A 72,089-nucleotide genomic window follows, 5' to 3' on the forward strand; every position below is an offset into this window, starting at 1 on the left:
CTTCAGCCATCTGTCCCATAAAGGCCACCCACTGCTGCTTCCTATTACAGCCCCCCACCTTTCCCTCTCCATCGCTCATTCATCTCAGACTCTAACCACACCCCCTTTGAGCCACCCCCATTTAAGCCACGCCTACTATTTCCACCGCTGTTTTCTCTTTTTACTTTGACACACCTACAAACACACGCCCCGCCCCTAATTAGAATATGGCTCCGCCCACAACCCACAAAGTGGCCCAGAATTTTTTTTTGCAATGTTGGCAACTATGTGGTTACAGTGAGAACAACTAAATGTACTAAATGTAAAAAAAACACAATAATTATAGTTACACTAGTTAAATTTATCTACCAAAAACACTCAGCTCCACTGAACACAGTGTGCCAGCATTAAATCTAACTAATCCTAGTACCTATCTAGGAAGGCGTTACATTTGTGTGCCTTTTCTCCACATTTAAAAGCAACATTATGACATTAGAAACAGTATGCCATGCAACATATATATACAGTAATAATTTTATATTTGAACTTCTCAGGCATTTATCAAGCCTCCCACCCATGTGCATAAATGTACAGTTTATATGTATACATTTTCAAGCTTGAGGCATATTATTTCCAGATCTTAATAAATTAATAAATACACTCTCTGTAAATATTGACTACATATTTTTAAGGCAATATTATATAAAAAAAAAAAAATATATATATATATATATATATATAGATATATAGATATATAGCAAAATTTGTAGATCAATATATCTTCAGAAAAAAACATTCACTTTTAACAGAGTTCCATTTTGGAAAAAGTAAAAACAGGTGCAAACACATCTGGATGCTACAATAACGTGCACATATAATTGTCTTTATAAGTGGGATAGCAATCAAGAAATCAAAGTGTTTATCAAGGCAGCATTTGCAGGCCACAAGATTTCATTTGATTAGTCCAATTAATTTAAAATTGAGCTGAATATATTGATTGCAGGTCAGATCTCCAGCAGTCAATAGCACATTTGAACGGAAGCATCACAGGACTGCAGTAAGGATTAGAAAGAGGAGGTGGAATTAAATTATAACTTAATTATACTAGCAGTGCACTTGTAGTGCAAAGTGGATTTGCCTTTAGTAAATCAACCCCTAAGTGTGCCATGAATGCAGAGTGCCATGCCATGATGATGACTTCTGTACACATGTGAGGGAGTCACATCATTGCGGCCTGGCCATTCAAACAGATGGAGAGCATGATCCCAGACAGTTTAGCGCTAAGAGGCTTTGTATTAAAGGTGCGTTTTCCACAATGTGCTAACATGTAGTGCATACTAGCACATTAGTATGAAAAAACACAGGGGGCCTGTTAAAACAAAAAAATGTATAGTTTCTCACTGCCTTAAAAGTAAAATGACATTGCATTAGGATAACAGGCAGTAGCTATCTACCTGTAGTGTCCCAAAATACTGATCAACAAATACAGACCATTTTGTTACACAGATAGTCATAGTTTCAATATTTTTAAATAGATTTCACAGTAAATATCTCAGTGAATGTAGTGTTAAAATGGTTGTAAACCCTCCCCCAGAACTTTTTCCCATGTAAATCAGCATAAAAAAACCCTAACGAACACTGCTTGTAGATATCTCCTTACTTGCTTAGGATTGTTGTAATCCTTGTTGTTCTGTAGAATTAAGTCACCCAGATCTCCCCTGATTTAAGGCCCACTCTCTATGTCTTATCTATCTGTTATCAGGACTTCCTACGGCACAGCTCTGAACTCTGCTAATCACTCAGAGCTTCCTCCTATACACCATGTGACCATGTGACCTGACATACAGTCTAAATTTGGCCATTACTGCACTCTTATCAGCTGAAGCTGATAAGTCTGACAAAGGGAAACATTAGACATCGGCACAAGTAAATACTATGAAATAAAACAAGTCAGCTATGAACAGGGAAGCAGGTTTTCCATAGAAATGTTGGATTGAGAAGGAGGCTTGGTTAACAGTACAGGAAGTGCTCAATGTAAGGGTGGAAATACACTCCACTGTGGACTCAGAAAACAATACTTAAAGCGGAGGTCCACCCTAAAGTGGACCTTCCGCTCATTGGAATCCCCCCCCCTCCGGCGCCACAATTGGCCCTTTTCAGGGGGGAGAGGGTGCAGATACCTGTACAGTACAGGTATCTGCACCCACTTCCGGTGTAGATTCTGCAGAAGGTACTCCCCTTTCCGCAGAATATACGCCCCTTTCCAAAAGTCCCCCGCTGCCTGCTGGGAAACACACGGATCCCAGAGACAGCGGAGACCATCCTTATTGTGCAGCGCGACTCGCGCATGCGCAGTAGGGAACCGGGAAATGAAGCCGAAAGGCTCCCCTTCCTGATTCCCATACCCAAGAGATCGGCTTCGGGTGCCGACATCGCGGGCACGCTGGGCGGGTAAGTGTCATTATTTTAAAAGTCAGCAGCTGCAGTATTTGTAGCTGCTGGCTTTTAAAAAAAAAACGGCGGAACTCCCGGTGGACTCCCGCTTTAAGATGGCGCTGCCTTACCCCTGGAAACAAGTTTTTAAAGTTTCTTTAAACAGTAAGTAATATGCAATTTGGGCTGGATTACAGTGGCTATAGTCTGATAATGACTTATTATAATGGACTAAATGAAAAGCAGCATCAAAGTGGGAGAGTTTACTTCCTCTTTAAAATGCTGTACAAAAAGCAATGAAGGCAACGTTTTTTCACCTTGAAGTGAATCCATCCCCAAACTATCCAAATTAAATGATTTACAGTAATGGGTTGCTGATTATCGCAATTTTTTAATTTTTCACACAAATGTTAAAATCTGCATTTTTTGCTTGAAAATTACTTAGAACCCCCAAACATTATATATTTTCTGAAAGTGGTGGCCCTGTAGAATAAAACGGCAACAGTTGCAAATGCTTATGTCACACGATATTTGCTCAGCTATATGTCAAACTCAAATTTTCAGAAAAAAATACACTAAAATTAACTTTAGTGCTCACAAACAGTATATAATACCCTTTTTTTTTTGTATTACCATGAGAAATGGTGACAAACTATAGTATGGTGTTATGTGATAGCCTTGGGCAGGTAACAGGTGCACTTTATGTAGACATCAGGACACCCAATGGGGTGGATTTAATAAAACTAGAGAATGCAAAATCTGGTGCAGCTGTGCATTGTAGCCAATTAGCTTCTAAATTCAGCTTGCTCAATTAAGCTTTGATAAAAAAAAACTGAAAGCTGATTGGTTTCTATGCAGAGCCGCACCAGATTTTGCACTCTGTAGCTTTAGTAAATCAACCCCAATGTCTCCCGCTCTCTAAAAAAGCTGACCAAGTACATATCATTCAGCCCAAAGGCACAGAAGGAGGTTGCCCCCTTAGTTTTGCAAGGCATTTCACAGAAGTGGTTCCAGGCTTAATCCTTAGGAGGGTTCTGTCTTGCAGAGGTTTCCAAGATAGAAAACCCAACTGCTCAGAGGAGTGCAGAGTACCAGACCACTCTACAGAACCTTTGTCACTAGCCATTATTTCCTCCAATCCCAAGCTGGCTATGCTTGCTTTAATCTTCTCAATAACTTTAAGGGTTAACCATGACATACACTCTTGGATTTATAACCATAAAGGTTAACTCTGTTGTACACTTTTTACTGTATAACCAAGACAGTTGATTACTCTCTTGTTCTTCAGATACACCATAAATACACTTTGTCAATTGACCATTTGTTTATACTTCCAAGTAACTGAGACCAGGCAAATTTTCTCTAATGCCCTGTACACACGAGTGTATTTTCCGTGGGAAAAAACGTGGATGTTTTTTCCGACGGAATTCCGCTCAAGTTTGGTTTGCATACACACGGTCACACCAAAGTTCTCTGAACTTTCGACCGTCAAGAACACGGTGACTTACAACATTACAATGATCTGAGAAAATGAAGTTCAATGCTCCCGAGCATGCGTCAAATTGTTTCCGAGCATGCGTAGGAATTTTGCACGTCAGTATTTGTACAGACGATTGGAATTTCCGAACTTTTTCCGACCGAAAAATAGAAAACCTGCTCTCAATCTTTTGCTGGCGGGAATTCGGCCAGCAAAAGTCTGATGGTGTGTATGCTCCGATGGTTCACGCTGCTACGATGCAGTAATCCACTGCGGGTTCCCGCATCGCTTGTCTCCTGGTGGCAGTTCACACTGCCCTATGCAAACTGCTGGGAGTGTCAGTTAAAAGTAAATGACACCCCCAAATCAGTTTGCATATAGCAGTGCAATCTGCAAACCCAGAGAGGTCAGGAATCGGACCAAAAAACAGGGTCCAAATGCAATGCGATTTCAGCCATACTATTTGTATGGCTGAAATGGCATCGCACAGAGATTGCATGTGATTTGCACTGCAATGCGGAGTGAATCACATCTGATCTCTGACAACGCTGCAGTGTGAACCGCACTAAATCTGTGTTAGTGAGCACTTCTCCTTTGCAGAGATAATCCATCCACCTCACAGGTGTGGCATATCAAGATGCTGATTGGATAGCATTATTATTGCAGAGGTGTGAACAATATTTGAGAGAAATAAGCCATTTGTGTACATAGAAAAAATAATAAATCTTTGACACAAAAGTGTTGTGTTTATAATTTTTCTCAGTGTGTGTGTGTATATATATATATATATATATATATAAACATATATGTATAAAAAATACACTTACAATATACTACATGCAGCTGCATCTCTAGCTTCAGTACACTTCTACCAAGCCCTCCAGGGGGACAGAACTCACTGTAGAGACCACTTGGCCTGGCCTGAAGGGTTTTTTACAACCCACTCCAGCCTTCACCAACCATAAAAGACAAGAAGACTACAGTCAGTTCTGTCCTGTCTGTCTTCTTGTTCTGTCAGTCTTCTGTCACCCTGTCCTCCAATCCAGTCCAGGGCTTCCACTTTAGCTGACTACATCTGCTTGCTGGAGGGGTATCTGGCTCCCATGCCACGGCTGCACTGGGCTCCTCCCATCCTGACATATACTGTATATTCCCACTGACTCACTCGTGACATCACTACAAGAGGGCTCTAGCTAGCTAAACAGGACCTAGCACCTGATTACACTATTCTCTATTACCACACACTATTCTGGGACAGAGCAGTCTAGTGGCAGACTAACTAACTGCACCTGCTTACAGGCATTGTCTCCATTCTGTAGCTGTCCTCCAGTGTCTGTCTTTGCCATGTTTGCACTATATGTCTGCTAAAGTATTCTATAAGCAAGTAAGTATTTGCCATTTTGCAGGGTAGAGTGGGAACTAGCAAGAAAATAATTACTTTTTCACAGAGAGTAAGCTTGAACGTTTTGCAATATACTGTATGTGTTTCAAAAATTCCAGTTTTTATGCAAAGGTTTGCTAGATATAAGTAAGGGTGTATAGCAGTGTGCAAAGTGTTAATTTAGAATGTTCAGTGATTATTGAAGTCTCAAGCTGTAGACTGTGATGTGACGTTTGCACTTTCTATGAATCTTACTTGCCACAATTGCCATTCAATCATTTCACAAGCTATGCTTTATTCTGTTGCATTGATTGCAAAGATCAGGTTGTATATGGCCAATTGGCCATCCTAAGACCAGTCATTTATTTTGAGAAAATTAGAGAAAAATTCTGAAGCGTATAATACTGTATGTCATTTAGGAAGTGAAAATACTATGCTTAATATCATATCACAGAAGGAAGAAAATTCATTGAACATTCAATGACACATACTGTATGTTAAAGACCTGGCCTTTTAAGATTAGGTGCCTAGAAATGATTAATGAGTATTTCAAAGAAGATGGATTATCTATACCATTTTGGCATGTTATTTTCATTCTGCAAACCATGCTATGAAAAAGATTGAAATTCAGTATTGAAAAAATAAAGCAGAAACCCGGTTAAAGGATATAAGATATCTAGAACTTCAGATATAGGATATGTTAGGTGTTTGACATAGATACAAATTCTGCAGGTTTTCTAAGCACTATGAGGTCTGCAAGTTGTCAATAATAGGAGATGTTAAAACAGAATGTTCCCATAAGAGTTTGATAGCAATTAATGTTTTCTAATCTCTAAACACTGGCCAAATGCACATATGTGCCCTTCCAGTGCGTGAGCCTTCACGCTGAGTGGCCCCATATAGGTGGCCCTGTGTAAACCACTTACCATGCTGAGCTCCCAGCACAGTAGCCGGCGGTTACCAGAAAGCTCCCGATGCATACTTGCGATCAGGAGCTTTCCGATCATGTGACCACTCTAAAAGCCGAACACAGTGGTCACATGAATGCCCGATTCTGCCTCCCAGCATTTAGAAGGGCGGAAGGTGGCCACCGGGAAGTGGCCAGCGGGAAGGAGTTAACAAAAACAAGCATTCCACATGAATTTATGATACCATAATTATGCTTCCAAAATGAGTGTGTGCTGCATCCAGCATTGCTCCTGTTTCTTGTTTCTGGAGGTAGACATTTTGTTGAAGCCCAGAGCAGTCACATGCTTATTGGAATTCCTCCTCCTCTCCTTGGATTCAAAAACAATATGTCACTTTCTTCAAATAAAATATGTAAAATTCCAACTTTGATTGTACGTCTTGGCTCAGGTAGAGAGGAAGACTGACAGAAGCTTTACATTGTTGAAGTTCAAAGACTGCCAGTACAGGTGAAAGGAGAGAATTTCAGGGAGATAAGATAAGACACTATGGGGTTGATTTACTAAAACTGGAGAGTGCAAAATCTGGTGCACTTGTGCATGGTAGCCAATCAGCTTCTTATTTCAGCTTGTTAAATTAAAGTGCATGATGGTATGCAGCAGCCCCCCAGCCCCACTAATACTCACCTGAGCCCCCTCTCGATCCAGTGTCCATTAGAGCCTTGCTTCTCTGAGAACTCGCACTTCTGATTGGCTTTTGGAAGCCAGTGAGCCAATCAGGAGATGGAGAGGGCGGGCCAAGCCATGGCTTTGTGTGTGAATGGACACACAAAGCTACATCTCGGGAATGCGGCAGGAGCCAGAAGAGCTGGCATGGGGCCTGAGAAAAGGAGGATCCTGGCTGCTTTGTGCAAAACCATTGCACAGAGCAGGTATGTATAACATGTTTGTTATTAGTATATAAAAAAAAAAAAAAAGGCTTTAATATCACTTTAAACTGTGACAAAAAAAATCTGGAGGCTGATTGGTTTCTATGCAGAGCTGCACCAGATTGTGTGTTCTCCGGTTTTAGTAAATCAAGCCCTATATTTATAAGTTTAACTCTTTTGCATCTCCCTGGCAGCAGAAATTACCCTATCAATTCCCCTGCTTTTCTTTTCTCCTTTCCTAATCTGTGTTATCACAGCACTGTTTTTAGTTATTCCTGTTGTTTTCTTCCCCCTTCGGCAACAATAAATCTTAGGTATAGTGCCAAGAATAGAGAACAGCTGAGCATGTGCAGAGCATGATGAGACAGTGCATTACTGGATTTTAAACAGTATAGGCACTTATTGTTAATGTCACACATAACTATACCTACAAAAGGGGTCAGCATGAAGTGATCTACCAGGACTTAATTTTCTGACTAAAGTTTCACCTTAAAATCTATAGTTTACCATAGCGCTTCACAGTGACTTCACAGGGCGGGCTTCACAGTGGCTGATCACTGTGGTACCCAATCAGAGGATCTAGAGTTCTGGGTCCCGATCGTTAGTATGGAGCCTGGGGCTCACGGTGAGACCCCGGTCTCTGTCCTGGGACCCCTGGTCTCTCTCTTTTACTTGATTACTAGCAAACATTCCTTTCTGTGTAAATAAATTAGATCTTTATTTTTATTTTTTTCAGCTTGCTATTCCATTCCTCCCTCCCCAACACTTACCCGATTCCTGTATCAATCCTCTGTTGTTCCTGTCTGCAGGTCTTCTTTCCTCTTTCCTTGTTCTCACAAGCTTGGCTGAGAGCAATGAGAGCCATTGGCTCCTGCTGCTGTAAGAAAAATCCTGTGAGCAAAGAGTGGGGGTGGGGCTGAGGCACACTGTGTGTGTCAATGGACGCACACAGCCTGGCTCAGGATTGAGCCTGCACCTCTGCCTTATAGCCATCGCTTGCTTCGGGACAGACAGAAGAAGAGGAGCCAGGAGGCCGGGGGGGGGGGGGGCAGAAGAGGAGGTTCGGGGCTGTTCTGTGCAAAAAATTACACAGTGCAAAGGAAGTAAGACATGTTTGTTTTTTTAATAATAAAAAATGCCTTTAAAGCCACTTTAATTTGAAAAAACTGCTAGGCACAATCTAATACTGTGGATAAGAAATACTTTTCTTTTGAGAGTGAGTGTTGCTGTAAGAGTTAAAGCTGAAGTTGTTTTTTTTTTACAGCACCAAACACATAAGTTCTGAGTAATGTTGTGTTTCTTATTACCTGTTTCTGTAAAAATCTTCCCTGCAGTGACTACTTCATAACCACTAGCTATTGCGTTGAGTGGCTGTCTCCCAGAGCCGTGAGAGTTAACAGCAGCTACAGGTAGTAAGAAAAGTTGTGCAGCTCGTCCGCCCCCTTTTGCACTCTGTGACGTTTATTTTGCTCCTATTACTATTGTCCCAAAATGTATCATGCTGCAGATAAAAAAACATGTACGAATAAGGAAAAAAAATGCATAAAGCAAGTATGATATTACTTGTATAAAAGAAAACATGCAAGGCCACATTTCTAATAAGGGATTAGCTACTTACTGAAGGTCTCAAAAGATATAGTGAGCCAAGCAATTTAGTAAAAATGACTGGCAACCTAATTGGCTAAACTAAAAGGTTAGTTAAATTATTTTTTTATGATTATAAATAAAAAAAATCTTAGAGATGAACAATTAATATGTATTTGATTTCGGTGCCAGGCGAGCTATCAAATATCACTACTAAGGATTAGCTTAGTGTTTGTCTGAACATTCAGGGCATTTGGCATGGACAAACATTACAGGCTCTCAATGGTTACTAAGGAAGCAGTGGCTGCTTGCACCCTCTGCGTCCTTACCAACCACTGACACCACCATGGCCCATTCACTTCCATGGCTGGGATATCAAATATCACTACTGGGGATGAGCTTAGTATTCAGTCTCAATGTAAGTTCAGACCAAAAACTGGCTGTTCAAACTTTTTTTCTGAATGTTTAGTACATTTACCATGGATATATGTGACAGGTAGGGATGGCCGAACGGTTCGCCCGGCGGTCGTTTCGCGGCGCATTTCGGCTGTTCACAGTCCGCCCGATCGGCGGACTATTGCCGCCGTTCACCCGGCGGACTTCCGTGTTTACCGTGTAAAAGAACTTTGACCTATGATGACACATCCATAATGGGGTACAGGACAGCCAATTGAGATATTACAGCACATGGACACTTGGACATTCCCCCTAACTTATAAATAGACCCGATCCGGTGGCCATTTTACATTCTTTCGTATGTCACTATAGGGAGAGGTTGCTGTGTGGAGCAGGGAGAGACTGCAGTGACCCAAATCGCTAGCTATTAGGTCCACAAAAGTTCTTTTCAGGACTGGTATGGTATAGGTGTTAGGTGTAGTACAGGATATAGGTTTGAGGCACTGCTGTGCTAGTGATTGTTGCAGCAGCCTGTCTTTTGTCAGTGTAGAGAGAGGGACAGGACGCTGTTTGCAGCAGGGACAGTCAGTTTAATCATTAGCTGTTACTATTAGGTCCACAAAAGTCCTTTTCAGGACTGGTATGGTAAAGTAGTACAGGATATAGTTTTGAGTGCTATTCAAGTTATTGTTCCAGCAGCCTGTGTTTTGTCAGTTTAAATAGGGACAGGCAGGAAGCTGTGTGTGGCAGTCAGTTTAATCAGTAGCTGTTACTATTAGGTCCACAAAGGTTCTTTTCAGAACTGGTATGGTAATAGGCTTGTACGCGCATAATATTCTTTCTTCCAAATATAGAAAGAATATTATACTTGACTGCTGCCCTTCTGCTGCAGTAGTCCTTTGTGAGTATAGGGACTGAGGTACATTCTGCTAATCATTCACAACCTACTAGTTCCACAAAGGTCCTTATAAGGACTGGTAAGGTATAGGGTACTACAGTACATAGGGTTGAGTGAGGTACAGTCTGCTATTCCTTAAGGACTGGTATAGGTCCACAATATATAGGGTTGAGGTGCACTACTGCTGACTGCTGCCCTATACTGCAGCAGTCCTTTATCAGTATAGGGACTGAGGTACAGTCTGCTAATCATTCACAACCTACTAGTTCCACAAAGGTCCTTATAAGGACTGGTAAGGTATAGGGTACTACAGTACATAGGGTTGAGTGAGGTACAGTCTGCTATTCCTTAAGGACTGGTATAGGTCCACAATATATAGGGTTGAGGTGCACTACTGCTGACTGCTGCCCTATACTGCAGCAGTCCTTTATCAGTATAGGGACTGAGGTACAGTCTGCTAATCATTCACAACCTACTAGTTCCACAAAGGTCCTTATAAGGACTGGTAAGGTATAGGGTACTACAGTACATAGGGTTGAGTGAGGTACAGTCTGCTATTCCTTAAGGACTGGTATAGGTCCACAATATATAGGGTTGAGGTGCACTACTGCTGACTGCTGCCCTATACTGCAGCAGTCTTTTATCAGTATAGGGACTGAGGTACAGTCTGCTAATCATTCACAACCTACTAGTTCCACAAAGGTCCTTATAAGGACTGGTAAGGTATAGGGTACTACAGTACATAGGGTTGAGTGAGGTACAGTCTGCTATTCCTTAAGGACTGGTATAGGTCCACAATATATAGGGTTGAGGTGCACTACTGCTGACTGCTGCCCTATACTGCAGCAGTCTTTTATCAGTATAGGGACTGAGGTACAGTCTGCTAATCATTCACAACCTACTAGTTCCACAAAGGTCCTTATAAGGACTGGTAAGGTATAGGGTACTACAGTACATAGGGTTGAGTGAGGTACAGTCTGCTATTCCTTAAGGACTGGTATAGGTCCACAATACAGAGGGTTGAGGTGCACTACTGCTGACTGCTGCCCTTCTGCTGCAGCAGTCCTTTATCAGTATAGGGACTGAGGTACAGTCTGCTAATCATTCACAACCTACTAGTTCCACAAAGGTCCTTATAAGGACTGGTAAGGTATAGGGTACTACAGTACATAGGGTTGAGTGAGGTACGGTCTGCTATTCCTTAAGGACTGGTATAGGTCCACAATATATAGGGTTGAGGTGCACTACTGCTGACTGCTGCCCTTCTGCTGCAGTAGTCCTTTATCAGTATAGGGACTGAGGTACAGTCTGCTAATCATTCACAACCTACTAGTTCCACAAAGGTCCTTATAAGGACTGGTAAGGTATAGGGTACTACAGTACAGATGGTTGAGTGAGGTACAGTCTGCTATTCCTTAAGGACTGGTATAGGTCCACAATATATAGGGTTGAGGTGCACTACTGCTGACTGCTGCCCTATACTGCAGCAGTCCTTTATCAGTATAGGGACTGAGAGTTTTGTCACAGGGTCATTAAAAAAATTACAGGCAGAGGAAGAGGCAGGCCCTTCCGCAGGGGTGGTAGGGGTAGGGCAGGAGCAACAGGCTTGAGCCAAAGTGGGAAGTTGTAGAAGGTGCGTTCAATTACTTTAAAGGACGCACCAGACTTGCTTGAGTGGCTCACTCAGCCTTAATCCTCTGCACACTCCTCATCCTCTAGATCTGTAACCCTCTTCTTCACTCTCTGCAATGTGCACCCCCAAAGACACTACCACCAAAAACACTACCACCACCACCACCACATACCTTCCGCTTGAATCACAGGAATTATTTTCCGATCCATATCAAGACATTTCTGATGCGCAGCCACTCTTGGCATTGGATCAGGAAGAGGAGGTAGCAAGAACCGCCACTCAGCAGTCTGACGACAGTACCCAGATCAGCCCAAGGAGGAGGTTGGTCCCCGGTGTTGCTGCCTACTCCGAGATCTCTACTTATAGCGGTGGGGAAGGTGACGTGGATGATGACGTGTCTAGTGATGTCACGTGGGTGCCCACAAGAGAGGAAGAGGAGGGGAGTTCAGAGGTAGATATGGATAAGCAGATAGGGAGGAGAAGCAGGAATAACTTACATTGCACAGGAGGGACAAAGCAGACTGCTAATGTATCAGGAGCGTGGCATCGACCATGTACGGTCACATCTGGCGCTCCCAGGACGCACATGGCTCCGCAGTGTGGGCTTTTTTTAACATGTCCGCTGCTGACAATAGTGTTGCCATCTGCAATCTTTGCAGTCAACGCATTAGTCGCGGTAAGCCCAACACTCACCTAGGGACGACCGCCTTAAGAAGGCACATGAGCAGCCATCACTGAGCCCAGTGGGAGCAACGGAACACACAAAGCCACACTCCAGGCTCTCACCGTCCAGCCTCGTCTTCTACTTCTCCTCTCTCCTCACAATTGTCCTCCACTCCACCTTCCATCACGCCAAGCTCACGTTTTTCTGCAAAAAGGCAGGCTTCCATGGGCCTAATGTTCGAGCGTAAAAAAATGATGACGCCGGATAACCCTCTTGCCCAACGGTTGACGGCTGGCTTGCCAGAACTGATAGCCCGCCAACTACTGCCATATAAACTGGTGGACTCGGAGGCATTTCGAAAAATTTGTGGCCATTGGAACACCACAATGGAAGGTCCCAGGAAGGAAGTATTTCTCAGAGAAGGGCATCCCAGAGCTATATGGGCGGCAAGTGACTGTATCTCTGGCACACAGTGTCGGTGCCAAGATACATCTGACCACAGACACGTGGTCTAGCAAACACAGGCAGGGAAGGTATATCACTTTTACTGCCCACTGGGTGAACCTTCTGACGGCCGTCAAGCATGTAACCCGTGGCACCCGTGTAGATTTGGTTTTACCGCCACGGATTGCATGCAGGCCTGGCTCTTCTTCTCCTCCTCCTCCTACTCCATCCTCCTCCCTCTCCTCCTCGGCTGACTCCTCCTTTTCCGCTGCTAGCGTCTCCTCCGCTGCGCCGCCCAAGCTCCCCAGAACCTATTCGACATGCCAGGTGAGACGTTGCCATGCCGTGCTGCATCTGTTGTGCCTGGAAGCCAAGAGCCACACTGGCCCGGCACTCCTTTCAGCTTTGCGTTCACAGGTGCTAACACCGCTCAATTTGACAGTTGGTAAAGTGGTGTGTGACAACGGTGCCAATCTGCTTAGCGCATTGAAACAGGGCAAAATTACGCACGTGCCATGCATGGCACACGTCTTAAACTTGGTCGTGCAGCGATTCGTTGTCAAATACCCTGGGGTCCAGGACATCTTGTGGCAGGCAAGGAAAATCTCAGCCCATTTCAGAAGATCTTACACGGCCATGGCTCGCCTTGCTGACATTCAGCGGCGACACAATCTGCCAGTCAGACGTCTTATTTGCGATTGCCCGACGCGATGGAACTCAACCTTCTATATGCTTGATAGGCTGCTCCAGCAGAAACGTGCAGTTAACATCTACCTGTATGAACTCTGTGGCAGAACAGGTTCTGGGGAGCTGTTTTTTTTTCACCGCGCCAGTGGCTGCTCATGTGCGCGCATGCAGACTTCTGCGGCCATTTGAGGAGATCACCAAACTGGTCAGTCGCAGCCATGGTGCCATCAGTGACATGGTACCTTATGCCTTCTTTATGGAGCATGTATTGCATCGTGTCATTGATCAAGCTGTGGAGGAGCAGGAGCGGGAAGATGAGGAAGTCGTAATGCTGGATGAATTCCCAGGGGGGGCTACTCTATCTGAGACAAGTGAACAACAGGAGTCTGAAGAGGAGTCAGAGGAGGATGGTGCCAGGGCGGATGAGGAGGAGCAAGAAGAGCATGCTTTAAACCTTTCTGGGATCCCCGTTGTTGTGCGTGGATGGAGAGAGGAGAATGAAGAGGACGACATTATCCTGGATGATGAGCAGGAGCCGGCCACCACACCGCTTCCAGTTTAGTGCAAATGGGGGCCTTCATGCTCCAGTGTTTTAATAGGGACCCCCGTATAAAAAGCATAAGGGTCAAGGACCAGTACTGGGTGGCAATGTACTTAGACCCCCAGTACAAACACAAAATGGCGGAAATGTTACCGCCGTCACAGAGAGCTGTCAGAATGGAGCACTTCCAGGCCTTGCTTCGAGAAATGCTGCATTCTGCTTTTGCGTGTGCTGGCAGAGGAGCAATTCCCACTCCCAGAGAAGGAGTTGCGGGTACCAATCCAACAGTGCCTGCAAGAAGAGGCCGGTTTGAAGATGTGTTGGTGACTTCGGATATGAGGTCATTCTTTCAGCCGACCCATCGACAGGTGTCATCCGGATCCAGCATCAGGGAACGCCTAGACCGTCAGGTGTCCGACTACATCGGGTTAACGGCCGATGTGGACGCTCTGAGGAGTGATGAACCCCTGGACTACTGGGTGGGCAGGCTTGACCTCTGGCCAGAGCTTGCCCAATTTGCAATCGAACTGTTGGCTTGCCCCTGGTCCAGTGTCCTGTCCGAAAGGACGTTCAGCGCAGCAGGGGGGATTGTGACCGATAAGCGTACTCGCCTAGCTCACGACAGTGTTAACTACCTCACATTTCTAAAAATGAATCAGGCATGGATCTCGGAGGAATTCAACACATGTGACCAGTACACCATGTATATGTATATAAACAATTTTTTTAATCGAGCACACAGACCTTCTTTCTTCATTTGGCTCACTTCCTTGTCCAAAAAAAGCACACCGTACTATATGCCCGTACCCTCCTGTTTGAAGAGGTTGAGCGGTGTCATATTTCTACTGGAGCTGCTTATTATGCTGACTTCCTCCTAGGGCTGCTTATTATGAGGGGCTCCCACCATCCCTGTGCTGTGCTGACTTCCTCCTGGGGCTGTACCTCTGCTGTGCATTTTATGAGGGGCTCCCACCATCCCTGTGCTATGCTCATTATGAGGGGCTCCCACCATCCCTGTGCTGTGCTGACTTCCTCCTGGGGCTGCTTATTATGAGGGGCTCCCACCATCCGTGTGCTATGCTGACATCCTCCTGGGGCTGCTTATTATGAGGGGCTCCCACCATCCCTGTGCTGTGCTGACTTCCTCCTGGGGCTGCTTATTATGAAGGGCTCCCACCATCCCTGTGCTATGCTGACATCCTCCTGGGGCTGCTTATTATGAGGTGCTCCCACCATCCCTGTGCTGTGCTGACTTCCTCCTGGGGCTGCTTATTATGAGGGGCTCCCACCATCACTGTGCTATGCTGACATCCTCCTGGGGCTGCTTATTATGAGGGGCTCCCACCATCCCTGTGCTATGCTGACATCCTCCTGGGGCTGCTTATTATGAGGGGCTCCCACCATCCCTGTGCTGACTTCCTCCTGGGGCTGCTTATTATGAGGGGCTCCCACCATCCCTGTGCTATGCTGACATCCTCCTGGGGCTGCTTATTATGAGGGGCTCCCACCATCTCTGTGCTGTGTTGACTTCCTCCTGGGGCTTCTTATTATGAGGGGCTCCCACCATCCCTGTGCTATGCTGACATCCTCCTGGGGCTGCTTATTATGAGGGGCTCCCACCATCCCTGTGCTATGCTGACATCCTCCTGGGGCAGCTTATTATGAGGGGCTCCCACCATCCCTGTGCTGTGCTGACTTCCTCCTGGGGCTGTACCTCTGCTGTGCATATTATGAAGGGCTCCCACCCTCCCTGTGCTATGCTCATTATGAGGGGCTCCCACCATCCCTGTGCTATGCTGACTTCCTCCTGGGGCTGCTTACGGTGCAGGTGTCAGTGCTGTATATCACGGTGCTGGTGTCAGATCACTCTATCACGGTGCTGGTGTCAGTGCTTTATGTCACGCTGCTGATGTCAGTGCTCTCTATCACGGTGCTGGTGTCAGATCACTCTATCACGGTGCAGGTGTCGTTGCTGTATGTCACGCTGCTGATATCAGTGCTCTCTATCATGGTGCTGGTGTCAGATCACTCTATCATGGTGCAGGTGTCATTGCTGTATGTCACGCTGCTGATGTCAGTGCTGTATATCACGGTGCTGGTGTCAGTGCTGTATATCACGGTGCTGGTGTCAGTGCTTTATGTCACGCTGCTGATGTCAGTGCTCTCTATCATGGTGCTGGTGTCAGATCACTCTATCACGGTGCAGGTGTCATTGCTGTATGTCACGCTGCTGATGTCAGTGCTCTCTATCACGGTGCTGGTGTCAGATCACTCTATCACGGTGCAGGTGTCATTGCTGTATGTCACGCTGCTGATGTCAGTGCTCTCTATCACGGTGCTGGTGTCAGATCACTCTATCACGGTGCAGGTGTAATTTCTGTATGTCACGCTGCTGATGTCAGTGCTCTCTATCATGGTGCTGGTGTCAGATCACTCTATCACGGTGCAGGTGTCATTGCTGTATGTCACGCTGCTGATGTCAGTGCTCTCTATCACGGTGCTGGTGTCAGATCACTCTATCAAGGTGCAGGTGTCATTGCTGTATGTCACGCTGCTGATGTCAGTGCTCTCTATCACGGTGCTGGTGTCAGATCACTCTATCACGGTGCAGGTGTAATTTCTGTATGTCACGCTGCTGATGTCAGTGCTCTCTATCACGGTGCTGGTGTCAGTGCTGTATATCACGGTGCTGGTGTCAGTGCTTTATGTCACGCTACTGATGTCAGTACTCTCTATCACGGTGCTGGTGTCAGATCACTCTATCACGGTGCAGGTGTCATTGTTGTATGTCACGCTGCTGATGTCAGTGCTCTCTATCACGGTGCTGGTGTCAGATCACTCTATCATGGTGCAGGTGTCATTGCTGTATGTCACGCTGCTGATGTCAGTGCTCTCTATCACGGTGCTGGTGTCAGATCACTCTATCACGGTGCAGGTGTCATTGCTGTATGTCACGCTGCTGATGTCAGTGCTCTCTATCACGGTGCTGGTGTCAGATCACTCTATCACGGTGCAGGTGTCATTGCTGTATGTCACGCTGCTGATGTCAGTGCTCTCTATCACGGTGCTGGTGTCAGTGCTGTATATCACGGTGCTGGTGTCAGTGCTTTATGTCACGCTGCTGATGTCAGTGCTCTCTATCATGGTGCTGGTGTCAGATCACTCTATCACGGTGCAGGTGTCATTGCTGTATGTCACGCTGCTGATGTCAGTGCTCTCTATCACGGTGCTGGTGTCAGATCACGGTGCAGGTGTCATTGCTTTATGTCACGCTGCTGATGTCAGTGCTCTCTATCACGGTGCTGGTGTCAGATCACTCTATCACGGTGCAGGTGTCATTGCTGTATGTCACTCTGCTGATATCAGTGCTCTCTATCACGGTGCTGGTGTCAGATCACTCTATCACGGTGCAGGTGTCATTGCTGTATGTCACGCTGCTGGTGATCATCTCCTGCACCCTCTTCTTTGCCTACCCTGATCTTCCCTCTCCTCCATTGCCTTCATGCGCTCCACAGTCCTGAATTGTCACAATTTCACATATAAAAAAAGAATGCTTGTAGTTGTCGATCCCAGATTCACCTCATACATGTGTTATGTCATTGGCCATGTGGTGGGACAATGTTTGCACAGCTAGTAATTATTTTGTGGCTGCAAATTTGACCTGTAGGTTTGCAAAGTTCGCCTCCCATTGAAGTCAATGGGGCCCGCTGCGAACGTTACGGTTCGCGAACTATCGACCGCGTTCGCGGTCCGCGTTCGCGAAACGTCCCGTCGGAAGTTTGTCCATCACTAGTGACAGGTTCCGGCTGTCAATGGTTGCTAAGGAAGCAGTGTCTTCTTACCAGTGGCCGTTGGGTTTTTTTGTGAGGGAGGGGCAGCGTCAAGCACCACAATCGTATTTCCTTTCGGCCAACCAGTTGACGGGTCTCATAACCCACATCCTGCTTGGCCCGGAAAAGAGAATCAGTCTGAAAATGCTATTGTCACACAACTGGGTGGGATCAGGGCGCCAAGAGCCCACCCTTTATTTAAGTCTATTAGAGCCTCTGCCATTGCAATCCATGAGGCCAGACGCATGGATAGGGTAGGTGTCGCCCGTGTGTCCCTAATGGAGGGGCCACCACTGGTTCTTACCAACCTCTGGCATTCATTCCCATCCATAGGTGTGCGCAGCCTATTGCATTAGGGTGTGCACCCCAAAGCTCAAAAACACACTACTCACTACTACTCACATCACTCACCATGTTCATTCAGAAAGTGAAGGGGCTGATAAATACATATTTACTGGCCCCTTCCCTCGCTCATCCCAAAACATCTCCGCAGCAACAGCCAGGAAGCCAGAATGCCAGAAGTGCTCCAGAGGGAAGGAGTGGGGAGCCAGAGCAGTAGGGGAATCTGTGCTGCCCAGGGTTATTAGGGTGTGCCTGGGCCCTTTATTTGCTAGCAGTTTTTAAAAGACCTTTTTTCTGTCACTTTTTAAACAGCATTTTTTTTTTTTTCTCTCTTTCTTCCTGCTAATTGAGGGGAGGGGTTAATTGTTCACAGGTGTATAAAGGTAGGTATACAAACTCCCCAAAGAGCTTGCTCCCTGTTGGTGGTTTGCATGTGGATTTTGTGATCTCAAGTGGAATTTTGAACTAAAGTGGGGAGTTAATAACCAGGAGTTGGAAACAGGAGTTAAGACAGGAGTCTCTAACCTGTAAGTAACATCTTAAACTTCATTTAAGTAATTGTATTGTAACTGGGAAATGAGTGATAGCAGGGTTGAAGGTTTTGCTCAGTGCACAGTGTGCCACATGTATGCAAAACTGGTGCAAGAGCTCCAGGATGCATACCGCTGTGACAGATGTGAGCAGGTTGCCCTTCTAGAAGCTCGCATTAGAGATCTGGAGGAGCAAGTTGCAACACTGGGTGGAAAGGACAACCTTGAAAGGGGTCCTCTGCTCGCTGAGCAGGTGGTCAGTAGGGTTGATGTGGAGGGTGGAGGGGCAAGTCAGGATTATCACGTAGGAAGATGGGTTAATGTAGTTAGAGGGAGTGGAAGGGGCTCGCAGAAAAGGAAGGTCAGTCCTGTGTTTGTGCATCAAAACAAATTTGCCGAGTTGGGTGAAAATGTGGAGGTGACAAACACAGAGGTGGCAGCCCTAGATGTCACTGCTCCCCCTAACAGCCGGGAGAGCAGCCCATCTAGTAGAGGAGGTGAGGGGAGTGCAGAAAGGCCTAGACAGTTGGTGGTTATAGGGGATTCTATAATCAGAAGGACTGATAGAATAATTTGTCGCCAGGATCGCCTCAACCGAATAGTTTGCTGTCTCCCTGGTGCTAGGGTTCGGCATGTGGTGGACCGGGTGGATAAATTACTGGGAGGGGCTGGGTATGACCCAGCAGTCTTGGTCCACGTTGGAACCAATGACCGTATACATGGAAGGTGGAGGCTCCTCAAGAATCAATTTAGAGAACTAGGCTGCAAGTTGAAGGGAAGGACCTCCAAGGTGATATTCTCTGAAATATTGCCTGTGCCATGCGCAACACAGGAAAGGCAGGGGGTGATTAGAGAGCTGAATGCATGGCTAAAGACCTGGTGTAGGGAGGAGGGATTTGGGTTTCTAGAGCACTGGGCTGACTTTTCATTGGGGTGCAACCTATATGCTAATGATGGTTTGCACTTGAATGGAAGGGGGTCTGCTGTGCTGGGGAAGAGGTTTATGGGAAGGCTGGAGGAGTATTTAAACTGGGTTTGAGGGGGGAGGGTGAACCAGAAGTACATTGGGCAGACAGGTCAGTTAGGGGTCAGACATTAATGGAGGGTGGAATGGGGATAGATGGGGGGTGGGATATGGCAGGTGTCAAGAAATTTCCCATGTTGCAAACAGCCATTGAAAACTATAGTGCAATTTGTACTACTAAAAATAATATGAAAAACACCAGAGCAAAATGTAATAATGCATTAAAGTGTTTATTCACCAATGCCAGAAGTCTGCCAAGCAAAATAGGTGAGTTGGAAGCTGTGGTGCATCAGGAGAGCTATGATGTAATCGGTATTGCTGAAACTTGGCTTCAATCCTCACATGACTGGGCTATTAATATTCCAGGCTATGCACTCTTTCGGAGAGACAGGGTAAAAAGGAAAGGTGGCGGGGTCTGTCTCTATGTGAGAAGTGATCTCAAAGCAAGTGTGAAAGAGGACCTGGTGGATGGAGAGTGTGATGAGTCCGAAGCATTATGGGTGGAACTGCATTTAGATGGGGGTAGTTCAAAGTTAATCGTTGGAGTTTGTTATAGACCACCCAATGTGAATGAGGAGGTGGAGACTCAGCTCCTTGCACAGATGGAAAGGGCTGCAAGGGCTGGGACAGTGATAATAATGGGGGATTTTAACTACCCAGAAATTGACTGGAGTAATGGCACTGCTGGGACAGTTAAAGGGCAAAAAATGATAAACCTATTACAGGACAATTTTATGGTCCAGTTTATTGAGGCCCCAACTAGGAATGAAGCTCTGTTGGACCTGGTAATCTCAAACCATGCAGAGCTTATTACTAATGTCCAGATAAAGGAACACCTGGGTAGCAGTGATCATAACATGATTTCCTTTGATGTTAGCGCTAAACAAGAAATACATACGGGTAAGATAAAAACACTTAACTTCAAGAGAGCTAATTTTCCAAGGATGAGGGCTACTCTCCAGGACTTAGACTGGGAGAGAATATTCGCTTCAATGGGCACAGAACAGAAATGGGAATTCTTCAAAAAGACTGTTGGGGACCTCACTGCAAAGTATATTCCCATGGGCAATAAGTTTAAAAGGCTAAAAACAAAACCTATGTGGCTCACGGCCAAAGTTAAAAAAGCTATAAACTGTAAGAGAAGAGCTTTTAAAAAATATAAAAATGAAGGATCACTAGTGTCATTTAAATGTTACAAAGAAATTAACAGTATATGTAAAAAGGAAATCAAGGATGCAAAAATTCAAAACGAACGACAGATTGCAAAAGATAGTAGGACAAACCCCAAAAAATTCTTCAAATATATTAATAGTAAAAAGGTCAAGTCTGAGCATGTAGGCCCTTTACAAAACAATCTAGAGTTGGTGACTGGGGACAAAGAGAAGGCTAATTTATTAAACACTTTCTTCAGCTCTGTGTACACAAAAGAGCATGGGGGAGCTCATGTCCATAATGGGGGTGGTAGTGACACAGCCCCAAATGATCCACAATGGCTCAAAAGGGATATGGTCCAGAAATACTTAGACAGAATAAAGGTGGATAAAGCACCTGGACCTGATGGCATCCACCCACGGATCCTAAAAGAATTGAGCTCTGTAATTTCAGAGCCATTGTATCTAATTTTTAGGGACTCATTAATGACGGGAATAGTCCCACTGGATTGGCGCAGGGCGAACGTGGTGCCTATATTTAAAAAGGGATCAAAGTCTTTACCAAGTAACTATAGACCTGTTAGCTTAACTTCTATAGCTGGGAAGATACTGGAGCGTTTAATAAAAGACCACATCGACGAGTTCTTGCTGAACAATAACACTTTAAGCAACAGACAGCATGGATTCATGAAAGACAGAAGTTGTCAGACAAATCTGATTTCTTTTTATGAGGAGGTAAGTAAAACCTTGGACAGAGGGGTGGCGGTGGACGTGGTATACTTGGATTTTGCAAAAGCATTCGATACAGTTCCGCACACATGGCTCATGTGTAAGGTAAAGTCTACAGGTTTGGAAATATCAGTTTGTAAATGGATAGAAAATTGGCTAGAAGACAGAATTCAAAGAGTCGTGGTTAATGACTCTTACTCTGAATGGTCTAAGGTTATCAGTGGTGTACCCCAAGGTTCAGTGTTGGGACCCTTACTTTTTAACATCTTTATAAATGATATTGGGTCTGGCATCAAAAGTAATATTTCTGTCTTTGCAGATGACACCAAGATATGCAGTGGAATAACGTCTTTACAGGATGTCTCCAATTTACAAGCCGACCTCAATACACTGTCTAATTGGGCGACTATGTGGCAGATGAGGTTTAATGTTGATAAATGTAAAGTTATGCACTTGGGGCCTAAGAATATGCATGCATCATACATGCTAGGGGGAGTACAACTGGGGGAATCCATAGTGGAGAAGGATCTGGGGGTTTTGGTAGACCATAAGCTCAATAACAACATGCAATGCCAAGCTGCTGTTTGCAAAGCGAGCAAAGTCCTTTCTTGTATTAAGAGAGGTATGGACTCCAGAGAAAGAGATATAATTTTGCCCCTGTTCAAATCATTAGTAAGACCTCACCTGGAATATGCCGTTCAGTTTTGGGCACCAGTTCTCAAAAAGGATATCGGGGAACTGGAGAAAGTGCAGAGAAGGGCAACCAAACTGATAAGAGGCATGGAGGAACTCAGCTATGAGGAGAGATTAGAGGAACTAAATTTATTCACTCTTGAGAAAAGGAGATTAAGGGGGGATATGATTAACATGTTCAAATATATTAGGGGTCCATATAGTGAACTTGGTGTTGAGTTGTTCTCTGTACGGTCAACCCAGAGGACACGGGGGCACTCTTTACGTCTAGAGGAAAAGAGATTTCAGCTTCAAGTACGGAAAGGTTTCTTCACAGTTAGAGCAGTGAAAATGTGGAATAGACTCCCACCAGAGGTGGTTCTGGCCAGTTCAGTAGATTGCTTTAAGAAAGGCTTGGATACTTTCCTGATGGTACATAATATAACTAGGTACTAACATAGGTAAAGTTGATCCAGGGAAAATCCGATCGCCTATTGGGGGATCAGGAAGGAATTTTTTTCCCCTGCTGTAGTAAATTGGAGCATGCTCTGCTGGGGTTTTTTTTTCGCCTTCCTCTGGATCAATTGTGGGCATAAAATTGGGTATCTGGATTGTACGATTATTTTTTATTTTATTTATTTGTTTTTAAGGTTGAACTGGATGGACTTGTGTCTTTTTTCAACCTGGCTAACTATGTAACTATGTAACCTTGTGCGCACGCCTATTTTCCCATCCATGTAAGCAAATGGGTAGAGAAATGAGTGGCTTACATTATTGCCTTAATAAAGCCTCACGGAAATATTTGGGAAATAATGCTACCATTATCCCAGCTGTCAATGGTTGGTAAGGAAGCAGTGGCTGCTTGCACCTGCTGCATCATTACCAACCCCTGATGACACTTGGCCCATTGACCTACATGGATGAAAAACACCGGCCACATAAGAAAATGGGCAGGGAAAGAAGCATTACAACATGGCCACATGGAGTAGCTGATTAGTGAATGCTAGAGTGGGGGAGTAATCACTTGGAGCGGTGTGCATTTATTTTCATTCATAGGGTTGGAGGGCTTTTCCGGGGGGTCTCCCTTTTCCCCCCTGGTATGGCACCACCCCATGTTTAGAGCATGTGGCCTGGTATGGTTCAGGAAGGGGGGGGGGGTTTAATGCTCACCCCCCCCCTTGCTTGGCCAGCTAGGCTGCATGCTTAAATTAGGAGTTTGGTATTTTTAGGGTGACCTCACAACTTTTTTTTTTTTGCACGAAACCCCCCTTAAAATCCATACCAGACCTGAAAATTGCAGAGGCTTGCATCCTTACTAATACATATTTACAAAGCACCAGAAAGCTAAATACATTATTGATATAATGTAAGGAGCAGGATCTTTGCACTAAAAAGAAAACACAACTGTGTTTTCTTTGAATAAAATGAGCATGTTGTATTGAATCAGTGATTTTCCTCCAAACTTCAGCTGTCAAAAGACAACTCCATTGGGTGTGCATTGGAGAAGAAGACAAGTGTAGTGTGAAATAACCTTGTTGTTCCAACTCCACAGATCTGCTGGATGAAAATCCACTACAAACATACATTATGCATTGGATGAACAGACTTGTGCTGGGAATCTTTAACTGCCAAGCAAAGCCAGGCACAGTCTGATGAATCCCACAGGTTTCTAAAGCGAAGCAGTAAAACTGTGGAATGGAAGTGTTATTTATATACTATGTCTCTTGCTTTGCTCCATCAATCCCCGTCTAGGAGCTGTCCTCTAATAGTTTGAAAGGGCTATGACTGTACGTGTAAACTACCAAGGGAAGAAAATTTGACTCTAATTAGATATTGTACTGGGAGACCTTGGGTGATCTGACCTTAAACAAAAAGAATGCAAAGGCGGACTTCATGAAAAATATGACAAAGCAGGTTACAGAAGGTTTTCCCAGAGCGTATTGTTCCTGTAAGATACACTTTCTGTCATTTAATCCTACAATGTAACTACAAGAGGGACTCTGGTTTTATATATATATACATATATATATATATATATATATATATATATATATATATATATATATATATATATATATATATATATATATATATATATATACATATACAGTATATACATATATATATATATATATATATATATATATATATATATATATATATATATATATATATATATATATATATATATATATATATACTCTGTATATTTATGGACTAAGAACTATGGAATTTATAATTTGCATAGAGCAGTGCACAATTGCACCTAATGTGTACTGAACTGCTCATTTCAAACAAATGGAATTAAGGGAGGAAATGAGAGGTTCAGAGCTAACAGAGGACATTACAATCAGGTAAAAAAAAAACAGAGTGAAGGCCAGTTCACACCACATGCAGTCCAGTGCGTTTTTTTCTGTATCAAAAAATGCGTGGAAAGTAGGTTAAATCAGTTTCAATGGCATAGTTCACACCAGTGCTTGCAGTTCCAGTGCGTTCTAGTTCCAGAAAAAAAAGTAGAACATGCTGCATTTTTCCTGCACTGGAGCGCTGTAAAATGTATTAAAAATGCATTGGAATGCACCTAAATGCACCAAAAATGCAATAGAACACACATGTCCTTATTTAAGGTTAAAAAAAAAGAGTGGGGAAAAAATGTGCTGGACTCCATCAAAAACACACCAAAAACACACCAAAAACGCACTGAAATGCATCAATACGTGCATGCAGAAAAGCATCTGTAACGCATCTGGACTGCTTTTCTATGGTTTGAACTGGCCCAGAAGATGGTGCATTTAAATAAACTTTCCCGTGGATTTCTGTACAAAGTGCGTTGGCCGTGAACTTGTATTGCATACACACGGCAGAACTTTTTCAGCCAACTTTCATCGAATCACGTGGTTTTTCTGCTCTTTACCGCCACCTTTGGTCAACTTCTGTATTGTTGTCTGATCTTTTGCATCGGTTCTGAGCATGTGTATTTGTAAAGTACGATGCATTAAGATAAGAAAAAAACCTTCTGTGTGCAGCAGTCCCCCAATACTTACCGGAGCCCCATCTCAATCCAGCGATGTTGCACGAGAGCCTCCGCTGTCCGGGACTCTCCCTCCTGATTGGCACAGTCCCGAGACACAGCCCCTGCTACTGTCAATCAAAATCAATGAGCCAATGAGAAGGGGGAGCAAATCACATCTCCATGTCTGAATGGACACACAGAGTAGAGACTCGGCTCAGGTGTCTCCATAGCAAGCTGCTACTCAGCAGGAGGGAGGGGCCAGGAGCACTGGCGAGGGACCCGAGAAGAGGAGGATCTGGGCTGCTTTGTGCAAAACCACTGCACAGAGCAGGTAAGTATAACATGTTTGTATTTTTTAAACAAAAAAAGGCTTTAATATCACTTTAACCTCCCTAGCGGTATGATTCAGTCTGGAATAAGGTGCTGAAAGCGGTACAATTATTTTGCATGGAAATCTGGCGTTTTATTTTGTAGTCCTGTAATTCTTAGGAATAACGCTCTTAAATCTGTTCAAACCAGATTCTAGCAGACATTCCGGGTATGATAAAGTTTATAATATAATAAAGAATAATAAAAAATATTCAATAATGTAATCAAATCCTAAAACACTGAAAAAGGGACACTTTTTGGTTGCTATGGACAATCTCCAAATTTCAGGCAGAAAAAAACAGTATTTATAATATAAAAGTGCATGCAGGGCACTGGACAGACCACTAGGGACAAAGGGGGTGTGTATTTTTTAATACAGCACTGTAATCTGTAAGATTACAGTGCTGTGTGTGTTTTGTGTACTTTTACTTTTTTGAATTTGCCGCCGTTCTCCGCTCCCGTGCGCCGTAACGCCGCAGGAAACGGAGCTCGGCGGCATTCGGCACTGTGAATCGAGCGGAGGACAGCTCGATCACACAGCGCGGCGGACATCGCTGGATCCAGGGGACAAGGTGAGTAACTCTCACTGTGTCCTCTCCTGCATCGAGCGAAGCGATCCCGAGTCTGGCTCGGTGTTACCGCTCCTGTAATTAAAATCCCAACCCGAGCCAGACTCGGGATTACCGCTAGGGGGGTTAATGAAAAACTGAGCTTTAGTGCCATTAACAGCTTTAGCCCCGGGAGATTTTACACCCTTCCTGACCAGAGCCCTTTTTGCAATTCAGCACTGCGTTGCTTTAACTGACAATTGCGCGATTGTGCAACATTGCACCCAAACAAAATTGATGTCCTTTTTCCCCCCACAAATAGAGCTTTCTTTTGGTGGTATTTGATCGCTTCTGTGGTTTTTATTTTTTGCACTATAAACAATAAAAGTGAAAATTTTGAAAAAAATGCAATATTTTTTAATTTTTGCTACAATAAATATCCTCCCCCTCACGCAATTCAGGATGGCATGTGGCAAGCACAACATAGCATCCTCACCCGGACCCCTAACGCCTATCAACCAAAACCCTGACTCCCCCCCCCGGGATTTTCCCGAGTCAACTGTCACACGACAACCCCCCACCCTTAGAGCAGAACACTTCTTCCATGACAAGGAATTCATACCCTACGACCTACTCTCCTCCCACTTCCTAGAACAAAATGTACCCTTCTTCAAATACCTACAGATTAGACACTTTATCCAAAACCTACAACCTCAGACCGAGTTGTATAGGAACCACACACCCTTCGAAGCTATATGCACCGGCCTCGAACCTCAAAGACATTTAATCTCAACCACGTATTCGCTCTTCTTCTCAAACTGCAGTCCCAAGTCTAACACAATCAGCCAGCAATGGGAAAAAGATCTATCACTAGATTTATCTGACACCGAATGGGAACAGATTTTTGAACATATACATAAAGGATCCACCAATGTTTCCGCACAAGACCAACTACAAGTTATACTCTAGATGGTACAGGACCCCGGTCAAGATTCACAAATACTAACCAAGCATCTCCCCACTTTGTTGGAGATGTAACCTATCGCAAGGATCCCTACTTCATATTTAGTCGGAATGCCCACTCATACAACCTTTTTGGAAGGAGGTACATCATCGCCCAAATCACCACGTAGACCCCCGAATTCACCCCCGCTCAATTTATGCTTCACCATACATCACTACCCTACTCGGGCTACAAAAAGTCTCTTACCCTCCACCTCATTAATGCAGCAAAACAAAGCATACCAGCATTTTGACGACTGACAAACCCCCCAAATATCTCCTACTGGCTCCAACGTATTGAAAAAAATAGCAGAAATGGAAGCCCTCATACACCAATCTAAAGAAAAACCAGCAACATTTCTGAAAACCTGGGCCTGCTGGTTACATTTTAAAGAAACTAATGACTACGACAACCTCATACACCAAAACACGACCAACACCCCAAAGGTACCCGGAAAAACTTCATAACTTGACACTCGCACAAATTAAACAAATACAAAACACGGATCACATCTCGCCTCATGTCAAACTCTCCAACACAGTCGCTAACAAATATTGTATTGGATGATTCAAATAATAATTGTTCAATATCAGGTCATACATCATATGTTAAACTTCTTCTCGGCCCCATAAGGCCTCCCTACCTCTACACACATTAGATCAGTCCCTCTACTTACTCAGTCACATAATCAAAACAATGGATAACTCACGAGACAGGTGAATTACCCCTACGATATGATTGCGCGCCGAGGTCTGCAACTCCCCCATCCAAACACAGTCTGTGCCCGATTGGGTTGTTTGGATAACTGGGGAGAGCACACAAGTTCACCTAGCTTTCACCCTTCCTATATAAACATTGTAGATCCAATCCCCCACCTCACAAGCTAACAGTGAATCATTTAAACTTGGACATCATATGTTCCATGTGTTTTGCTAACATGCTAGCTCTTTAGAGTACTCTCAAAGATGAGGGTTTATCATTCCTGTAAGATTGTACTGTTCCAAACTGTCAATATCCTTATTGAGCTGTACATGGATTGTTACAATACTTTCTTGTTATTGTAATGTTATACTGAAATGTTCAATAAAAATGTTTGAAAGGAAAAAAAAATTAAAAAAAATATCCTCCAAAAATATATAAAAAAAAAAATGTTTCCTCAGTTTAGGCCGACATGTATTCTTCTACATATTTTTGGTAAAAAAAAATTGCAATAAGTATATATATATATATATATATATATATATATATATATATATATATATATATATATATATATATATTGCGCAAAAGTTATAGAGTGTACAAAATAGGGGATAGTTTTATGGCATTTTTAATTATAATTTTTTTTAACTAGTAAAAACTAGCGAGTTTTTAACTAGCAAGCTGCGATTTTTATCGGCACTGCGACATTATGGCGGACACCTTGGATAATTTTGACACATTTTTGGAACCATTGGCATTAATACAGCGATCAGTGCTATGAAAATGCATTGATTACTGTAAAAAATGTCACTGGCAGTGAAGAGGTTAACCACTAAGGGGCGATCAAGGGGTTAATGTGTTCCCTATTGTGTGTTCTAACTGAAGGGGGAGGGGACTGTGTAGGGGAGATGACAGATCGCTGTTCATACTCTGTATGAACAGACGATCTGTCCTCCCCTCAGAAAACTGGAAACTGTGCATTTACACACAGAGATCCCGGTTCTCGGTGTGCCCCGAGTGATAGCGGGAGCCCAGCGGTGATCGCGACCGCCAGGCATTCGCATTGGCTTCGTAGGTGTGCAGGGGGCGCGTGCGCACCATCGAAAGCCGAAAATGTTACCGACGTAACATGACGGCGATTCGCACAGCCGAGCCATATTGCCGCAGTGCAACTGCGGTGGCTGGTTGGCAAGTGGTTAAGTTGTGAATATGTATGAACTATTTTTTGAGTAGGAGGATATTGTTTAGTGTCACTATGGGAGTGATTTGCTAAAACCGTAGTGTGCAAAATCTGGTGCACTTGTGGATGGTAGAACAGCTTTTAACTTCAGCTTGTTCAATTAAAGTGGTTGTAAACCCTTACAAACCACATTGACCTACAGGTAAGCCTAGATTAAGGCTTACCTGTAGGTCTAAGAAATATCTCCCAAACCTACACGGTTTAGGAGATATTTGCCAAAAGACAGGCACCGCTGTCTACGGCGCATGTGCCGTAGACAGCAGCGTACCGCTGTTAACGGCGATATGCCACGTGTGTCGGCTCCCGTGCGCATACGCGGGAATGACGTCATCGTGGCTCTGTCAAATGACAGCGCCGGAGCAGCGAAACCCACTAAGAAGATGGAGGTTCCGTACACAAGGGGACAGCGGTGACTTCGCTGGCTCCTGTGTCAGGTAAGTGACACATAATGGACTACTATGCGATGCATAGTAGTCCATTATGCTTTACCTTTGCAGGGAATCAAAGAGGAAGTAAACCCATCAGGGTTTACTTCCTCTTTAAGCTTTCAAAAAAAAAAAAAACCTGGAAGCTGATTTCTATGCAGAGCTACACACATTTTGTACTCTACAGTTTTAGTAAATCAATCCCTATATGTCATCTACCATGTTAAAAAAAAAAAAAAAAAATTAATTTGTGAAAAGGTATTCTAAATCTGGCCATAGATGATTTGAACAGATTCTTCCATCCACACAAATCAGCTTCCAGTTCTATTCTTTTATCAAAGCTTAATTGAACAAGCTGAAGTTAAAAGCTGATTGGCTCCCATGCACAGCTGCCCGGGATGTTGCACTCTCCAGTTTTAGTAAATCAACCTCATGTGTTCTTATTTCTTATTTTATTTTATTTTTTCCCTGCACTCTTCAGTTCTGAAAAAGGAATACAAATCTTTGCTATCCCAGCATCTGTCAAGTATATAAATAAATACACTTGTGAGTATGAAGCACATACTAGTCTTGTGTTCTCAAGGGGTGGGATGGAAATTGGTAAGCGATCTGTACAATGTTGTCTTCAGGAGGAGTGACCAGTCATTGTCGCTTTAAGAGCATCTGTGCGTCCTATATATAAGCTTGGCCTACATTTGTCATTCAAAGCTGTATGGTTTAACCTCTAGCAAGCTCCTAACTGAATCTCACTCATCATGGATGATATTTACAAGGCAGCGGTAGGTGGTATTCTTTTTTATTTCTTTCTAAACTGAATATTTCATCTCTCACTCTTGTGTTATAGCAAGTGTTAAAATGATAAGGAAAAACTTTTAAAGAGCAACAAATTGATTTTTCAGTGTATGTTGTAAATGAAAAAGCAGCTAAGGCTGCTGGGCTCGTTTAGTATTTCCTTCTTTTTGGCACTTTGTGGATTAAAATAAATGAAACATTATAAACTAAACCCACAACTGAAAGATAAAACTGCATTTTTCCCAACTTACCTCCCCTTCAATGACCTGAAGAAGATGTATTCATTATAGGTGTCATTTTTACATTTTTACTTTAGATAGATACTTATGCTGCTGTTTTTTTTTTTTTTGTTTTTGTTTTTTGCTGTTTGACAACCACAAATCAAGCTTTTGCCATCTTTCCTAAAATGACTGCTGGCAGAAATTTTAATAGCATGATCATAACTGTTACTGTAGCTTACGTTTTAGAAAGCCTATCAAAAAAATTTAGAATAAGATACAATTAAATTTTAAATGATAACTTTGTTGTATATTGTTAAAGGGAACATGTTCACAAAATAAGACAATGTGTGCAATAATTTACTAATTACATAGATTAAGAATTTTTGTTTTTCTTTGTAATTCTGCCAATTAGTACCTACACACAACTTAATGGGAATAATTTTATTGAAGACAAACAGGTGATCCAGCTTGTGAGGGAAGTTGCACTTTGCAAGGGATTTGCTCCAGAGCTTAGTGAATACGTTAAAATTTCACTGTGCAAAGCATGTCCAATCACATGCATGAAAAAAAAATACAGCTATTGCCATCCTTCCTAAAATGACTGCTGGCAGAAACTTTAATTGCATGATCATAACTGTTACTGTAGCTTAGGTTTTTTTAAAATAGGGCTTGCACAACATGGGAAAAAGAAATACATTCAGAATTATCAGAAGACCAATGGGATTGATTGATTGATTGCCCATAAAGGCTCCTTAAATGTCTCCATTCAAGAAAACAATTACATAACCCTGTAATTCAGAATCATCAGAAGACCAATGGGAATGTATATTTATGATTGCCCATAAAGGCTCCCTAAATGTCTCCATTCAAGAAAACAATTACAAAACCCTGATTCGCTGGTACAGAACCCCAGCGATTCTAAACAAGCATAATCCTTCCTTTCCCAACAAATGCTGGAGATGCGCCAGAGAACCAGGCACCTTGTTACACATCTTTGGGTCATGCCCGTTAATCCAACCATTTTGGCTGCAAGTCCAAGAATTAACAGTCAATTTCCACATACTCTTTAGAACATGGGTCTTCAAACTATGGCCCTCCAGTTGTTCAGGAACTACAATTCCCATCATGCCTAGTCACGTCTGTGAATGTCAGAGTTTTACAATGCCTCGTGGGATGTGTAGTTAACAGCTGGAGGGTCGTAGTTTGAGGATCCCTGCTTTAGGACATACCCCAGCCCAATTCCTTTTTCACCAGTCTGATATATCGGCACACCAATATCATAAAACACTAATTCTACCTCTAATCAATGCAACCAAAATGTGTATTCCCCGCCATTGGGGCTCTCCTCATATACTGACCATCCCAGATTGGTTCAAACACATTAACAAAATTGCTGAAATGGAAGAACTCATTTCCATTGCCAGAGATTCTCCAGCTAAATACTCAAAGACATGGGCCTTTTGGAACCACTTCCGAACAGCCAATAGATATCTGACATTAATGGGATAACCCCTTACCATCATCTGTCTACCCAAGATAAACACTTACTGATTTCATCACATATCTCTCCAAACCCCCCCCCCCCCTCCCCATTTCTCTTCTTCTTTACCAGGGGGCATGGGCCTCCCACCCTTACCCAATGGATGAATTTGGGAGATCCCATATCGTTTTTTTTCCATCTGTGACTTTCCAGCAACAGGTGTCTAATACACCTACTTTCCATCACCTTACTAAGATATCATACCGTAACGAATTAACTATTAGTGGAGACTGAGGAGAAAACTACTAACCCACCTATTCCATCGGCCCCCTCCTCCCCGCCTCCCCTTCTTCTGTCTTCCCTCCCTATTCTTTCACCTCTCTGACTGCCTTACATCATCCTCTAAGCCCCTGTTTTACTGCCTGTTGCTTATCAGGTGTTCAAGACAGAGCACCAATTTGGCAACATCATATTCCGTTGGGTCAAATTATCATACAAATGCCCACATCATTATTCACACATATGGAATCTACCTTGACTACTTTTAACACAAGACAGAAAGACGTGCTACAGTATTTAGTAATATTCTAAGTTTAACTACAGTTGATCTTTGTACCCTGCACAATACTTAATCTCCCTCTGGATTTTAATCTGGATACTCAAGATATTCATTGTTATTTACATGCCTTTGACACACTTGTTTTACCCATAACAACCAATGCTCTTTGATTCGTCAAAAAATGTATGATAATACGGTAATATTGATACTGTTATCCAATAAAAAAAATAAAAAAAAATATCAAAAAACATCACATGCAAGAATAATTGAAAACAAAAACAAAAAACAAAACAGCATTTTGTATGCACATGATTGGCTGATGGAAGTGAGAGGAACTTCACCTCATTTACTAAGCTACGGGGTAAACTGCTATGCAACGTGAACAGCCCATTTGCCTTTAGTAATTCATCCCCAAAGCACCTTGCTGCTATTTTGTATGAGATTAAACTTAGACCCCTTCACACTGGGGTGCTTTGCAGTCGCTACAGCGCTAAAAATAGCACCTGCAAAGTGCCCTGAAAGAGCTGCTGCTGTCTCTCCAGTGGGAAAGCCCCGAGGGTTTTCACACCAGAGCGGTACGCTGGCAGGACGGTAAAAAAAGTCCTGCTAGCAGCATCTTTGGAGCGGTGTATATACCACTCCTCGCTGCCTATTGAAATCAACAGGCAGCGAGGCTGTACTGCCGCAAAGTGCTGCTGCTTTTGGTTTTAACCCTTTCACGACTGCTAGTGGGGGGTAAAAGCTCCCCACTAGCGGCCGATTAGCGCAGGGAAATTGATGGTGAAACGCTGCTAAAAATAGTGATGCTTTACTGCCGAAGCACCCACCGCCCCAGTGTGAAAGGGGCCTAAAGCCCTGTACATAAGATCAGAAAATTGTACGAAAAATATCACTTTCAAATCAAATCAAATTGTTAGTACAGAGCTTTTGAGAGCCGATCATGGCAGTTCATCTGATATTATTCCATCGGACATGAACTAATTTTTTTTCAGTGCGATGCCAGATCACACAATTTTAGTTTAATCAGTACAGCTGTTGTTCGAAAATGCAATTCGAATGAACTACAACAGATGACATCACTTCTGAATTTGTATTCTGTTGTATGCGAATTTTCATGACTCGATCTGCAATTATCATGCAAGAAAAAAAAAACGGACGATCATTCGTCCGATGATCTTATTGTGTGTACCGGGCATTAGAGGTGCCAAATGTGGATTTTCCACAGCTGATTACTTAACACTGCATTCAAAAAATGCAAATCAGAAATCTGCATTGCTTCATTATGCAGTTATGCATTGTGCTTGTGTTTTACATTTAACAGAATTTCACTAAGTACATAAGTAAGTGCATTGTGTCCGATTAACAAGAATTATTGCGTATTTACAAGGAAGTGCCCATTTATATTGGCTCACAGGGCTTATATAAGATCACGAATGTCAGAAACAGAAAAGCCTTATAATAAACACACAGCCATAGGCATGTAAAGCATTCAAGCAAGACTTTGACCTTCAATTTTGTCTTTGCCTGTGACTTGCCCAGGCCTCACCAGTGACAGAGCTGCACAGTAACCACACACCTCGCAAGTGTCTTGTGGAACGTTAGACACAAAAATGGCCAAACTATTTCACGGAAGACTATAAACTGTTGAATAGAGCAAGGCATAAGGTCAGCTCCTCCCAACACTGGGTTTGTGCAGCTGCTGCAAACCTTCATTGTTATTACATGGAAAGATAGGTCTGTATCATATGGTGGGATTTATCAGAACATTTTATTGCATTGGCAATTAAATGATTTATAGAGGTTAAATATATAATAACAGTAATTACATTTAGATTTAATACACACAATTACATATACTACAAACTATTTTTTTTATCATTATTTTTGAATGAAGTACTGGCAAGGAGCAAAAGTTAGTGATAAAGCACTGCTGCTTTTTTTTTTTTTTTTGCATTATATATTTTTATACATCTATTTATGTATGCATTTATTTTTAAGAGCAAGAAAAGTCATGAATTTTAAGTTGAGCTAATCTGACCAGATAGCCATAATGCATTCCAAATACCGGCCCTTCAAGTGTATTACTGCCCTGCCTATATATAGTAATGTAAAGTTTAACAATGGAACAATTGGAAAGCTCCAAAGCAGCTGTTTTGTACAAGATGATAGGCACATGCAATCCCACATGAAATAAAGAGCTCATTGCTTGCTTGGCGTAACAAATTCATTTTCAGAAAAGCCTCGGTCCTTAAAATGCTTTGAGAGCTACAGTTTACTATATACAAAAAAGGCTAACAAGGTAAAAATAGCTTCTACAATTTTCCATTATCATTTTAGTGATAGCGCAGTCAAGTGCATTCCTTTCACAAAGATAGTGACTGACACCAACATAAATACACTGCTTCAACTCTGATGCTGATCCTACTAGCTGCCCAGCTTCAGTATATTGTACCAAAATGTGGCTAAACGTATTTAAGTCTAGATTCCCACCCATGCATTGTGGTAAAATGCAAGTTTCGCCATACATTGCCACAATATTTAGGGCTGGTTTAAATTTGTGGCTGGGGGGTAGTAAAACAATCGGTTGGGATGCATTTTCACCCCCTCTCCCCCCCACCAAGCTGACCGAGGTATATACAAGCCACTGTTGCAATGCTTTGTTTTGCGGCCACAACAAAAATGATCCCCTCTGTCGTGTTCAGTAGGCAAGCACAGCCTCTGAACATGACCCAATCAAGCGAATGGGTCCACAATGCAACTGCCATGCAACCGTGTAGCACAGTGGTACAGCATTTCTAGGGTTAAAATAAGCAGTGATAACACATTGCCTCCTCATCTCCTGTCAAACGCCCTTGAAAGATTATCAATCATGAGTTGCTTTTCAGAGGGGTGGCAAGCACTGGCACTAGTGTAAAACCTATCCAATGAATGGCACCCCAAAGCAAAAGTATGGCAGGTGCTGCCAGACCTGCACTGCGGAGTACCACAGTACACATGTAGTTACAATGTACCGCAGCCTTGACTTAATACATGGGCTGTCTAAACCAACACATTGTAAAAGCACAAAACACCATTTAAGATTGTTGTAAACGCATACACAGCGATGGAACATCCAGGCATGATGGGGGCCTTAAAGAAAGCCAGCAGATGAGCCATTTGTGGGCTGTCATTGTTGATGTATCCTTCTGAAAATGCTATTTGCCTGATTGTTATACTACTTGTTATGGCTCTACAGCTTTCTAAGGCCCCATACACACTACAGGCATACCCCACTTTTAAGTACATAATGGGGTTTATTTACTAAAGCTGGAAGGTGCAAAATCAAATTAACTTCTGCATAGAAACCAATGGGCTTCTAACCTCAGCTTGTTCTATTAAGCTTTGGTAATAAAACCTGGAAGCTCATTGGTTTCTATGTAGAAGGGAGCCTGATTTTGCACTTTCCAGCTTTAGTAAATAAACCCCATTGTGTACTTAAAAGTGGGGTATGCCTGTATTAGATTTTCTGCAGCTTTTTATCTTTAGATTTACCAAAACCAAGTAGTGCAAGAGCCTGCCTGATTGCATACAAATTGAAACACATATTATATGGTTTTGGTAAGTATGAAGACAAAAATCTGCAGAAAATTGAATAGTATGTATGGGGTCTAAAGCCTCGTACACATGGTATGATTGTTGGCAGGGGATTGTCTGTTGACAGACTGTTGCCCTAAAATCTTACCGTTAGTATGCTGCTTTTGACAATTGTTGTGCAACTTTCGGCCCACAAATGTTGGATGACATGCTAGGCAAGCACAGCCTCTGAACATGACCCATTCAAGCGAATGGGTCCACAATGCAACTGCCATGCAAATGTTGGATGACATGCTAGTAAATGCTAGTAAATTTTCGGCGGACACCGGTTTGACGTCAGATTTTCGTATGGTCGGTACACAAATCCATTACACAAAAGTTGAAAGTACAAACATGCATACTCGGAATCAATGCTCACCAAACACGAAATTGGCAGAAGGGGCCCAAAGGGTGGCGCTCAAGAGCTGAAATTCCTCGTAGCACGTCACTACGTTTGTGTTTGTGGCGCGACAATTGTGTATCGTAAGTATGCACACGCCCTTTTGACAAAAATCAGATGCTCAGTTAGCCAACAATCGTACCGTGTTACGAGGCTTAAGTCTCTGATATGGAACAAGAATGCAGGCCACACATTCTGACTTGTTAACAAGCTCCTTGCTTGTTCTGACCAGTAACTGAGAATGCATCAAGCCACAGGACCAGCAAGGAAGTCTGGCAACTATCATTTTAAGACGTGAGAAAAATTTTTTTGTAACTGCCATTGTTGAGTTTTGCTGTTGAAACGCGAGATTTGGCCTGATTCACATTGTTTCATTGCAGTAATGCTTACATTATGCGCATTGGTGGCACCATTCCTTTTAAATAGCACCGCAAAACACACCTTGTTGACAGGCATACATTATTATGGTGCACTGCCAAAAATCTTGCATTTTTGGTGCATTTTGGTGCATTAGGAAGCCTATTCAGATGTAAAACGGCCCTTAAACGATCATCAACCAGGTAACTAGCTTTTTCAGGAAGGTCCACAATAGCCAATCTTGTATTATTCTTATGAGCAAATCTTAAACAAAATCCAAATCTTAAAATTATCATTCTTTTCATCTGTGATTCCTGAATTCTGTACCGTATTTACCTGTCATCTGAATCAGGATTCAGGGAGAATAATATGGTGGGGTCCAGGTGACACTCACATTCATCTATTTGTGTATGGCCATCATACAGAAATAGGACACATGCAGTAAGGATTAAGTTACTCCAAGTACAAAAGTAGTAACAAGCATGTCTTCTAAACTTACTGAAAGCCTTAGTATCTAGACATAGGACTACAAGGCCGGGACAATAAAATGACTGCCGGACAGCTGATATTTCTTTCCATGAGGGAGTTGATGACAGATAGGTTTCACATTTCGCCCTCATATGCTTATGTGTTCCCAATAGAGAACTGAAAAGAAAATGATTTTATGCTATTCACTCACTGACCAATCTAACCAAAATTTCTAGCCAATTTTGTCCATACATTCAGCTATTTGTAAAATACTATGCAATAAAGATTTTCTTTGGAAATACAACAAATACATACTTCTATCTTTAGTAAAATAATAGATTATCACCCTGATATGATTCAAATGGTAATTCGTTATTAGCCGTTTAGGTTGGGAATAAAAAGGCCTAGCCTATCAACAACCTGACAGGCGAAAAAGTGGCTTGAGCAAATATAGGGTCATTTAGCATGAGCCCCTAGGAGACAATAATAAGCACTTGCAATGTTGGAAGCATTTTTTTATGGTTGAGAGAGATTTTTGAAGAAGAAGTTGGATAATCTATATGTAACCAGTCTGAGCTGTGCTTCATCTTAAAGCGGTTGTAACTGCTGAAACACTCCCCCCCCCCAAAACTTGCAAGACTTTAGCATAATGTGCTAGTATGCATCGCATACTAGCATATTATGAAAACGTAACCTTAGAACAAAGCCTCCGCAATGGCGCCCAGTCACTGCTGAGGTGGGCGATATGTTCCCTCTGCGTTTCTCCCGGGTTCGTGGGCTCTGGTGCTGTGAGTGGCTGGAGCCACGATGATATCACTTATGGCAAGGAGCGCTGAATTTCTGGCACGATATGCTGAACATTCAAAGCGCATGCGCCGCTGCATGCAGGGTAAAAATCTCCTAAACCGTGCTGGTTTAGAATATATTAATTTTACCTACAGGTAAGCCTTATTATAGGCTTACCTGTAGGTTAAAATCACCAAGCAGGCAATGCAATGGCATTAAAGAGGGAAGGGAAGAACTTTATTTGATTGTGGGTCCCTTTAGTTTGCAAGATAGTGATTAAATGGTAGATCATAACATTCCGGACAATGGACAGGTGACTTCTTTGAAGCCAGCAATACATGGATCAAAATTCAGCCAGTTCAGCAAGGACCGAGCAAATTTTGAGCCATGTATTGGCAGAGAGGTTTACAGAAGTAGATATACCAATCATGTCCTGTACAGCAGATTTCTCCCCCTCAATCACCCTGGTGTCCGAATACAATAGCTCAGCAGGGAGAATCCTCCCAATCTACATCAAGTGTGTGGATGGGGTAGTCAGGTCAGTTTTTTTTCCATCCAACCCACTACTTGACAAAAAAGAGTATCATTCTATGGGCTGCCTTATTTAATGGAGACCTCTGTCCAATCTTGTTTAGCCTTTAATCTTTGTTCAATAGTGTTTAGCAAGGTCCAAGACCTCCAAAGGTCTAGCAGTGACCTCCACAGTCAGGGACAGCTGACATCCTTCTGTAGAGTGGGCGACAAGGCATGGTGGGTGTAATACAAGATGAAATGGTGGACACTTTTTGAATGCAAAGAGATTTATTGTCTCTTGAACAGAACTGGAGGAGAGAGGGTTAGGGCCAGGACACCCTTAAGTAGATGCAATGATAATTAGCAGACTCTGAGACTTCTATAGTAAGGCAGCTATACAGGGGAAGGCCTCCAGCCAGACACCACTTTTGTATAGGTAGGACCGCTGTCTCCTATGGCAACAGTCTTGTAATAATTACTAATGGTAGTATATTCAACTATTGGCAAAACAAACAGTTCTCTGTTTATTCCACATTCACTGTGGATCTTCACTCAATCAACTCCCAGTCTTTCACTAGACTCCGGATCCAATAGCCACTGGATCCCCTGAGCTCTTCCACTGTTAGCACTCAGTATCTTCCTCAAGCGGCACCCCTGCTTCCATGATGGGTCCCTGGCTTGGCACTCACAGATACTCTTCAAGCATCACCCCTGCTGACCCACTAGGTCCCTGGCTTGGCATCCACTGTTGCTCCGCAAACGTCACATCTGCTGTCTCGCTGGGTCCCTGGCTTGACACTCACTGAAGCTTTCCCACTTCTTCACCGTCCCAGGCTGGTGAGAAGACTGCTCAGGGGCTGACTTCAGATTATTCAAAGTGGTCTCTGGTAATAAGGTGGATGGTCCCTTAGTGGCGACAGCTTCCCCATCTACCTCCGACCACAGGCGGTTCCCTGTCCGGCTGAACCGCTACTTCTGGTTGGACTGCAAGCCAGCAGTCCCAACCCTATGCTGCTCTCCTGCTTCTGGATAGGCTTCAGACAGCCTAGCAGCCAGATGTCCCCGGGATAGGCCTCAGGCTTCCGGCCTAGCAGCCTGAGGCAATATAACACACGTCCACCCAGACAGCCATGCAGGTGGCACAGAACCCCGATCACCTGACTCCACCCAAATAAATAGGCTCTCCCAGCAGGCCAAGGGACTAAATAAAATCCCTGCCCATTGGCTGAGACACCCCATCCATTCATGGCTGAACATCTTATCTACTGCCACTAGCATAGGGCCACCCAGTGACAGAAAAGAAACAGTGCAACAAGTCCAGATATAGAGAGGAATCCATTGATCTCCTAACAATTAACCAAGGCAACTATCACCTGGCAACTACATTTGAAAGCAACCCTGCCTAAACATCAGGGTGCTACAAGTGTAACCACAAAGGTAGTAATATGCTTAACAGCATGAAAATAAATACTGGAAAAATTGGTACTGGACTTTATAGGCACTGAGATATTTAAAAAAAAAATATGCATTTTATTACAAATTGATTAGAAGGAACAACCAGACAAACAGTTATTTTTAAAAGACTTTGCACAGCAATAATTGCCTATATATATATATATATATATATATATATATATATATATATATATATATATATATATATATATATGCACATAACCCATAAACCAAGAATTAACCGTGAAAAGATCATAAAGATGTCCTTGTTGAGACAATGGTAATTGTACTAGCAGGCTTGGTACGGGTAGGTCATAAATGTGCAGTGGCTCAGCTCTACATGTTACACTTTAGGCATATATTCTATTAAAATGAAGACAACAGTAATAAACAAAAAATCTTTAAAACAGATGACTGAGGTATACAACTAATCGATATATATATATATATATATATATATATATATATATATATATATATATTGTAATAACACATGCTGGCTGTTTGACAAAACACCCATAAAGCAAGGGCCCAATGAACCCAGTGCAAAGAAGACAGAATGCATCTATGGGGATGAAATAATATGTATTGGGTATGTATACCATCACAAAAACATCCTAACCATGAAAAAAATGTGCAGTAGTACAAAAGGTCCTTCATATAGTATGAAAACATGATAAGATAAATTATTCAAAACTTACAGTATACACAAACAACCAGGGGTAAGGATCAAAGTAGAAAAGTGTTCCGAAGTACGGTGGGTGTCATCACATGTATGACTGGTCTATATAATGAATGAGGGAAATGGAAATGTATAGGGTTAATTGCTAAAGAGGTTGAAAACACATGCATAATATAAAGCATATATCATGGCTGTGCCTCGAGACTTTCAAACTTGCCCAGATCAATAGATAATGTGGAAGAAACCCCAGTTTCGCAGTAGTTACAAAAGTACCATGTGTGATATAAAGGAGAGGCATAGAGAGCCTATAAGTCCTATGCAACAATGAGAGTTTCAAGGCTTTTGAGAAAAATAAGTTTGCAGTAACTACAGCAAAGGGTGGCGATGTATCCTGATCTATGATAGAAAGGAACAATCCTAGAGTCAAAAACATTTTTAACAAAGCATTAGCGTAGAAGCCAAAGGAAAGGATAGCAAACACATACCATCCGTTTATGGCTGCAATGTAGTATCTTGGCGAATGTGTGATTACCCTGTGGTCGGAACATATGATGTCACCACGAACGCCGCTCACGGAGCGTTTTCGCCTCGTGATGTATATTTAAATGATCGCAATGGTCACGTTTGTTACACTCTCACCATGCTGACTGATCCCCTGGGCAGCTGCTGTTACTTTGCAGCCATATACTGATGATGGTATGAGTTTGCTACCGGCTGGCCAAGGGGGTGGTTATTTACCGCCCCCCTCCCCCCATAAAAAAAAGAAAAACAGCTACCACTGCTCATATCACAATCTTTTATTGGTGTTCATTATGTGATTCAGCCAAGAATTACCAATAACAATACACAATATTTTGGTACAGGTTGCAAAACCCCCCAAGATTTATTTTTTTTTTTTATTGACGTAACATGGAAAATGTACTAACGGAGCACATTCTTTTACCGATAACCTGAAATATGACAGAAACTTCTATTATTAATGAAGATAATCAGTGGGGTTGATATAATAAAACTGGAGAGTGCAAAATCTGGTGCAGCTCTGCATAGAAACTAATCAGCTTCCAGTTTTTTTTGTCAACGTTTAATTGAACAAGCTGACAGTAGAAGCTGATTGGCTCCCATGCACAGCTGCACCAGATTTTGGACTCTCCAGTTTTAGTAAATGAACCCCAATACTTAAAGTTCACCTTTAAAGGATAAGTTCACCTTTGGGAACATGTTACATGTTTCACTAGTTTTTAGAGTGGAACCTGTAATATGTTCCTAATGCTGCAGCCACTGCCCAATCCCCCCTGTGGCAGCAGTACAGGGAGAAATTCTCTGTACTAGCCGTCAGTTTCTGAAATCAGCATGGTCACGCGGCCACGTCATTCATACACAGAGATCTGTGTATGAATGAACTACAAGTCCTGACTTTCCTTGTGGATGTCGGCTTGTAGTTCTCAATGAACTACCATGATGCCATGGTAGTTCATTTATTCTTACATTCAGTGTATCTGCTTGCCCATATGCAATGCATGCCACACAGTTACACTGGCAGGCCTGCAGGAGACCTGCATGGCACCAGCAATCTGTTGATCACTGGTGCAATGCTTTACAGGCTCCAAAAAAATTCACCTTTTTTACCTGCAAAAAAATGTGCATTTATTTAATTTTTTTTTTCAAAAGTGAAAATATTCTTTAAACGGGTTGTAAACCCTAGTTTTTTTTTGTGTTTTTAAATAAAAAACATGTCATACTTACCTCCACTGTGAAGTTCCTTTTGCATAGAGTGGCCCCGATACTTGACTTCTGGGGTCCCCCGGCAGCGCTGGTAGCTCCTCCCCGCATCGAGTGCCCCTGTTGGAGAAGGCTCTCCTAAGGTGAACACCCCTGCGGGCCCGCTCCCAAGTCCTGTGTCTGTGTACATTCACACAGAATGCAGGACCCAGCCCCCGCCCCCGGCGGCCACATCATTGGATTTGATTGACAGCAGTGGGAGCCAATGGCTGCGTGGCTATCAATCTATCCAATCAAGAGCTGAGACAATGGGCAGAGAGGTAGAGTGCATCTCCGTCGAGGGAACAAATGGGCTCAGTTGAGTAAAACAGAGGGGGCTGGAGGGCTGGTGAGAGTCAGAAGTTTTTTCACCTTAATGCATAGGATGCATTCTCAGGCTCTTGCAGACTCTTAGTAAAGCTCTCTGCCCAAACCTCTGCACAAACCAAGCTGCAGAACATGTGAATGGACTAGGAGGGCACTGACCTGCAAATTATAATCCATTAAAAACAAGTTAATCTGTCGTGGTGGGAGTTCGGAACCAGTGACAAGTAGATCTTTTTTTTATGGGCACTTTTCTCCTGTCCACAGACAATTAGAAAGGTAAAAAGTGCCCATTTTTACAAACTGGAATTTTATGGATGGTTGGTAACACTGTACTGGACATCTATCAGTTCCTGGCAGCTGTGCACGCATCTCAGGTTCACAGTGGTACACCACAGCGTATGAGTAGTCGGTTATTTTAAGTTATTTCATCACTTATACTTTTGCTTCCTTATTTACAGGTAGAGCAACTTACAGAAGAACAAAAAAATGGTGACTATTCACTTTATTTTGTATATATTTTTACATGCTTTGTCCTATATTAAATTTGTGATTTGCCCATTCACTAAAGAGTCCACACACACTATGTTGTTGATACTTTTGTTCCCTGTAGTCAAGTGAAAAAGTCCTACGTATGCTCCCCATTGGTATGGTTGGAACCTTTATGGGGCCAAGTACCCTACTTCCACATGACATGAAAGCATGATTGGGCACATGATTGGGCATTTAGGCACCCAGTACTGTATCATGGGAGAAATGGGAGCCTTTGTTCAGGCACTTCTAGTTATAAGGTGACAATAGTTGTCCTTGTTTCCCAATTGCTCTCCTGCATTGTCACCCTGTTACATGCTCTTGCAGAGTACACTATAAGTGGCTGTGCTAACGCACACTGCGCAAGGCATGTTGTGCAATGCCTAAACAACTTAAATTTTATCCAGATAGGGTTCAAATCTATTTTCATTTTCCAAACTAATACAAATTTCCACAATTTGCAACTCAATAAAGCTGAATTACTTGTTGCTACTATTCACAGAATTCCGTGCAGCCTTTGATGTCTTTATACAAGATGCAGAAGATGGGTGCATCAGTACAAAAGAATTGGGCAAGGTAATGAGAATGCTTGGCCAAAGTCCAACCCCTGAAGAGCTGCAGGAGATGATAGATGAAGTGGATGAAGATGGTGAGTGCTCCAAATTGTGCTCTGCCTAAACTCTTCTGTAGTTTTGTTTAGTAATACAAGGAGAATGCAATGCTAGCTATCACAGTACATTAAATGAGTCTTTTCTCAGAAAAAGGAAGTACGGAGAGGAAAACAGCCACCATGGAAATACATTTTAAAGAAAGTGTTACTAGCAGTTATAAACCAAGGGTTATAAATCTAAAGCCGCGTACACACGGGCGGATTGTATGGCCTACTTAGTCCGTCATACAATCCGACGGACAGTCCGTCATACTTTCGAATGAACGGACTTGACCACACACGGATAGCCAAACAGTCCGTCGAAAGCTTGCGCGAAGACGTGTACAGCACGTACGACGGGACTAGAAATAGGAAGTCCAATACACAGCAATGCAACCTTCCGCCGTGTAAATCCTTTCTGAGCATGCGCCATTCTTAGTCCGTCGAACTAGCCTACTCACGAGCGGATTGTCCGCTGAAACCAAAGTATGACGGACAGTATTACGGAAATTCCGAAATACTTAGTCCGCCAGACTGCACGCTGAAAAAGTCAGCTGAAGCCCACACACGAGCGGACTGTCCGCTGAAATGTGTTTTGACGGACTAAGTTGCCAATACAGTCCGCCCGTGTGTACGCGGCTTTATTCAGGCATATTTAGTCATTAAATCTCTTCATCAACTTCACTACCCACAGGGTTAATTTACCTAAAGAAAATATACTAGTCAAATTGCAAGTGAGATTGTACTATTTAATAACATTTTCCCCAGAGCTCAGTGAATGAGGGGAAGCTCTGTTGGCTTCCATCATTCAATTATGTGCAAGCAAAAATAGTGTTTCTTTTTTTTTTTTTTTTTACTTGCACGTAATTAAGTGATTGGGTGTGATTGGGCCAGAGGGGTCTGTTTGTTCATTTACCAAAAGGCAATATTTTTACACTGATTTCCACTGTCCTTTTACACATCTTAATGTTGCCCACTTCTCTGATATTACTATATGTAAGATAGTTACATACACATAAATAGACCCAAAAAAACTGCATATACATAAAGACATTCACACACAATTATTGTTTTTATAAATAGAACTTGGTGATCTAATTTGTCACATAATTAAGACTTTTCACTACCAATGTAAAATTTGAAGGTTTCAGGTTATTGCAGTATTAAACAATTAAACACTTACTCAGTCATTATTTCTATTAGATGCCATCCCTAATTGCTGCCACCGTTACAGGCTAGGTATATCAAAAAAATTTGGTCAGGCAAGAAAAACTTATTTTCAAAATCACTTTTCAGACTGTCAGTTGTATGCTGTCAAAATTAGATGAGCTAACAAACAATGATTAGTATTGTATTTGTTTTGCATTTTAATATCCCATAGTTCTTGAACAGTAATTTGGTTATTCAATCATTTTAGCTATGAGAACATACAGTCTGTGTATTGTTTGTAGTATGGAACTAATTCATTATTTTCATATCAGGAAGTGGCACTGTAGACTTTGATGAGTTCTTGGTTATGATGGTCCGATGTATGAAGGATGAAACCAAAGGAAGATCGGAAGAAGAATTAGCAGAAATTTTCCGGATGTTTGACAAGTAAGAGATGACATTAGAAAAGCTGCACATCATGCCTTTTAGTAGTATTGAGATTTCAGGCTCAAAGTCAAAGTAGCACTGTAGAGGCTTAAAAAAGAAAAAGTGAAGGTCTCCCAATGGCCCACCCCATTATCACACCTCATAAATGCCATTGTCCAGAAACGTATTGCTTACTGATCACAAAACAAACTGGGGCTTTGAGTCAAAAATGTGCCTTCTTCATTCCTTTGTGACTTTAACAAAGCCCATAAGAGTACATGAACTACCAGCCAAAATGCTTTGGACCCACAGTAGATTATGAGACACTTCTTACCACAATTATTTCTTTCAATTTCAATTATTCCAAAAAACGACACTCCAGTCAAAATAAAAATTCTATTTTAATATGCATTCAGAGCACAATGCCTGCCTATTTGCCTAGTTGCTTACATGAAAATAAACTCTGGTTTAAAAAAAAAATCTATTAATGTATATATTTTTAATTCAAAAAAGTACCTTATTTTGATCTCAGCTGCCTGCAGATCTCCAAATTCCTTCTTTTATTTGACTTTCCATTAGATGACTACTTTTGTTCACAGCCATCTTCTCTTGCTCCCTGCTGAGATAGACTAGGGACTACAGACTATGGACTATGTCAGGCATGTCCAAAGTCCGGCCCGCGGGCCAATTGCGGCCCGCGTTCCGGTTTCGGGCGGCCCGTCTGGTCAGGTTCACATATATATATTTTGTGGCCCCCAACGAATCCCCGATCGCCGGGGGCCACAAAAGGTAGATATGCTGGCTGCCATGGAGGGGGTGGGACGAGTGCCGTGGATACAGGACAGTGTCCTGTGTAAAAGGAAGTCCCGTCCTGCACTGCCATTGGACAACCGTTTTGTCCATCACAGGAGGCGGGACTTTCAATTAAAGAGGATAGAAACAGGAGTTTCTCCTCTATGTCTGTCGGCGGTCATCCCGCCCCCCTCCCTGTCTCCTCCAAGGCTGCAGAGGACGTGAATCAGGCTGCACTGATGGCAATGGTGAGTCTGCATTCATGACAATGTGTGTGCTGCATTCATGGCAATATGGGGGCTGCATTCATGGCAATGTGGGGGCTGCATTCATGGCAATGTGGGGGCTGCATTCATGGCAATGTGTGGGCTGCATTCATGGCAATACGGTAGGGGCTGCATTCATGGCAATACGGTGGAGGCTGCATTCATGGCAATACGCTGGGGGCTGCATTCATGGCAATACGCTGGGGGCTGCAGATGGGCACTGACCCTTATTTTGCTTCACATGTCTTTATTTAAAATGTAAGAGTTTTATTTTTTATTTTTTACTGAGACTTCCTTTTTAAAGTTAAGGTGTGTGGTATAAGCCGATTAAATACTGTATATCCAAATCACACACCCAAGCTCATCTATTCACCACACAAAGAACAAAGGCAAGAGAATTCTTGTTGGGCCGTGTATTAGTGCTCGGATGACCACACTTAGACTGAATTTTAATGGTTTAAAGAATGTCAGACAAAATGGTCGGCCCTCGAGCATGTTCACTTCATCAAATCTGGCCCTCTTTGAAAAAAGTTTGGACACCCCTGGACTATGTGATCTGTAGTGTGCTACATGACTGGAGCTAATGTGCACTGCTTGTTTCAGACAATTGAAAGTGTGCGGGGGAAGAGGGGTAAGCTTATGGATGAAGTAACAAGGAGACAGAAAACACAGTAAGAAACAGTTTCATGAAAAAAACTTTATGAAGGTGTGAGGACATTTTTGCTATTAAATGTAAAGAATAGCTAGGGTTAGATCACAACATAATTTTTTTTCTTACAAAAAGATAGATCGAAAAATCCGAAAGCATAAGTGTGCAAAGCACACAGTGAAATACTTTACCTTAACAAAAACTACTTTTGAATAGATCAGTCTAATTTCATAAATGTCACACTGTCTATAATTTCCAGGAGTGAAATTAAGTGTAATTTGTTCCATTTGCTTCCCCTGATTGTAGGAAGTGGTGTTTAAAATATGCTGTGCTTTTTGTCACTAAAGTAGGAGTTATATTTGACAAGGTAATGTCAGAATTTCGTAAATCTGAGCTCATTGGAGTAAAAAAATAATTATAATAAGCAACTAGGTAAGCATTTATATAAAATGTAAATAACCACAAGAAAGAAGAAATCAACAAGTACCTGCATTCACAGAGACTTATTAAGCCTTATTCACACTGTCATAATAAAAAATAAAAAAAAACGTATCGGAACACATCTACATTGTTTTTCAATGGAAACATTCACACAGGTACGTAAACATCCACTGTGTTCAGAAACACCACACAAAATCCCCAAATCTGCATATGAGGACATACATATATGATGCAAATACTTGAAAAAGGACAATTTTATGCAAGTATTCACTGATAATTACACAGAAACTTTTTTACTGGAAAAAAAAACATGCGTAATAAGATCAGTACAATTATTATTATTATTATTAATACCCACTCAATACCCAACCCAATACTCAACACCTCGGTTCACACAGGGGCAACACGACTTTTGGAGGCAACTTGGACGTGACTTGACGTGACTTGACCTGACGTGACTTGATGTGACTTGATGTGACTTGACGTGACTTGGACGCGACTTACAACACTACTCCAGGCCAGGCGACTTGCCGTGGCCAATCAGAGAATGAGCTCTCAGGGGGGAACTCCTTTTGAGAGCTGATAATTCTCTGAGAGTCGCCTCTGTATAGACAGAGATCCGACTTGGAGGCGACCTCCATTGAAATCAATGGGTACCAGTCGCCTACAAGTCGGATTGAAGTAGTACAGGAACCTTTTCTGAAGTCGGAGCGACTTCAGTAGCGTGCATTAACCTCCCTGGCGGTACGATTATTTCGGATTTTAGGTGCTAAAAGCGGTACCATTATTTTGCATGAAAATTTGGCGTTTTATATTGTAGTCCTGCAATTCTTAGGAATAACTCTCTTAAATCTGTCCAAACCAGAGTCTAGCAGACATCCCGGGTATGATAAAGTTTGAAAAATTAAATCATAAATTATAATATAATAAATAATTATAAATAATTGTACCAAATAATAATATAACAATAATAAAAATTATTCAATAATGTAATCAAATCAAAAACACTGAAATTTGCTCAGTTGCAGAATTGTCGCTGTCATTACTTTTCAGTATTTGATGACGGATCTCCCCACAAATCGCTATCGCTCAATTCTGCGAGTGATTCTAATTTATTATCGCTGTTTTCTAGCTGGTCTAAAATCATTTTTGATGTACAGTGACAGTTTTGGTTGCTATGGACAATCTCCAGTTTCCAGGCATAAAGAACAGTTTTTATTATATAAAACTGCATGCAGGACACTGGGCAGACCACTAGGGACAACGGGGATGTGAAATATTTACATACAGCAATGTAATCTGTAAGATTACATTATACTGTATGTATACTGTTTGTTTCACTTTTTGAATTTGGCGCCGATCTCCGTGCCCGTGCGTCGCAACGCTCGCAGGGCATGGAGATCGGCGATGTAATGCATCGAGCGAGACACGGCTCGCTTGTACAGCGGGGAGACAACGCTGGATCCGAGGGAGAAGGTAAGTAAACCTCCTCCTGGATCCAGCGATGCAGTCCCGAGTCTGACTCGGGGATACCGCTCTTGGTATAAAAAATCCACCCCGAGTCAGACTCGGGAATACCGTCAGGGGGGTTAAGACGGCTCTCATTCACTTACATTGATTTCTACATGTTGTGCGACCTGAGGTGACTTGGGGCGACTTGAAGTCGGATCTGAGTCGCCCCTGTGTGAACCGGCACTTATTCTGTACATAATAATATAATAATAATATTAACATAACATAATAATATAAACATAAGCCTTTTCCTTTTTTTTCACAAAAATTGAGGTACCCCACTTTAGTCATGTCCGTCTAGAAATTGCTTCTAGAAACATGAGGGCACTTTGGGGTTGAAAATAGCATGTTCACATTGCAAGAGAATTTTCCCCAGAACTTAGTGAGAGTGGGAAGCTCTGTTAACTTTTAGACCCCATTCACACCTGAGCGTTTTTTAGCTTGAAGCCTGAAGCTACAAAACGCTGGAGGGGAAAAAATTTATTATTCTCAATGGAGATGGTTCACATCTCCACTCCATGTCGCCTGAAGCCGAACGCCTGAAGCTCAAACAAGTTCCGGACCCTTTTTTGTCGCTCGAATTGAGCAGATTTGGGTGTTTTTCTTATTTTAACATTGGTGACCTTTTGCCCTGCACAAAATCACAGGAAATCGTGGTAAAAACGTCGCAAAAAACGCTGCAAAATCGCGCGATTTTCTGCTTGAAAATGCTACGCTCAGGTGTGAATGCAGCCTTATGATCCAATCATGTACAAGCAAAAATACTGTGTATTTGTTTTGAAATTTTCCTTGCAAAGTGATAATTCCTTGTAAAGTGTACAGACTATTTGTCATTAGTAAATCAACCCCTTTAAACCCTTCTTCAGGTAATAATATATACTAAAGCAATTGCACAGGTCTCCATAAATTATTTTCGGTGTCACATATGGGACACTAAAAAGGTTTTATGGACTTACTGAATGTCATCGTTGCAACATCTCTCCATTGTTAGAGATATGGAAGTATATCAATCATATGGAATATTGGATATTAACTTCCACTGTCTTTTCATATAAACAGGATATGGCGAACAGCAAGATTTGATTTTTAGTCACTTTCTACACATAAACATGAAATGTGATTACTGGAAATTGGGACTTATTCAACAGTCTATATATACTATTACCTGACAAAGGATTTAAAGGTCCCTTGTATTCCTAAAAGCAATTTATACTGTATACAGGCCTTTGAATTGTCATTCAAAGTGTGAGAGAGCGCTGAAAGCTGAAAATTGGCCTAGGCAGGAAGGGGGTGAGAGTGCCCAGTAGGCAAGTGGTTAAAATGGTTCTAAAGTTAAAATGCTTTTTACCTTAATTTATCCCTGCATTAAAGTAAAAAATACCCTGCTACCAGTTTTACCCACCCCATCCAAAAACACTTACCAGTCTCCTGTCACTTCTTCAGCACTGTCATGGCTGCAGCATGGCTCCCCTCAATTCCTGGTCCTGTTGCTATCAATTAAACTCCTGTAAGGAGGGAGCAGGGGTTGGGTTACTGGTGTTGTGTGTGTCTATGGACACACACAGCCTGGATTGGGAGTACACACATATGGGTGCCTTCATAGCACACAGCTTGCTAAGGAGGTAACCGGAGAAGAGAGGAGCAGGAAGTGCTAGTAGAGGACTGTCAGAAGAGACCTTTAGCATTGCACAAAGCAGGCATGTATAACATCTTTTTTAACTCCCCCCCCCCCCCCCCCCGCAATTTTTTTTTATCCTTTAGTACCTCTTTAAGTTGAAAATGTGTTTTGGTGCAAAGGTCGGATACTGCACTAAGCAGCTGTCCTATGGAGCTGTGAAGGTTAACAGCAGTGGCTCCTAGTAAAGAAAGCTGCACTGCTCACCCGTCCCCTCCTGCCTCCTCTGCCATTCATAGAACTTATCTTATTACACTCCCAATGAGTTCTGTGAATGGGTGGAGGAGATACTATAATTCAACTGCTCCCCCTTCAATCACAGAACTTGATGCATCATGAAGTGTGTAGTAGGACACGTTCTATGACTAGTGGAGGTGGCAAGAGGGGACGACAAGCATTGCAACATTTCTGGTTAGGAACCACTGATGTTAACATTACAAGTGCCAAAAGATAGCTGCTCAGGGCAGTATCTGGCAGTTGTGAAGAAGACACAGAAGCAGCCATCTGCAGGTAATGAAATACAAAGCATTACACATACCTAATGTGTATGGTGCTGTATCCCCCAAAATAATTTACTAAACCTCAGCTTTAATGACACAGCAACACATCAATGCATGCATGGTGGAGTTACCGTACATCGTGGTAGTCCATGAAATTTACTGTGGCATTCTGCAATGTTTTGGTGTGAACAAGCCCTAAATTGTACTGCCTACTTTTGTAATAAAAAGGAGTCAAAAGCCCCCAGTACCCCTTTAGATGTGAAGACCACTCTGCAAATTACTGTAATACATTTCAGGGAATGCCGATAATGTGAATTCAGATTCACTGCAAACTGGGAAATGCAATGAGACTGTTTTAACAGAAAGATGGATGAAAACTCAGGGAAATACAATCTACAAACTTCAGAACACGACTGCAATGGCTTTATGGAAAAGAAATGTAAAAATGTCAATGTTTTATGTGTTAGGAAATCACGACTTACTTCACATGAAAAGAAAAGCATCATTTTTATTATAATTAAAATACCTCCTGTAGCAATTATACAGTTTTTATTATCCATAAATTATAAATGTTTACAGATGTCATTATCATAGAGTGAAAGGAACAAACTGAAAATGACATCGCTATGGGTAGCAGTCAGCATTATACATGAAAAAGGTTGCAGTGTGAATGCTCTGCTCCTGGGGACTGACATTCTCTTTTCTCACTTGACCTGCACAAAAATAAAAGACTCGCTGTGCTCAAAGAATTTGCACTTCTAAACCTTGTTACTTCTTCTAAGGAACTATATTTATATGACTGTGCAAATCAATATACTGTAAGGTAGGCTAATTGTCCAAGAGAACTAGATACGTTTTATCTTATATTTTATGACAATTAAACATACATCTATTAATTAGATGCACACTTTTTAACATGGAAACCTCAATTTTTATAGGAATTGTGATGGTTACATAGACTTGGAAGAGTTGAAGGCTATGTTGGAATCAACTGGTGAGACCATTACAGAGGATGACATTGAGGAATTGATGATAGACGGAGATAGAAATAGTGATGACAAAATTGACTACGATGGTGAGTAGTTCTTCAGGGTGGAACATAGACATAGTGTTATTATAATCACTTGTTTTTGTGGCAGGAGCATCATTTTTGAGACATTAGTGTCCAGATGAAAATAGAAGCAAAATGAATAGGTTATAAAAATGTAATGTGTATTCATTGTATGTAAATCCAAAATGTTTAGTCTGAGATAAAATGAGGAAGGGGTAGAACCCTTTGTCAGATTTCTGTTGCTAAGGTATACGTATGGGGTGATGAGTCCATTATTGATGTCCAATATAACCAAGGCCAAATCTGAACATAATGGCTCTGGTTAGGTAGCTTTACAAGCCAAAAGACCACTACACATATGGGGTTTTTTTCTACTAAAAAGAGTGCAAAATCTGATACAGCTATGCATAGAAACCCTGTTTTTTTTGTCAAAGCTTAAAGAGGAGTCCACCCCTGCAAAAACTAAAAGCCAGCAGCTACAGTGGTGTGAAAAAGTGTTTGCCCCCTTCCTCATTTCCTGTTCCTTTGCATGTTTGTCACACTTAAGTGTTTCGGAACATCAAACCAATTTAAACAATAGTCAAGGACAACACAAGTAAACACAAAATGCAATTTGTAAATGAAGGTGTTTATTATTAAAGGTGAAAAAAAATCCAAACCATCATGGCCCTGTGTGAAAAAGTGATTGCCCCCTAAACCTAATAATTGGTTGGGCCACCCTTAGCAGCAACAACTGCAACCAAGCGTTTGCGATAACGTGCAATGAGGCTTTTACAGCGTCCTGGAGGAATTTTGGCCCACTCATCTTTGCAGAATTGTCCTAATTCAGTTACCTTAGAGAGTTTTCGAGCATGAACGGCCTTTTTAAGGTCATACCACAACATCTCAATAGGATTCAGGTCAGGACTTTGGCTAGGCCACTCCAAAGTCTTCATTTTGTTTTTCTTCAGCCATTCGGTGGTGGACTTGCTGGTGTGTTTAGGATCATTGTCCTGCTGCAGAACCCAAGTTCGTTTCAGCTTGAGTACACGAACAGATGGTCGGACATTCTCCTTCAGGATCTCTTGGTAGACAGCAGAATTCATAGTTCCTTTTATCACGGCAAGTCTTCCAGGTCCTGAAGCAGCAAAACAGCCCCAGACCATCACACTACCACCACCATATTTTACTGTTGGTATAATGTTCTTTTTATGAAATGCAGTGTTCCTTCTACGCCAGATATACTTGGACACACACCTTCCAAAGAGTTCCACTTTTGTCTCATCGGTCCACAGAATGTTGTCCCAAAAGTCTTGGGGATCATCAAGATGTGTTGTGGAGAAATTGAGACGAGCTTTGATGTTCTTTTTGCTCAGCAGTGGTTTTCTCCTTGGAACTCTGCCATGCAGGCCATTTTTGCCCAGTCTTTTCCTGATGGTGGAGGCATGAACGCTGACCTTAACTGAGGCAAGTGAGGCCTGCAGTTCCTTGGACGTTGTTGTGGGGTCTTTTGTGACCTCTTGGATGAGTCGTCGCTGCGCTCTTGGGGTAATTTTGGGCGGCCGGCCACTCCTGGGAAGGTTCACCTCTGTTCCATGTCTTCGCCATTTGTGGATAATGGCTCTCACTGTGGTTCGCTGGATTCCCAAAGCTTTGGAAATGGCTTTATAACCCTTTCCAGACTGATAGATCTCAATTACTTTCTTTCTCAATTGTTCCTGAATTTCTTTGGGTCTCGGCATGATGTGTAGCTTTTAAGGATCTTCTGGTGGACCTTACTGTGTCAAGCAGCTCCTATTTAAGTGATGCCTTGATTGTGAACAGGTGTGGCAATAATCAGGCCTGGGTGTGGCTAGAGAAATTGAACTCAGGTGTGGACAACCACAGTTATAGTATGTTTTAACAAGGGGGGCAATCACTTTTTCACACAGGGCCATGATGGTTTGGACTTTTTTTCACCTTTAATAATAAACACCTTCATTTACAAATTACATTTTGTGTTTACTTGTGTTGTCCTTGACTATTGTTTAAATTGGTTTGATGTTCCGAAACACTTAGGTGTGACAAACATGCAAAGGAACAGGAAATGAGGAAGGGGGCAAACACTTTTTCACACCACTGTACACATACTGCAATAATAGGACACTTACCTGTTCTGGAGTCCATCAGCTGTCGGGTGCTCCTGCCGCCATTGTGGTTAAGGGAACCCAGCAGTGTAGCCGTAATGCTGCACTGCCAGGTCCCTACTGTGCATGCGCAAGGCACCGCTGTGCTCTCCTGCTGGCCCGGCAGCGGGGGAAGGAGGAGGGAGCCGAGCCGCTGACATAATTCCCCATGGCCATGTCTCCTGGAAGTGGGGATAGTATACCTGTCAAAGGCAGGCATCCGCCCCCCCCCCCACTCCCAGTTTTAGTAAATTGACCCCAAAGTGTCTAGAACTTTAATAAAAGTCTAATAAAAGTGTCAAATCAATAATCATAGAGTCCAAGAAGATTTGAAAATACTTTATATTAGGGTGTTGGTGGAATTATACAGCAAGTGCTTTTTTGTGGGATTGAACACTCCTTCTTCATCAGGGATTACAAATGTGAACTGGAAAGGTAGGACTGTAATTAAAAGTGGAATCTTATAGTGTGCTGAAATTAATGCAGATTAGGGGCTTCAGTAGCATACAGTATAGTGGGACTCCCTCCACCTTGGAGATATCTGCTCATACTTCTTGCTGTGTCTGTGGGACGGGAAATGAGGAGAAATCTCACTGAGGTTTACTACCTTCACTACTAAGTCCAAAACAGAATAACGTTCTGGCTTTACTTATACAAGGAATAAATGCACTTTAACTCACTTCATTTAAAAGCCTGTATGCATCTTGTCCTGCTAACAGGTTTTCTCAGTGAAGTGAATAGGGTTTGGACCATACATGCTGAAGGGATGTGTAGGAGCAAGAAGATACAGAATTTTTTTTATGCATTGCTGAATTGGCTACACACATAGATGTGCGCACAGGGTGTGCCGGATGTGCCAGTTCTCATTAGCATTATCACTGTGTGCTGGTGGGGAGATGGGAAAGATCTCCCACTGAGCCGCTATGCTTATAAGAGAAGTGTGTAAGCATTTATCTCTCACTCTGTATTTGCCAGCAGGGAGATCATGTGCTGGTGGGGAGATTAGAAAGATCTCCCCTCTGAATGGCAGAGTGCTACAAAGAAGAGTGTATGTGTGTGTGTGTGTGTGTGTGTGTGTGTGTATATATATATATATATATATATATATACAGGCATACCCCACTTTTAAGTACACAGTGGGGTTTATTTACTAAGGCCAGAAAGTGCAAAATCAGGCTCACTTCTGCATAGAAACCAATGAGCTTCCAGGTTGTATTACCAACGCTTAATTGAACAAGCCGAGTTTAGAAGCTTATTGGTTTCTGTGCAGAAGTGAGCCTGATTTTGCACTTTCCAGCTTTAGTAAATAAACCCCATTGTGTACTTAAAAGTGGGATATATATATATATATATATATATATATATATATATATATATACCTACATACATAATAAGTATATATATATATATATATATATATATATATATATATAAAAAACAATTAAGTATGTTATGATACAAAAACAAAGAGATCGGGGGGGGGCTAACAATGATCATATCAGATTAAAAGTGCACTTACCCTTTAAGTAATACAAACTTAAGATGCAAATGCTATGAAACTTTCTGTTTTTTAAATTTTAACCCAAAAGTATATAAAATTGTACAAAAGCCAAACACGTTCATCTTTTGCATATTTGCCTTATGTAATCATAATTATATATAATTTCCCAAATCACGAGGGGAGGTCTTAGTTGCTTAGCAACTGTCGATGCTGTGGCCATGATATGTTGTTGTTTTTTTATGTTCTGCATACCAAAAGAAAAATCTACAGAACTCTTAAAAATGCTTGTCATTCTGCTAAGCTTGCTACTGGAAAATTACATATGTACGAATAAAAGTAACAGATTGCAAATCATATAATTTAATACTGTCCTTTAAATTCAGTTTTGAAACATTATTATGCTTTTTTTGTTGTTTTTTTTTTTTGTTTGCTTGATGGAGCAACCTGTTTTGTTGTTGCACACCTAATGTCGAATGTCAACAATCAAGAAAATGTTCAAATCACAGAATAAAAGAAATATATTTGTAGGATACATACATATTAGATGCAGTGAAGGTTATTCCTCTGTGGTGCTACAATAAATGAATGCAGAACAGCAAAAATGTTTTTTAACTATGAAATACCCTTCCTCACTAAAATATATATTTTTACATATACAAGTAAACATATTTTATATAAATATCTTATTATGCCCAATGTCAGTTTGTGTAAGGTCCCTGCTCAGTGCAAATTTTCATCACTCAAAGGGAAAACATCCCCCGCCCTCTCTCCTATGACCTACGGTTTTAATATAAAGCTGTACCCCGCAAGGTTGTTAAAAGTTAAGTGATTTATGTATGCTTTTAAACCTTTTAATAATGTTAATGCATCTGTATGTTTTACAGAGTTCCTGGAGTTTATGAAAGGAGTTGAATAAATGGAAGGGCAGAACGAGTTCCACGCAGTTCCACCTCTACAGTGTTTTTCTTAATTTTGTGCTGTATCGTAAAACATACTAAAAAGCAAACAGAATACAATCATCACTACAATGAATATATATATAACATAATTTCAAATGTCATATATACATAAAGGACAACATTTTTCGATGCTGTAAATATTTCAGAGTATCTAATATCTTAAAAATAAGGACACTACGACTTTACAATAATTTTGACTGCATTCACTAATATGATGCCTGTGTGCCATGAATAAAGTACATGATTTTAAGGTACAGTTTGTTTTCTCTATTTATATGAGTCGTTTTCCAAAGTAAAATTATACAATGAGAACATTTAAAGTACTAACTAACTAAAAGCAAAACTTTTTTTTTCATTTTGGATAGAGTCAGAGAGGTTTATTTATTTTCCCTTTTTGTCCCAATGGGGAGATTTCCCTTCACTTCCTGTCTCATAGTCAAACAGGAAGTAAGAGGAAATTCCTGCAAATTAAGGGAATTCCTTGAGGACCCCCAGCGTCCCCATTGGAAGATTTGCCCACTATTATTTTTCTGGGGACAACCCAAAATTTGTGATTTTCTTTACTTTCAATGATAATGGTAAACAGGACTATGGGATCAATTCACTAAGAGTTAAATAACTAATTAAAAATTAACTTAAATTACACTTGCAGTAAAGCAGTTGTGAAAGTGTAATTCACTAAGAATTTTACTGAATGCAGTATTTGTTTGATTTATCAGTGATTATCTCATTATTTAAAGCAGTAATTAACCGCATTGAGCTGGTTGCTAAGGAGTGGGCTGGAAAGCGCCTCTGACAGCTAAATAAAAAAAACATATTGACAATTAAAAATGATGAAAAAAAAGTGTAGGCCTCCCAATGCATACCAGGCCATTTGAGTCTGGAATTGATTTTAGGGGTACCCCACACCAAAATTTTAAATAAAATGGTGTGAGATTCCCCCCAGAATCCATACCAGACCCTTACCCGAGCATGCAGCCTGATTAGTCAGGAAAGGGGGATGAGCAAGTCCCCCCCTCTTGAACCATACCAGCCCACATGCCCTTAACATGGGTGGGTGGGTAGGTGCTTTAGGGTGGGGGGGCTCAGACTCCCAACCCAAAGCACCTCGTCCCCATGTTGATGGGGACAAGGGCTTCATCCACACAACCCTGGCTAGTGGTTGTGGGGGTCTGTAGGCAGGAGGCTTATCGGAAAATAAGAAAGCTCCCTTTAACAAGGGGCCCCCTGGATCCCGCCCCTCCATGTGAATTAGTATGGGGTACATTGTACCACTACCCATTCACCAAACAGTTGTAAAAGTGAATAAAGACAGGAGGCAGTTTTTGACAATTACTTTGACAATTACTTTATTTAAAAAAAAAAACTGTGTCCCCTGATGTAGATCCAGCTTTAATCATGACATTCAAACAAAAATGTCCGCTCTTAACGAACGCTCCTGCACTCTACCTGCTCCGCCATGTGACAGTTCTTATATAGGGAAGGGGTGGGGCCGCTGATGTCACCAAGTAGCCCCACCCTTTGTGACGTCATTGACCAGTGCATGCTGGGCAGTAGACCATTTTTGTTTTTTTGGGGGGGTTGGCGGTGTGGCAGGTGTCATGATTAATGATGGATCTACAAAGGGGGACATTTTTTATTTTATATTTAACAAAGGAATTGTCAAAAACTGGCTTCTGTCTTTATTGACTTTTATGATGAATTGATAGGGGTACAATTCATTCACACGGGGGGCTGGGATCTAGGGGCCCACCTTGTTAAAGGGGGCTTCCGGATTCCAATAAGCCCCCTGCCCGCAGACCCCCACAACCACCAGCCAGGGTTGTGGGGATGAGGCCCTTGTCCCCATCAACATGTAGACAAAGTGCTTTGCAGTGGGGGGGCAGAGCACCCCACCCCAAAGCACCCATCCACCTGTGTTGAATGCATGTGGCCTGGTATGGTTGAAGAGGGGGCATTCGCTCATCCCCCCTTTCCTGATCTGCTGGGCCGCATGCTCGGATAAGGGTCTGGTATGGATTCTGGGGGTACCCAAACCATTTTTTATTTATTTTTTGGCGTGGGGTTTCCTTTAAGGCCTAATATGCATTGGTGAGGCCCCACACTGTTTTTTTTTCCATCATTTTTAATTGTTGGCATGTTCTTATTTTATATTCAGCTGTCAGCTGGAAACCTGTTGACAGCTAATGAGTCATCCGTTGTTAAGGACGCTGTGGTTGGCTTTCCTGCCCACTCCTTAGCAGCCAGCTATTTCTCAAAAAATGTGGACAAATACCACATGCGATATCGCCAGCAAAATCCTGGTGGTAAATATTGCATGTTGTTTTGATCTCTGGTCCATTTGTGAATAGGACTTAAGAGCTTTTTAAACAATTTTTTTATTTTACATAAAATAATTTTATTTATTTTACGTAAAATAACATATAATGGTAATTTTTTTTTATGGATTTAATTTACCGAATGCAATCATTTTTGCAAATGAGCCATGTGACTGCGTTGTCGTTGTTAGTGAATTGACCCAAAAGAGGGAGGTTAAATCTCTGTAACAGACATAGACTGCAACAAAAATTGACAGGTGTTCTAATTACCCTCCACTCTATCAAAACACTTTTGATTTGCAATAATAGTGCCTTATGACAAAGAATGCAACCTTAATACATAATATGGACCATAATCAAAGCTAAATGAAGCAAGTAGAGAAAGATAATATACAATAAGTGGATGAAAAAAAATCAAATGTACCGCACCACCTAATGATAACACTCCATGCGAAAAAAATAAATAAATAAATAAAACTGTGACCAAAAGTTCATTGGATAAAAAATTGTTCTGTGAATCAGGTCTTTTTCACGAATCACCTCCAGTGACCCTTCACCGTCCAAACTATGCACTCACCTCATATACAGACCTTCCACTGATCACTGGAAGCCTTCCCCTTTGTAAGGGTGTATATTCCAATGGCTGGCAGCGGGCTGGCAGCGGGGATCCTATTCCAGGGACACTCGTTCTAGTGTGCAGTATTCCTCGTATATAAGGTGCTCATAACACTGTTTAAAAGCCAGTGCTTTAATAAATACCTTAAAAACAAAACTCACATTTTAGGATGCACTTCCTCTAGTGCACCTAGGCATTACACTTGACACAATCAGGGTGTCCAGGAGGTACTCCTTGAGGAAGTCACGTGACGAGTGACAAAACGTGTCAGGACGGGGCTTTGTGACATCATCGCACATGAGCAGGAAATTACTCTATTGCTTGAGTCGATATCAAAGTGAGAAGTGATCATCTAGGGGCTCACATACCCTGATTATGTCAAGTGCAATGCCTAGGTGCACTAGAGGAAGTGCAGCCTAAATTGTGATTTTTTTTTTGTCCCCCATTAAATCGGAGCAGCCCACCACGCCATAGCCCACCTCCATATTAGAATCCCTTCTACACATCAGAGTTCGCCCCCATCAAATTAGACACAGTCCCTTTCCTAACAGAGTCCTAAGTCCCCTCTTCGCAACAGAGTTCTGAATTAAAATATTCACCATGGCTGCAGCATCACCACAGAGGGTAGGAGGCAGAGTCTTCCCGATCATGCCAGAGCCCCCACCACATCAGAGTCTCCATCTCACATCAGTCTCCCCTCTTTACATCAGAGTTCCTCCTGCACATCATTACCTTTCCTTAACATCAGAGTCCCTCATTACATCAGAGTCAGCCTTCTACACATCAGAGACCCTCCATTACATCAGAGCCTCCTCAACATATCAGAGCCCCCACCCATTATATCAGAGTCCTTCATTACCTCATAGCCCCCCTTCACATGAAAGTCACATTAGGGTTCCCGTTTTCACATTAGGGTTCCCGTTTACATCCTTACCACATCCTTCACATCAGAATCACTCATCACTCAGAACCTCCCCTTCACCTCAGAGTTCTCTCTTGACATAAGAGTCACCCCTTCACATTAGAGTCCCCCTTCACATTATTAGAGGCATGCTGGAAACACTAGAGTCTTCCCATCACATCAAAGTCATTCTGCCACACTACAGTGACCCATCAGAGTCTCCCTCACATCAGAGCCCAATCATGACACCAGTGCACCCCCTTCACATCAGATTCCCTTCATCACATCAGAGTTCCTCCTTCACACCAGAGTCCTCCATCACATCAGTTCCCCCCCTCACACTAGTGCCTTTCCTTCACATTAGATTCCTTTCATTACATCAAAGTCCCCCCTTCACATCAGAGTCCCTCATTACATCAGAGCTCCACCTTTCCAGTTAGAGTCTCCCTATGGCTTCAGAATCCCCCATCACATCAGAGTTCCTTCATTACATCAGAAAGCCCCCTTCATGTTAGCATCACCCCTTCAAATGTGCGTCCCTTTAGAACAGAGTCCCTCCCTGGACATAAAATTCTCCCCTCACATTAGAATCCACCCCCTCCCCTTTACATCAGAATCCCTCCATTACATCAGTGTCTCCTCCATGGGCTGATCAAGAGAAATCAAATAGATTCCTCTAGCCATGCTAAACAGAGTAGATGAAGGAATCTCTCCTGCTTGCTAATATATCCTGACAGCCAAAAATGGCAGAATACCTGAACAGTGACTGATTATGATAGGATGCAGCCACTGTTCGGCTGACAATTCTCCATGTGCCCCCCCCCCCCCCCCCCCCCCGTATTTGAAGCAAAGTTTCTCAAGCTGGATGGTGCTGACAGGGTCACCTATAGCTCGAATTATCCAATTCAAGAGGAATCATCTGAATGTTGAGCCATGTGTGGCCAGCATAATTCACTACACAAAAGAGTCAAGTGATGCAATTCCATTACGAAAACCTCTACAAACTGCAACAAAGTGTCTCAGTAATTTTTTCAGAGAAATCCCTTTAGTGACTTCTGTACTGCAGTCTGACCAGATACCCCCAGGGATGGACTTGCCATGCTAAGAAGTCTCTTCCTGTAGTTGTGCAGTGTATTTCAAGACAAAATCAGGAGGCAACGGATATTTATATCACGTCCATGAAATATGAGAAATCTAGAAGCAGAGTTGAAGGGCATAGACCAGGGATATGCAATTAGCGGACCTCCAGCTGTTGCAAAACTACAAGTCCCATCATGCCTCTGCCTCTGAGTGTCATGCTTATTGCTGTCAGAGTCTTGCTATGCCTCATGGAACTTGAAGTTCTGCAATAGCTGGAGGTCTGCTAATTGCATATCCCTGGCATAGACCTTGCCCTGTAATCCATATAACAGGTAACCTTCCCCTTTAAGTAACACTAACCTATATACATGCAGTGACGTTACATGAAGGATTTCACCTTTACCATTCCTAAAATACTTAGCTAATGGCCTGCTTAGAACTCTTCAAGCTAAATTTATGCTGACATGTAGATACCTTTGTTTATAAAACTAAATATATCATCTTCATATCTAGAATTTTCATAAGAAGTTACATATTCATCATATATCTTATAGCAAGGGTTTGCAGCTGGTTATAAAAAGAAAGTTTTTTAGTTATTTGTTTGAATGACTTAAAGTGGTTGTAAAGGCAAAAGTTTTTTTTTTTATCTTAATGAATTCTATGCATTAAGATAAAAAACCTTCTTTGAGCAGCAGCCTTCCTAATACTTACCTGAGATGTTGCACAAGAGACTTGCCTGTCCAGGACACCCCCCCCCCCCATTGGTTGAGACAGCAGCGTGGTGCCATTGTCTCCCCCTGCTGTCAATCAAAGTTAGTTAGCCAATAAGGAGAGAAAGGGGACTGGGCCAGGCCGCGGCTCGACTAGGGTGCACCCATAGCCAGCTGCTTGCTGTGGGGGCACTCAACATGAGAGAAGGGCCAGGAGCACTGAAGAGGGACCCGAGAAGAGGAGGATCCAGGCTGCTTTGTGCAAATCCACTGCACAGAGCAGGTAAATATAAATGTTTGTTATATTTATCGAAAAAAAAATTGACATTAATATCACTTTAAACCCCGTTGGAAAGGTGTGAGGAATGGTAAAGCGATAGTAAATCACTGTGTGTGTTTTTGGAACCTGTAAAGTAGAATCATAATATGCATCACATACTAGCATATTATGTGAAACTTACCTTAGAAAGAAACCCTTCCAGCGGAGAGAGCTGTCACCTCTGACAAGGCTTCCATCTTCATCAGTCTTGCTTCCGGGTTTGCGGACTCCGGCTGTGGGAGTGGACAGAACTGCAATGACGTCACTCCCACGCATGCATGTGAATGTTTATGGCATAGTACTGGGTGGCCATTCCACACATGCATATGCACCCATGACATAACCCGCAGCATGTAAAGTAAATATCTCCTAAACGGTGCATGTTTAGGAGATATTTACAGTTCCTATAGGTAAGCCTTTTTATAGGATGGGAGTTTATTATGCATGGGAGTTTAATCTCAATTTAAGCCAAGGTTCACACTGACAGCAGGAATGAAATTGCGCTCTTTCAGCTGAACTTGCAGTATTTTATTCCTGCATGCAGTCCCGACTCAAGGGAGCGATTTTAGAGACATCTGCCTTGGTTCCTGCACAAATGTCTATACAAATCGCACCCTGAAGTTGCCAAAAGTAGCACAGAAACTACTTTTGGGAATCGGTGTGGCGTCGCAAGTGCGGCATCACACGGATTTGGACGGCACCATTGCCGGCAATAGCCGCTGATTTGGCATGTCAAATGGCATGCCAAATCGCTGCAATGTGAACCAGGGCTTAAGAAGTACGGTAATTTTCTAATATAATACATACACGGTACATGCTTCTCACACAGCTTTAATGCAGAATAAATACTTGGGGAGTTTTACAACAACTAATGCATTTAGAATCTGGTGAAGCTGTGCATGGTGGTCAATAAGCTTCTAACTGCAGCTTGTTCAATTAAAGTGATATTAATTTTTTTTTAATAGCAAACATGTTATACTTAGGCCCCTTTCACACTGCAGCAAGTGGACCTCAACTCGCATCAAAGTCTGACCAAAGTAATGCAGGAGCTACTTTGAAGTCGGTGCGACTTGAAGTCTCACAGAAATGAATGGTACTCATTGGAAATCATAAGGTAAGACTTGTCATGTGACTTTGTAGTCCCAAGTCACACAGGTGTGAAAAGGGGCCTTACCTGCTCTGAGCAGCGTTTTTGCACAGAGCAACCCCGATCTTCCTCTGCTTGGGTCCCCCGCCAGCGCTCCTGGCTCCTCCCTGCCAAGTGCCTCCAGATCAAGCAGCTTGCAATGAGGGCACCCGAGCCATGGCTCTGGTGTTCCTTCACACACAGAGCTGCAGCTCAGCCCTGCCCCCCCTCTCTCCTCATTGGCTCACTGGCTTGTTAATCTTTTTTACAATCTAAATAACGCTATCTGTGTTCAATATTTTTTTATTACGTGGCATTATTAATTATTCATATTCCATAATTATTCTTTGCAAAACCTTTAGGTTTCAATACAAAAGAAGAAGGCAAGGTATAAAAAAGACTGACATAAACAGGTGCAGTAATATAAGTAGCAAACACCAAACGGTATGAAGGGTAGTAGAAAGCTAGTGCATAGGCACCACCCAGCCTAAACATTTACAGTGATGTTAAGATCATGGAAGTTCAACTTGCTTTTCACAGGAAGAACTTCACAACACACAGTTCAGTGGGATCAGCCCTCCTGCGCAGACACTATTTTCGGGTGCAGTCATTCAAATACAAGCCTTTGAGCGCCAAACAATAGGTAGTTGCTTCCTGAAACTTTGTATATGATAAAACCCTAGCAAAGCAAAGGCTAAAAAGTAATATAGAAGAAACCACATAAATTAAAGTGACTGTAAAGGCCTTTTTTTTTTTCAAATAACAAACATGTCATACTTACCTCCACTGTGCAGCTCGTTTTGCACAGAATGGCCCTGAACCTGCTCTTCTGGGGTCTCTCTGCAGCTCTCACTGCTCCCCCCACATCTGATAACCCCCTCGGAGAAGCACTTCCCCAAGGGGGTTACCTTGCGGGCGTGCTCCTGAGTCCAGCATTTGTGTCTATAGACACAGAATGCCGGACTCTGCCCCTCTCTGCGGCGCCCGTGTCTTTGGATTTGATTGACAGCAGCGGGAGCCAATGGCTGTGCTGCTATCAATCTTTCCAATCAAGAGCCGGGAGCCCGCAGAGAGAAAGACAGTGTGTTCCCACCGACTCAATGAAGGGGTTCAGGTAAGTAAAATGGGAGGGGGCTAGGGGCCGGTGACTGTCAGGTGTTTTTTCACCTTAATGTATAGGATGCATTAAGGTGAAAAACACAAATCTTTACAACCCCTTTAAGGAAAATAAGCCAGCAGTGGATGAAAAAGGCTACAACTATAACAAAAAATAGTAGCCAATGTGGTTGGTCCTTATGCTCTCTGCTGGGCTAAAGGACTAAAGAAAAACATTTTCCACTAGGCTACAGGGAACCAGCCCTTTGCTTTTCCAAAATTACTAGATGTAGGTATCTTATTTCCACTGCTTTATCATTTTATTTTTAAATGACAAAAAATCTGCAATATAACAATTCTGATCACCAGGAAATTGGAAAAAACACTGGCAGTAATCATTGGCAAAGTACTTTTCAATAACATGTTCTTACGGACATTTTATACTAGCAACATACTTTTTAGTGAAAAGCATAAGCTGTGCAGAAGAAACTGGATAATATACTTTAAACTGTATTATCTATCTATACCATACAGTATACATGTAAAATGTACAGCACTTCATTAAACAAACCTTAAAAAAGGAGTAAATTAATTAATGGTAACATTTCACCATATTACCGTACTTTATGTTACAGACTAAAATATCACTTATAAACATAATACCGTGAAGGTATTGTCAAAATTAATTTAGAATGTGCTTCCTGAAATAAAATATCCTACATCATTTTTATTGCTTTTATAGTTTGGACATAGTCTGCAAAATTTTCATTGCTACTTGCAAAGTTGGTTTAAAAAACATTTTTTTAATATAATATGTTTGACTTTTCTGGTTTATGTTGTATTTAAAAATTGTGTATTAGTGCATTAATACAGTATCTATACAAGAACTAAGAGGCCAATTAGTTAAGCATTTAGCTCTTGTGTACTTCTGCATACTTACAATGTCATGCCTTTAAGAGTGGTGTTAAGTTCCCCATGCTTAGAATGTCAATAGTAAAAATATTCTGCTCATGCTATTCACACTTAAAGTGCCACTGACCCTGGGGAGCCTGTGATTCATACAGATAAATTAAAGAAAAGCTAGGAAGACTATTTCAGAACGTTTCTTATCTGAGATTCAACTAGTCTGTTATGTGCTAAAATGCATTTTCAGTTGTAAATTATTAGCCAAGATAAATGAAAGTTGTTATTATCAGCATTCTGTTAACATACATGTCTCTTTATAGCTAATTAACTATAAAACACATATTTATATTGTAAGAAAATGTATAATCAGGCTGGAAAACATTATTTTTAACTCAGAAGGGAGTATCAGATTATATTACTGATTATGTACTGTTTCTGTTTGCATCAAGGTGTTCCTACCAATAAATGGAGTTTCTCTAGTCTTTAATCTGATCAAACTTCCAGGGCAGATCTGAAGCTGATTAGGGGTTTAGGAGAAGTAACTCTAGTTGTTTAAAAAAAAAAATGATAATAACTGATAATGCCGGATAGACACGTCTGAACAAGGCAACCTATTTTAGCACAAACTGAACTTGGAGTGAACAGGTATTAGTAATCTCAGATATCCTATGAAAATGTAGAGTTTAGACAGAAATTCATAAATATTTCCGATGATTTGACCACTGATCTATTAATAAAGAGAGATGGGCCAAACACCCCCCTGTTCAATTCACAGCAGAAATCCCAAACAGTGGAAAACTTCTAACCTGAATGGCGAACCCTATTGAAGTGTATGGGAGCCGCCCATTTTTAAGGCTTATATGCAAGTAATTGGCCATAAAAGGGGAATTGGGGTCCAGGTACTGCCCTGGGGGACATGTATCAATGCACATTTTTTTTTTAAACTATTGTTTTTTTTAGGAGCAGTGATTTTAATGATCATTAAGGTGCAATCATAAAAATGAAAAAATCCTTTAAATATAGTGCCTGGGGGGGTTCCCTTAGTCTACTTGAAGTGGCGCATCTGTCGGCGATATACAACATGCTGCAGCAAAAATTTAATTTCTAAAGAAAAAAAGGACTCGCGGTTGCAATTGTCAACACCCGGCTATTGAAAAAAAATAAAAAAATCATGGCATGGGGTCCCCCCAAAATCTATTCCAGACATTTATCCAAGCAAGCAGCCAGGTCAGGAAAGGGGGAGACAAGTGAGCGCCCCCCTCTGAACCATACCAGACCACTTGCCCTCAACATACATGGTGGGGAGGTGCTAAGCCTCCCTGCCTCAAAGCACACAGCCCCCCCCCCATGCTGAGGCCATGTGGCCTGGTATGGTTCAGGAGTGGGGACACTCGCTCGTTCCCTCCTTTCCTAACCTGCCAGGCTGCATGTCCTGATAAGGATCTGGTGTGGATCCTGGGAGGAACCCCATGCCATTTTTCAAAATTTTATTTTGCCATGGTTTCCCTAAAGTACTTTTTTATGCAGCTAAACAGGAAACTCAATGACAGCCAATGACTCATCAGCTGTTAAGGAAGCCACGGCTTTGCCCAGTCAGGGAGCAAAATTTATTGTGCAGTGGATTGCAGGGCATTCGGCTGGGCAAACACACGGGGCAAACAGCCAAGGTTCAGCCTGAACTAATGCTTGGGCAAAACCATTCGTCCAACAAGGAACAACATTATATTATTTAATTTTGGTGTTTTAATGATTATATAAGCTTAAACAAATTAGATCAGTTTTACTTCTCTAACACAAACATTAGATAATGTTGATAAAATATAAACTATCTTAAAGCTTCTTTCACACTAGGGTGCTCAGCACGCTGGTGATAAAGTGGCGCTATATTTAGATGCGCTTTACCATCGTTTTAGCGTGGCAGTTTTAACCCCCAATAGGGGGGGGGTGAAAAAGGGTTAAAACTGGCCGCAAAGCACCGCTGCAGTGGAGCTTTGCAGGCGGGTTTGGAGCGCTGCCCCATTGTTTTCAATGGGAAGGGGAGCTTTAGGAGGGGTAAATACAGCGCTCCAAAGATGCGGCTTGCAGGACTTTGTTGACTGTCCTGCAAGCGCACCCCTTCAGTGTGAAAGCCCTCAGGGCTTTCTCATTGGAGTGCACTGAGAAGCTCTTGCAGGGCGCTTTACAGGCGCTATTTTTAGCACTTTAGCGCCTGCAAAGCTCCTCAGTGTGAAAGGGGCCTAAGACTTTTTTCAATCTCTAGTATATTTGGGCCTTGACTTGCTATTTAAAATTGTACTGCTGCTGGCCAATTTTATACTACTGTGTCATCTTCTATCTCTAAATTCTTGTAGTAAAGCGCTTGCCTGTACTCTTTTTATTAATGCGTTTTGGCATCCTGCTACTGGATAGTTCTACACAGCTGCATCATCTGTGGTCTCTTAATTCTTATGGAGAGAGTTTGACAGAAATTGGCCAGTTGCAGATCAGTTGTGCATCAATGAGAATGGAGAACGGAGGTGGTTACTGCAAACACCTGGTCAATATCTAGCAGCCAGCCAAAAGCGGATCTATTACCATTTGATAAAATGCATGTGCCACTGCTGCTAGAGCTGCCTAAAAAAAAAGCCAAAATGAATCTGATTTGAAATCTGCTGCTGTATGTAAGCAAAGCTAATTCTAAAAAAAATAGTCAAATATGTGTTGCCTATGTAAGCTGTTGCTGGCAGTCACGCAATGCCTTTTTCATTGACTTCTGTCACCCCTCCTGAAGACATTTTCTCCTGCTTCTCCTGTCAGCAAAGCAGCACCCTCCAGTGGTGGTTCTGGATAAGTATTGGGCCTCCAGAAGATTGTCCAAGTAGGCTACTGGGCATTATTAGGCAACCAGAAAGCAGCTGGGTATCTGCGCAAGTCTGAGAGCCAATAAACAGTAATGAGAGGAGGGGGAACAATGACAGAGAGGAGACAGATAGGTGTTGGTGGCTTAGTACACTTATATTACTATACTTATATTATTCATATAACTACACTACCAGGCTTAGGGCTGATCTGAGGTGCACGAATGGTGGCTGATTTGAGGTCTGAAGCTGCATGCATTGTGACTTATTTGAGGTCTGAAGTCCATGCACTGGTGTTGATCTAAGGCTGGATTCACACCTATGCATTTTTAGTGCTTTTTGCAGATTTGCACTGAAGATCGTGTTCCATAGGAAACCATGTTAGATGGACTGTAGTGCAAATCTGCAAAATGCAAAAAGCACTAAAACTGCATAGGTGTGAATCCAGCCTTAGTCTGAAGCTCATGAATTGGGGCTGATCTGATCAGTCTGAACGTGCATGCATGAGATATGTGCACGTATAAAATAATAATTCAGGAGAATAAAGAGGAAGTAAACTCACATGGGTTTTACTTCCTTTCTTCTTCTCTGCAAAGTAAAGGCATAATGTGCTAGTATGCATCGCTTACCTGCAAACGAAGCCTGTGCCTTTCCCACTGCAGTCCTCATCCATCTTTGTCTGTATTTCTTCTGGGGCTGCAGACTCTGGCTGTGTGACTGGCCAGAGCCATGTGAGGTCACTCCCGCGCATGGCACACCTGCCTGAAGAAGCGGCAGTTCCTTCAAAATGCATGCGCTGATGACATCAACGGCACAGTAAACAGTGAATGTCTCCTAAATGGCGAACGTTTAGGAGATATTTACAGTACCTATAGGTAAGCTTTATTCTAGGCTTACCTATAGGTAAAAATGTTACAGGGAGATTTACAACCTCTTTAACTTGCCATTAACAACTATGAATAAAAAAACAAACTATAAGATTATGGCGTGCTATTGCTCACTAAAACCCCTATTGTCTAATGCTTGTAAAAATAACACTTCATACGGAAAAGGTTGCTGATTCCTGCCTTAGTTAATAACTTTTTAAAATGTTAATTGAACTATAAAATGTCACAAAACCTGATTTTGGTGAAATTCATGATATGCAGCAGATTTTGCCACATCAAGTTTGCGTAAGATTTAGATGCATAGATCATCACCAGAGCAGATATTAAATCACACTGTCATCACTTGTTGCCAGTATTCATATGCATACAATTATTGCAAATGAATTACAAAGAACATCATTTGTACTTACTTTTCTGGTGTATTGAAATGCTGCCGCTTTACTGCTCCCTGGCTGCTGCATATATCACATTTTGTGGGTGTGTATACAAACCCCCAAACGCTATATATTCTATATTCAACAGGAGGAACCAAAATATGCAGCAGGTATTCGACCCACTCGAAAAGGACTAATGCACCATCTATAAAATTGTAAAAAAAGAACAATTTCATAGCCAAATATGTGCTGTCAGTGGCCGTGGAGCAATGAAGTGGCAATGTTTCAAGACAGACCTCTAGAAAGGTAAGTATATTCTATATTGAACCCTACAGACTGGGATGCCATTAAAGTTCATGTGCATGTAAAGGCAGGCGTCCCAATACTTTTGTGAATATAGTGTATGTCTGTTGCCTTTTTTACTTGTGCAGCTTAAAAAAGATGACAATTTACATTAGATCTGAAGCCATTTTGCAAAATTGTGGCTTTTGATTAAATATGGAAAAATTAAAATGTAGCCTAAGCACATTAAGCATTTAATATAGGGGGGTGGGGGGTTAAAATGACTCTTGTCAAGAAAGAAGCAGCCCTGCAAAAAAAAATTGCATTTTATTAGACTTTTTACATTCATTTAAAAAAATTGTATTACATTGTTTGTTAGTAAGTGTCAGCTTTATTACCAGTTTCATCTGATCTCCTACTTACAAACTAGATGAAAAAATGAACTCAAGTAAATGTGTGCCACTGTCACCATAATAAATGATTGAGGTGCCACCTGCTGGCAGTTTACAAAACTGAAAATAATAATAAAAAGACTGGCACAGTTCAAATATCAATATCCGCTGCAATCTATAATCGTATGCCAGGTAGGAGGTAAATGGTAATATTAATATCTAAATCTGATGATTTATATAAGCGATTAGGATATGCTATTGGAAAGCAGCATCATAAAATAACTCTGCAGTCGCAGAATAGTACAATTATTTGATCATTATATGTAACGGTAAATGGAAAAAAAGCATACATGGTTTGACAATCATTTATTTTCAATTCTGCAACTATATGAAAGCAGTTAACATAACAAAACATAATATTGTACTATACAATATCATCACGTTTTAGCACAAATAACAATAATAAAATGAAGAAAGTGGGTTGTGGGACTTTAAATGAGGCATGGATATGTATTTGAAATGGTCTAGGATACCTAAAATTAAATTAATTGTCACTGTCCCTGCGGGGAAAGTCTGTATAACCACAGAGAGTTGCTAATCAGTCTAATAAATTAAATACAAATACTAAATGAATAGATATATATAATGTATCATAATATATAATACATAGATCATGCAAAAAGCATAATTAATTGTAACAATAATAAAAAAAACACGCAAATGTTGCCTGATTTATTTGACATCTCTAACTTTCTTTGCAACTGCTTCTATACGGTCATAAGAAAAAGTAAGTACATCTCATGGAAATTATTGAATTTTCTACCATATTTGAACAGGCAAATATGAAATCTTCATTTAGACAGTACATAACATACAGAGGTGATATTCTCCAATAAAACACTCAAGGAAAATCATGAATTCAACCAAAGAATCAATAGATGTAGTGGTATGCTGTGGAAAAAGTAATTGAAGAACAGCTAACACCTAGAGCAATTTTATCAGCATGTCAGAATTCCTTTATAAAGCTGTCAAACTGCCACTTAAAACTTAAAGGGAGTCGGGGGA

General features: G+C 41.9%; 1 protein-coding gene across 1 annotated transcript; it reads left to right on the forward strand.

The window, feature by feature from the left end:
• The first annotated feature begins 30,155 nt into the window (after positions 1-30,155).
• LOC143987978 (troponin C, slow skeletal and cardiac muscles-like) lies at positions 30,156-57,435 on the forward strand. Its single transcript, XM_077487194.1, has 6 exons — positions 30,156-30,308; positions 43,398-43,428; positions 43,970-44,116; positions 45,598-45,712; positions 52,465-52,601; positions 57,107-57,435. The coding sequence occupies exons 1-6, from the start codon at positions 30,285-30,287 to the stop codon at positions 57,136-57,138; spliced, it is 486 nt and encodes a 161-aa protein (XP_077343320.1). The 5' UTR covers positions 30,156-30,284; the 3' UTR covers positions 57,139-57,435.
• Positions 57,436-72,089: the final 14,654 nt, after the last annotated feature.

This window comes from Lithobates pipiens, unplaced genomic scaffold, assembly GCF_037356315.1.
Source record: "Lithobates pipiens isolate NorthernLeopardFrog02 unplaced genomic scaffold, aLitPip1_a1.2 Scaffold_18, whole genome shotgun sequence".
Classification (NCBI taxonomy): Eukaryota; Metazoa; Chordata; class Amphibia; order Anura; family Ranidae; genus Lithobates; species Lithobates pipiens.

Bases quoted from the DNA above. Each gene is read 5' to 3' on its own strand.
- LOC143987978 (XM_077487194.1), top strand. From the start codon at position 30,285: ATGGATGATATTTACAAGGCAGCG. The intron at 43,429-43,969 runs GTGACTATTCAC...TACTATTCACAG, and splicing joins TACAGAAGAACAAAAAAATG to AATTCCGTGCAGCCTTTGAT. The intron at 44,117-45,597 runs GTGAGTGCTCCA...TTTTCATATCAG, and splicing joins AGATGAAGTGGATGAAGATG to GAAGTGGCACTGTAGACTTT.